Raw genomic sequence first — 72,089 nt, forward strand, 5'->3', positions numbered from 1 at the left:
TCTATCCCTCATTATAAGGAGGAGAGAGGAGAAAGGGGCATCTATCCCTCATCATGAGGAGAGAGAAAGGGGCATCAATCCCTCATTATAAGGAGAGAGAAAGGGGCATCAATCCCTCATTATGAGGAGAGAAAGGGGCATCAATCAAATCATTATAAGGAGAGAGAAAGGGGCATCAATCCCTCATTATAAGGAGAGAGAAAGGGGCATCTATCACTCATTATGAGGAGAGAGAAAGGGGCATCTATCCCTCATTATGAGGAGAGAGAGAGAAAGGGGCATCTATCCCTCATCATGAGGAGGAGAGAGAAAGGAGCATCAATCCCTCGTTATAAGGAGAGAGAAAGGGGCATCAATCCCTCATTATGAGGAGAGAGAAAGGGGCATCAATCAAATCATTATAAGGAGAGAGAAAGGGGCATCAATCCCTCATTACGAGGAGAGAGAAAGGGGCATCAATCAAATCATTATGAGGAGAGAGAAAGGGGCATCAATCCCTCATTATAAGGGAGAGAAAGGGGCATCAATCCCTCATTATAAGGAGAGAGAAAGGGGCATCAATCCCTCATCATGAGGAGAGAGAAAGGGGCATCTATTCCTCATCATGAGGAGAGAGAAAGGGGCATCTATCCCTCATTATGGGGAGAGAGAGAGAAAGGGGCATCAATCCCTCATTAGGAGGAGAGAGAAAGGGGCATCTATCCCTCATTAGGAGGAGAGAGAAAGGGGCATCTATCCCTCATTAGGAGGAGAGAGAAAGGGGCATCTATCCCTCATTAGGAGGGAGAGAAAGGGGCATCAATCCCTCATTATGAGGAGAGAGAAAGGGGCATCAATCCCTCATCATGAGGAGGAGAGAGAAAGGGGCATCAATCCCTCATCATGAGGGAGAGAAAGGGGCATCAATCCCTCATCATGAGGAGGAGAGAGAAAGGGGCATCAATCCCTCATCATGAGGAGAGAGAAAGGGGCATCAATCCCTCATTAGGGAGGAGAGAGAAAGGGGCATCAATCAAATCATTATAAGGGAGAGAGAAAGGGGCATCTATTCCTCATCATGAGGAGAGAGAAAGGGGCATCAATCCCTCATTATAAGGAGAGAGAAAGGGGCATCAATCCCTCATTAGGAGGAGAGAGAAAGGGGCATCAATCCCTCATCATGAGGAGAGAGAAAGGGGCATCTATCCCTCATTATAAGGAGAGAGAAAGGGGCATCTATCCCTCATCATGAGGAGAGAGAAAGGGGCATCAATCCCTCATTATGAGGAGAGAGAAAGGGGCATCAATCAAATCATTATAAGGAGAGAGAAAGGGGCATCAATCCCTCATTACGAGGAGAGAGAAAGGGGCATCAATCAAATCATTATGAGGAGAGAGAAAGGGGCATCAATCCCTCATTATAAGGAGAGAGAAAAGGGGGCATCAATCCCTCATTAGGAGGAGAGAGAAAGGGGCATCAATCCCTCATTATGAGGAGAGAGAAAGGGGCATCAATCCCTCATTAGGAGGAGAGAGAAAGGGGCATCTATCCCTCATCATGAGGAGAGAGAAAGGGGCATCTATCCCTCATCATGAGGAGAGAGAAAGGGGCATCTATCCCTCATTAGGAGGAGAGAGAAAGGGGCATCAATCCCTCATTAGGAGGAGAGAGAAAGGGGCATCAATCCCTCATTATGAGGAGAGAGAAAGGGGCATCAATCCCTCATTAGGAGGAGAGAGAAAGGGGCATCTATCCCTCATCATGAGGAGAGAGAAAGGGGCATCTATCCCTCATTATAAGGAGGAGAGAGAAAGGGGCATCAATCCCTCATCATGAGGAGAGAGAAAGGGGGCATCTATCCCTCATTATAAGGAGGAGGAGAGAGAAAGGGGCATCTATCCCTCATCATGAGGAGAGAGAAAGGGGGCATCTATCCCTCATCATGAGGAGAGAGAAAGGGGCATCAATCCCTCATTATAAGGAGGAGGAGAGAGAAAGGGGCATCTATCCCTCATCATGAGGAGAGAGAAAGGGGCATCTATCCCTCATTATAAGGAGGAGAGAGAGAGAAAGGGGCATCATCCCTCATCATGAGGAGAGAGAAAGGGGCATCAATCCCTCATTATGAGGAGAGAGAAAGGGGCATCAATCCCTCATTAGGAGGAGAGAGAAAGGGGCATCTATCCCTCATCATGAGGAGAGAGAAAGGGGCATCTATCCCTCATTATAAGGAGGAGAGAGAAAGGGGCATCAATCCCTCATCATGAGGAGAGAGAAAGGGGCATCTATCCCTCATTATAAGGAGGAGGAGAGAGAAAGGGGCATCTATCCCTCATCATGAGGAGAGAGAAAGGGGCATCTATCCCTCATCATGAGAGAGAGAAAGGGGCATCAATCCCTCATTATAGGAGGAGAGAGAAAGGGGCATCTATCCCTCATCATGAGGAGAGAGAAAGGGGCATCTATCCCTCATTATAAGGAGGAGAGAGAGAGAAAGGGGCATCTATCCCTCATCATGAGGAGAGAGAAAGGGGCATCAATCCCTCATTATGAGGAGAGAGAAAGGGGCATCAATCCCTCATTATGAGGAGAGAGAAAGGGGCATCAATCAAATCATTATAAGGAGAGAGAAAGGGGCATCAATCCCTCATTATAAGGGAGAGAGAAAGGGCATCTATCACTCATTATGAGGAGAGAGAAAGGGGCATCTATCCCTCATCATGAGGAGGAGAGAGAAAGGGGCATCAATCCCTCATCATGAGGAGGAGAGAGAAAGGAGCATCAATCCCTCGTTATAAGAGAGAGAAAGGGGCATCAATCCCTCATTAGGAGGAGAGAGAAAGGGGCATCAATCAAATCATTATAAGGAGAGAGAAAGGGGCATCAATCCCTCATTACGAGGAGAGAGAAAGGGGCATCAATCAAATCATTATGAGGAGAGAGAAAGGGGCATCAATCCCTCATTATAAGGAGAGAGAAAGGGGCATCAATCCCCCTCATATAAGGAGAGAGAAAGGGGCATCAATCCCTCATTATAAGGAGAGAGAAAGGGGCATCAATCCCTCATCATGAGAGAGAGAAAGGGGCATCTATTCCTCATCATGAGGAGAGAGAAAGGGGCATCTATCCCTCATTATGGGGAGGAGAGAGAAAGGGGCATCAATCCCTCATTAGGAGGAGAGAGAAAGGGGCATCTATCCCTCATTAGGAGGAGAGAGAAAGGGGCATCTATCCCTCATTAGGAGGAGAGAGAAAGGGGCATCTATCCCTCATTAGGAGGAGAGAGAAAGGGGCATCAATCCCTCATTATGAGGAGAGAGAAAGGGGCATCAATCCCTCATCATGAGGAGGAGAGAGAAAGGGGCATCAATCCCTCATCATGAGGAGAGAGAAAGGGGCATCAATCCCTCATTAGGAGGAGAGAGAAAGGGGCATCAATCCCTCATCATGAGGAGAGAGAAAGCATCAATCCCTCATTAGGAGGAGAGAGAAAGGGGCATCAATCAAATCATTATAAGAGAGAGAAAGGGGCATCTATTCCTCATCATGAGGGAGAGAAAGGGGCATCAATCCCTCATTATAAGGAGAGAGAAAGGGGCATCAATCCCTCATTAGGAGAGAGAGAAAGGGGCATCAATCCCTCATCATGAGGAGAGAGAAAGGGGCATCTATCCCTCATTATAAGGAGAGAGAAAGGGGCATCTATCCCTCATCATGAGGAAGAGAGAGAAAGCATCTATCCCTCATTATGAGGAGAGAAAGGGGCATCTATCCCTCATTAGGAGGAGAGAGAAAGGGGCATCTATCCCTCATCATGAGGAGGAGAGAGAAAGGGGCATCTATCCTCATCATGAGGAGGAAGAGAAAGGGGCATCAATCCCTCATTAGGAGGAGAGAGAAAGGGGCATCTATCCCTCATCATGAGGAGAGAGAAAGGGGCATCTATCCCTCATTATAAGGAGAGAGAAAGGGGCATCTATCCCTCATTAAGAGGAGGAGAGAGAAAGGGGCATCTATCCCTCATCATGAGGAGGAGAGAGAAAGGGGCATCAATCCCTCATCATGAGGAGGAGAGAGAAAGGGCATCTATCCCTCATTAGGAGGAGGAGAGAAAGGGGCATCAATCCCTCATTAGGAGGAGAGCCATGCAGTTGCGCCTCTTCAGGTAATTGGAGTCAACCTAACATGATTTTTGCTCACACATAAAGGGGTGGGTTAATGACATGACTGACACATCATATACATTTTATTCATTTAGCAGACAACCTTATCCAGAGCGACTTACAGGAGCAATTAGGGTTAAGTGTTTTGCTCAAGGGCCCTTCAACAGATTTTTCACCTCGTCGACTCTGGGATTCGAACAAGCAATCTTTTAGTAAACTGGCCCAATGCTCTTAACTGCTGGGATCGCTGTACACAAATTACAGTAACCCTTATTGCCACATATGACAAAAGAGAGGGAGGGGGAGGAGAGAAAGACAAAGAAAGAGAGAAAGAAACAGATAGAGAGAAAGAAACAGACAGAGCGAGAGAGCGAGAGAGAAAGAAACAGACAGAGACAGAGAGACAGAGAGAAAGAGAGAGAGAGAGCACTTGAGAGAGACTAAGTGATCTCATCAACCAACCAATGAGCTGCCTCTATTCTCTCTTTCATTTCTGAATGGCTGCTGCCCCTGTAGCCAGTCCCTAGTCCCCCCCCTATTTCCTGCTGCAGCTCTGTTTCATCTCTCTCTCTCTCCATCTCTGTTGCCGTAGCGATCTCCTCTCACTCCCTCAGACCGAGCAGCATAACACACCGACCTTTAACGCTATGAAGATGAATCCACCGTGGAATATCCAGAGGTACTACTATCACCACAACAGCCAGGCAACACAGTAAGTCTACAGGAGATGGAGAGGAGAGGGGGATGGAAAGAGAGTGGAGAGAGAGAGAGAGAGAGAGAGAAGAGAAGGAGGGATGATGACAGTAGCATCTGTGCCACAGTGTGTTTTCCTGAGAAAGGGGGAGGGAGAAAGGGATTGTGATGGGAAAAGGGGAAGAGAAGAGAGGATGGAGAAGGGGAGGGAAGAGGGGAAGGAGGGAAGAAGGGAGAGAAGGTTAGGAGGAAGAAGGGGAATAGGGAGGAGTTCTGTTCTGGAAGAAGGGAGAGAGAGGGATGCGAATAGCGAGGAGTTCTGTTCTGGCTCAGGCCTTTCAGAGCAGTCTGCGATTCTGTGTGTGTGTGTGTGTGTGTGTGTGTGTGTGTGTGTGTGTGTGTGTGTGTGTTTGCGTGAGGCCTGCGCTAGAGATCTTTACAAGGAGGCAACTGTAGCTCGGAGGTGGAATGTGCGTCATTTTCTCAGATAGTAATCAGGGATATCAGGGCTCTGGTCAAGATGGTGCACTACAAAGGAAATATAATGCCATTTGGTCCTGGTAAAAGTAGTGCACTATATAGGGAATATAATGCCATTTGGCCCTGGTAAAAGTAGTGCACTATATAGGGAATATAATGCCATTTGGTCCTGGTAAAAGTAGTGCCCTATAAAGAGAATAGGATGCACATTTGCCCAGGGCCTGGACAATAAACTTATCAACGTCCCAAATGTCATTATATTCCCTATATAGTGCACTACTATTGGCCAGGGCCAAATGTCATTATATTCCCTATATAGTACACTACTATTGACCAGGGCCAAATGGCATTATATTCCCTATATAGTACACTACTATTGACCAGGGCCAAATGGCATTATATTCCCTATATAGTACACTTCTATTGACCAGGGCCAAATGTCATTATATTCCCTATATAGTGCACTACTATTGACCAGGGCCAAATGGCATTATATTCCCTATATAGTGCACTACTATTGGCCAGGGCCAAATGTCATTATATTCCCTATATAGTGCACTACTTTGACCAGGGCCCATAAGGAATAGGGTACCATTACAGTGTTAGAGAGATGTGCTCTGCATCCGTCAGGGTTTTCCCTCGGCCCTGGGGCCCCACGTTTTTGTTTTTTGCCCTCTAGCACCACACAGCTGATTCAAATTATGCCATTAACCAACTCAAACTCATCAACAACACACACATATTACCTCAATGTGAGTGAGTGAGTGAGTGAGTGAGTGAGTGAGTGAGTGAGTGAGTGAGTGAGTGAGTGAGTGAGAGAGAGAGAGAGAGAGAGAGAGTGCGAGAGAGAGTGCGAGTGAGAGTGAGAGAGAGTGAGAGAGAGTGAGTGAGTGAGTGAGAGTGAGACAGACAGACAGACAGACAGACAGACAGAGAGTTGGAGAGAGAGAGACAGAGAGAGAGAGACAGACAGAGAGAGAGAGAGAGACCGACCGACCGACCATCTGTCAGTGACAGACACACTCAGCCAAGTCATGGCTCGACAAAAACAAGACAGCCTCGCTGACCCAGAATACACTGCAAGATATACTGCAGGGAGAGGGGTTGAGAAAAATAGAGGGAAGGAGGGAGGGGAAACAAGAGAAGGAACGCAAAGCAGAGAAGATGGTGTTAAATTAGGATGATGGAAATGAACACCAGCTCTGCTGTCTCAACATTACCATAATCTCCCCCCTTTAGGAAATGTGTTGTACCCTATTTCATTTATATTCACTGTGTCATGGAATTGGGGGTAGAGAGTAGAAAGCACGTGATTGGAAGACTTTAGATTTGTGTGGGCGTTTCCTTTTCTTTTCCTCCCAGTGTTACCATAGGAACCAGAGCCACTCTATTGACAGACATTTTGTGACCTATATATTATTTTTTCTATATATACACAGTGCCTTGCGAAAGTATTCGGCCCCCTTGAACTTTGCGACCTTTTGCCACATTTCAGGCTTCAAACATAAAGATATAAAACTGTATTTTTTGTGAAGAATCAACAACAAGTGGGACACAATCATGAAGTGGAACGACATTTATTGGATATTTTAAACTTTTTTAACAAATCAAAAACTGAAAAATTGGGCGTGCAAAATTATTCAGCCCCTTAAGTTAATACTTTGTAGCGCCACCTTTTGCTGCGATTACAGCTGTAAGTCGCTTGGGGTATGTCTCTATCAGTATTGCACATCGAGAGACTGAAATTTTTCCCATTCCTCCTTGCAAAACAGCTCGAGCTCAGTGAGGTTGGATGGAGAGCATTTGTGAACAGCAGTTTTCAGTTCTTTCCACAGATTCTCGATTGGATTCAGGTCTGGAATTTGACTTGGCCATTCTAACACCTGGATATGTTTATTGTTGAACCATTCCATTGTAGATTTTGCTTTATGTTTTGGATCATTGTCTTGTTGGAAGACAAATCTCCGTCCCAGTCTCAGGTCTTTTACAGACTATATCAGGTTTTCTTCCAGAATGGTCCTGTATTTGGCTCCATCCATCTTCCCATCAATTTTAACCATCTTCCCTGGCCCTTCTGAAGAAAAGCAGGCCCAAACCATGATGCTGCCACCACCATGTTTGACAGTGGGTATGGTGTGTTCAGGGTGATGAGCTGTGTTGCTTTTACGCCAAACATAACGTCTTGCATTGTTGCCAAAAAGTTCAATTTTGGTTTCATCTGACCAGAGCACCTTCTTCCACATGTTTGGTGTGTCTCCCAGGTGGCTTGTGGCAAACTTTAAACGACACTTTTTATGGATATCTTTAAGAAATTGCTTTCTTCTTGCCACTCTTCCATAAAGGCCAGATTTGTGCAATATACAACTGATTGTTGTCCTATGGAAAGAGTCTCCCACCTCAGCTTTAGATATCTGCAGTTCATCCAGAGTGATCATTGGCCTCTTGGCTGCATCTCTGATCAGTCTTCTCCTTATATGAGCTGAAAGTTTAGAGGGACGGCCAGGTCTTGGTAGATTTGCAGTGGTCTGATACTCCTTCCATTTCAATATTATCGCTTGCACAGTGCTCCTTGGGATGTTTAAAGCTTGGGAAATCTTTTTGTATCCAAATCCGGCTTTAAACTTCTTCACAACAGTATCTCGGACCTGCCTGGTGTGTTCCTTGTTCTTCATGATGCTCTCTGCGCTTTTAACAGACCTCTGAGACTATCACAGTGCAGGTGCATTTATACGGAGACTTGATTACACACAGGTGGATTGTATTTATCATCATTAGTCATTTAGGTCAACATTGGATCATTCAGAGATCCTCACTGAACTTCTGGAGAGAGTTTGCTGCACTGAAAGTAAAGGGGCTGAATAATTTTGCACGCCCAATTTTTGCAGTTTTTGATTTGTTAAAAAAGTTTGAAATATCCAATAAATGTCCTTCCACTTCATGATTGTGTCCCACTTGTTGTTGATTCTTCACAAAAAAATACAGTTTTATATCTTTATGTTTGAAGCCTGAAATGTGGCAAAAGGTTGCAAAGTTCAAGGGGGCCGAATACTTTCGCAAGGCACTGTATATATATATATGTGTGTGTGTGTGTGTGTGTGTGTGTGTGTGTGTGTGTGTGTGTGTGTGTGTGTGTGTGTGTGTGTGTGTGTGTGTCTGTGTGTGTGTGTGTGTGTGTGTATTTGGAAGGACTTCTTCATTTTACACATTTTGTTACATTACAGCCTTGTTCTAAATGGATTCAATTGTCCCTCAATCTACACACAATAATAACGACAAAGCAAAAAATGGAATATCACATTTGCATAGGTGTTCTGACCCTTTACTCAGTACTTTGTTGAAGCACCTTTGGCAGAGATTACAGCCTGGAGTCTTCTTGGGTATGACGCTATAACCTGATCGAACATCTCTGGAGAGACCTGAAAATAGCTGTGCAGCGACGCTCCCCATCCAACCTGACAGAGCTTGAGAGGATCTGCAGAGAAGAATGGAAGAATCTCCCCAAATACAGGTGTGCCAAGCTTGTGGCGTCATACCCAAGAAGACTCAAGGCTGTAATCGCTGTAAAAGGTGCATCAACAAAGTACTGAATAAACGTGATATTTCATTTTTTTAATAAGTTTGTAACAAGTTAAAAAAAACTGTTTTTTGCTTGGTCATTACGGGATATAGTCTATATATATATATATTGTTGTGGAAAAAACAATTGAATCCAATTTTAGAATAATGCTGTAAAATAACAAAATGTGGGAATAGTCAAGGGGTCTGATTACTTTCCAAATAGCTATGTGTATTAATATTTACAGATTAATATTTATTTACAGATTTTCTCTCATACCAGTCAAGTGGAGGGGGGGATTATATCAGTAGAAGTGACCAGAGAAACCCCTTCAACATAAATAATACATCCGTATGTCTGTGTTTGTCTCATGGTAAAACATATTAGGTTAAAGCCCCTTTAAGTGTTCTTTAACTTGAAAGACATTGTCTCCAGTCCTCGAGTTGTGAATCGGACCTCAGAAGTGTACTCTAAGACCCAGGTGAATCAGTCCAGAGTTACTGCCGTCCTGAGGTGAATGAGTTTCCAGTCTTGAGGTGAATCAGTCCAGAGTTACTGCCGTCCTGAGGTGAATCAGTCCAGAGTTACTGCCGTCCTGAGGTGAATCAGTCCAGAGTTACTGCAGTCCTGAGGTGAATCAGTCCAGAGTTACTGCAGTCCTGAGGTGAATCAGTCCAGAGTTACTGCAGTCCTGAGGTGAATCAGTCCTCTGTCCTGAGGTGAATCAGTCCAGAGTTACTGCCGTCCTGAGGTGAATCAGTCCTCAGTCCTGAGGTGAATCAGTCCAGAGTTACTGCCGTCCTGAGGTGAATCAGTCCAGAGTTACTGCAGTCCTGAGGTGAATCAGTCCAGAGTTACTGCAGTCCTGAGGTGAATCAGTCCAGAGTTACTGCCGTCCTGAGGTGAATCAGTCCAGAGTTACTGCAGTCCTGAGGTGAATCAGTCCATCTGCTGTCCCTCCTGAGGTGAATCAGTCCAGAGTTACTGCCCTCCTGAGGTGAATCAGTCCAGAGTTACTGGTCCTGGAGGTGACATCAGAGTCACCTGACCTAGCAATGAGGTGAATCAGTCCAGAGTTACTGCCGTCCTGAGGTGAATCAGTCCAGAGTTACTGCAGTCCTGAGGTGAATCAGTCACTGTCTGAGGTGAACAGTCCAGAACCCTCCTGAGGTGAACCCCCCTGTCCTGAGGTGAATCAGTCCTCTGTCCTGAGGTGACCCCAGTCCTCTGTCCTGAGGTGAATCAGTCCAGAGTTACTGCCCCCTGAGGTGAATCAGTCCAGAGTTCCTGCAGTCCTGAGGTGAATCAGTCCACACAGTTACTGCCGTCCTGAGGTGAATCAGTCCAGAGTTACTGCAGTCCTGAGGTGAATCCAGTCCTCTGTCCTGAGGTGAATCAGTCCCGTCCTGAGGTGAATCAGTCCAGAGTTACTGCCGTCCTGAGGTGAATCACCAGTCCAGAGTTACTGCAGGTCCTGAGGTGAATCAGTCCTCTGTCCTGAGGTGAATCAGTCCAGAGTTACTATCAGCAGCTCTGGTGAATCAGTCCTCAGTCCTGCAGGAGAGACTGACTGCTGCACAGAACAGGTATTGTTCACTGAGGTGAATCAGTCCTCTCTTCCTGAGGTGAATCAGTCCTCCTGTCCTGAGGTGAATCAGTCCTCTGTCCTGAGGTGAATCAGTCCTCTGTCCTGAGGTGAATCTGTCCTCTGTCCTGAGGTGAATCAGTCCTCCGTCCTGAGGTGAATCAGTCCTCTGTCTGTGTGGTGAATCAGTCCTCCGTCAAGAGGTGATCTCGGAGTCCTCTGTCCTGAGGTGAATCAGTCCCTCTGACCAATCAGAGGTGAATCAGTCCTCTGTCCTGAGGTGAATCAGTCCTCTGTCCTGAGGTGAATCAGTGTCCTACTGTCCTGAGGTGAATCAGTCCAGAGTTACTGGAGTCCTGAGGTGGGGATGGAATCAGTCTCAGAGTTCTCTGTCTCTCTCTGTCTCTGTCCTCTCTGTCTCTCTGTCCTGAGGTGAATCTGTCCTCTGTCCTGAGGTGAATCAGTCCTCTGTTCTGTCTCTGTCCTGAGGTGAATCAGTCCAGAGTCCTCTGTCCTGAGGTGAATCAGTCTCTGTCTGCTGTCCTGAGGTGAATCAGTCCAGAGTTACTGCAGTCCTGAGGTGAATCAGTCAGTTACTCAGTCCTGAGGTGAATCAGTCTGAGTTACTCTGTCCTCTCTCTGTGAATCAGTCCAGAGTCTCCTTCAATGTCCTGAGGTGAATCAGTCCAGAGTTACTGTCTCCTGAGGTGAATCAGTCCAGAGTTACTGCAGTCCTGAGGTGAATCAGTCCTGAGTTACTCTCAGTCCTGAGGTGAATCAGTCCAGAGACACTGCAGTCCTGGGGTGAATCAGTCCACATGTACCCAGACAGAGGAGTCCTGAGGTGGATCAGTCCAGAGTTGCCTGCAGTCCTGAGGCTGAATCAGTCCTTGGGGAGAGGTGAGGGATCTGCAGTCCTGAGGTGAATCAGTCCTCTGTCCTGAGGTGAATCAGTCCAGAGTTACTCCTGTCCTGAGGTGAATCAGTCCAGAGTTACAATGCGTCCTGAGGTGAATCAGTCCTGTGCTTTTACTGGTTCTCTGAGGTGAATCAGTCCTCACAGTCCTGAGGTGAATCAGTCCTCCGTCCTGAGGTGAATCAGTCCTCCGTCCTGAGGTGAATTGCAGTCCAGAGTTACTGCACGTCTTGAGGTGAATCAGTCCTCTGTCCTGAGGTGAATCAGTCCAGACTGTTTTAAACATGCAGTAAAAGGTGTTTTAAATATGTTTATTTCTGGTAGGGCTACGGTTTTTAACCTGATTACTGAATAAAAATATTGAAACATGCCAATTTCAGTATTTTACTGAATTACAGTAAAAGGGGTGTGTCTGTTTAGTTAATTCATTATTTAGCCCATTATCTATGACTTCAGAAAGGCAAGGTGTGTCTGGGTTGTCCGGTGTAGAGGGAAAGGCCCAGGTTGGGACTGGCCTGATGGAACTTGGGACATCCGTCACCTGACAGTTGGGAGCCTGCCCAGCCACTGGGGCCAGGGACTGGCCAGGCCCACCCACTTGGGAGCCAGGCCCAGCCACAGCCAGGCCCAGCCACTTCCCAGGCCCACCCACTTGGGAGCCAGGCCCAGCCACTTGGGAGCCAGGCCCAGCCCTGGGAGCCAGGCCCAGCCACAGCCAGGCCCAGCCACACCAGGCCCAGCCACTGGGGAGCCAGGCCCAGCCACTTGAGTTGACAGTTTATTTTGAGTTTATTTTTATTCCTCCAGGGACACACATTAATCAACGTTCCAGTAAAAGTGCCGGTCCAAGCCCCCCTTCCACACAGTCCTCCTTATTAAAAACCCCCCAATCCAGACACTCCTCCTCCAACAAGCAAGACATCCACAGAGGACCAACACTAGCACCCTAGGACCCCAAGACCCCCAGACCCTCCAACATAGAACAAAAAGCCCCTCCACAAAATTCATAAAAGCAACAAAGTGTTTCCACACCCCTCACTCCTCCAGACAACAACAACATCCACACCCTAGGGACCATGTTCACAAATCTCATCCACTTTAGCCATGTCTTAAGATTTTGTGAAAGTGTGATATGTGGTCACCAGGTGACTGATGGCTGTACTGTTCAGACATGTGAGCTCTCACAGTGAATGCAGATTTACTAAAGGTGCTTTTCCTTAGGGGAACATGCAGACCACCCCATGGCAGACCGTTATCTGCAGCCATATGTCTGGAGTTTTCTGTTTAACAAAAATATTGAGTGGAGGGGGAGAGATTAAGGATCTGCTGCACAGAACAGGTACACAACATTTTCCCAACACAGACACTGAAGGAGACACAGACATTGGGCTTCCTACACACTTTGAGAGCCTGTTTGTAGACAGAACTGGTAGGTTTTCACTGTTTACATCAAGCTTCCCAACTTCAAGCTGTTAAGCTATCATAGAGTTGAAGTACAGTTTTGTACCTCTCTGTCAAACAATTTCTGTATCTCTCTGTCTCTCTGTTCTCTGAATTACCTTTTTCACTGCTCTTTAAAAGAGAGGTTGGAATTCTATGATCCAAGGTACTTAAAATCGGAAACCACCTGGAGCTTCTCTGGCCTGACACATAGACATCTGGCTCAGTAGCATCTGTTGCCCTCTTTGTGAAGAACATGCAAACAGTTTTTTTTCACATTGGGAGCCAGGCCCAGCCACTTGGGAGCCAGGCCCAGCCACTTGGGAGCCAGGCCCAGCCACTTGGGAGCCAGGCCCAGCCACTGGGAGCCAGGCCCACCCACTTGGGAGCCAGGCCCACCCACTGGGAGCCAGGCCCAGATCTGGGGAGCCAGGCCCACCCCTGGGAGCCAGGCCCACCCACTGGAGAGAGCCCAGCCACTGGGGAGCCAGGCCCAGCCACTGGGGAGCCATCAGCCACTGGGGAGCCAGGCCCACCCACTGGGGAGCCAGGCCCTCCACTGTCTGGGAGCCAGGCCCAGCCACTGCTCCAGGCCCAGCCACTGGGGAGCCAGGCCCAGCCACTGGGGAGTCTCCCACGCACTGGGGAGCCAGGCCCAGCCACAGCCAGGCCCACCCACTGTCTCTGTCTCTGTCCAGTCTCTCACTGGAGGAGAGGGAGCCAGGCCCACGCACTGGGGAGCCTCCCCAGGCCCACCCACTCTCAGGCCCATCTGTGGCATTGTGTCTCTGTGATCCCACTCTGTCTCTTTATTTTCCCCAGCACAAGGTGCTCCTGTCTAATTTCTCCACAACATCTGTCTCTTTTATGCATCGGAACTTTCTGTCTTTTTTTCTTCTCTTGAAACAAACAAACTCATTCATGTCTCTGTCTCTGTTTATATTTTTGTACAGTCGGTGTCTACGTTGTTCATGTATCTCTCTCTACTGTTCATGTATATTGTCTCCTCGTTGTTCTGTATATTTCCTAGGGCTCGTTGTTAACGTGTATATTTCCGGTAGACTACGTTGTTCTGTGTCTTTCTGTCTCGTTGTTAACTGTATATTTCTCTAGGTCTCGTTGTTAACATGTATATTTCCGGTCTCCTTGTTAACATGTATATTTACGGTCTGTTGTCTCACGTGTATATTTCCTGTCTCTCTAACATGTATATTTACTTCTACTGTTAACGTGTATATTTCGGTCTACGTTGTTAACTGTATATTTCTCTCGTTCTTAACATGTATATTTCCTAGGGCTCGTTGTTCTGTCTATCTGTCTCTACGTTGTTAACGTGTATATCTCCTAGGTCTCGTTGTTCTCTGTATATTTCTGTCGTTGTTAACATGTCCGGTAGGGCTGTTCTCTGTATATTTCCTGGCTCTGTTAACATGTCTCTCTCTCTGGCTCGTTGTTTCTCTATATTTCCGGTAGGGCTCGTTGTTACCAGGTCTTTCCGGTAGGCTACGTTGTTAACATGTATATTTCCGGTAGGGCTACGTTGTTAACATGTATATTGCCAGTAGGGGTATCGTTGTTACACATGTATATTTCCGACAAGGAGAACGTGTATATTTGGAGGCTAATGTTAACATGTATATTGCCAGTAGGGCTGTTGTTAACATGTATATTTCCGGTAGGGCTACGTTGTTAACATGTATAGCCAAGGGCTACGTTGTTAACATGTATATTTCCGGTATGGCTACGTTGTTAACATGTATATTGCCAACACCTAAGTTTTAACATGTATATTTCCAGGGCTACGTTCTTAACAGATATTTCCGGTAAGACTACGTTGTTAACATGTATATTTGGAAGAAATGCGTTGTTAAATGTAATTGCCAGGGAGCTACGTGCGTGTATTTACTGGTAGGGCTACGTTGTTAACGTGTATATTGCCAGTAGGGGATTACGTTGTTAACATGTGTATAGGTATGGCTACGTTGTTATGTATATTTGGTAGGGCTACAACATGATAACCGGTAGGGCTATTCTTAACTAATATTGCAGAGCACGTTGTTCACATGTATATTTGTAGGGCCTCGTTGTTAACATGTATACATTTCGGTAGGGCTACGTTGTTAACATGTATATTGCCAGTAGGGCTACGTTGTTAACATGTATAACCTAGGGCTACGTTTTAACATGTATATTTCCTGTAGGGCTACGGTTGGGAACATGTTTATTTCTGGTAGGGCCACGTTGTTAACATGTCTGCCATACCCAATATGGGAAACATGTTAACTGTATATTGCCTATTGTTAACTGTCTTAGGGCCCAGTTCTGTATGGGAGCCAGGCCCACGCTGTTACTTGGGAGCCAGGCCCACGTTGTTAACATGTATATTTCCTGGTGGGGCTCATTGTCTACCATGTTAGCCAGGCCCACCCACTTGTTCATGTATATTTCCCAGGCTCAACTGTATAGCCAGGGCTACGTTGTTCCTTATATTTCCAGGCCCACCCACTTGGGAGCCAGGTTAACATGCCACTTGGGAGCCAGGCCCACCCACTTGGGAGCCAGGCCCAGCCACTGGGAGCCAGGCCCATGCCACTTGGGAGCCAGGCCCAGCCATATTTCCGGGGAGCCAGGCCCAGCCACTTGGGGGCCAGGCCCATGTATACTCTGGGAGCCAGGCCCACCCACTTGGGAGCCAGGCCCACCCACTTCTCACTGGCCAGGCCCATGCCACTTCGGGAGCCAGGCCCACGTTGTTAACATGTATAGGCCCACCCTGGGAGGGCCACCCACTGGGAGCCAGGGCCCGTGTATACTTCGGGAGCCAGGCCCACCCACTTGGGAGCTAGGCCCATGTATATTTCCGGGAGCCAGGCCCATGCCAGGGCTGGTTGTTAGGCCCAGCCATTTCAGCCAGGTTAACATGTATATTTCCGGGAGCCAGGCCCACCCATGTATAGCCAGGCCCACCCACTTGAGCCAGGCCCATGTATATTTCCGGTAGGGCTACGGTTAACATGTATATTTCCGGTAGGGCTACGTTGCCCATGTATATTTGGTAGGCCAGTGTTAACATGTATATTTCCGGTAGGAGCTAGTGTTAACATGTATATTTCGGTAGGGCCACGTTGTTAACATGTTCCATTTGGTAGGGCTACGTTGTTAACATGTATTTCCTGGGGGCCACGTTGTTAACATGTATATTTCCGGTAGGGCTACGTTGTTAACATGTATATTTCCGGTAGGATACGGTTAACATGTATATTTCCGGTAGGGCTACGTTGTTAACATGTATATTTCCGGGGGCTAGTTGTTAACAGTATATTTGGTAGGGCTACGTTGTTAACATGTATATTTCCGGTAGGGCTACGTTGTTAACATGTATATTTCGGGAGCCAGTTGCATGTATATCCGGTAGGGCACGTTGTTAACATGTATATTCCGGTAGGGCACGTTGTTAACATGTATAGTAGGGCCGTTGTTAACATGTATATTTCCGGTAGCACAAGTTGTTAACATGTATATTTCCGGTAGGGCTACGTTGTTAACATGTATATTTCGGTAGGGCTACGTTGTTAACATGTAATCCGGTAGGGCTACGTTGTTAACATGTATATTTCCGGTAGGGCTACGTTGTTAACATGTATATTTCCGGTAGGGCTACGTTGTTAACATGTATATTTCCGGTAGGGCTACGTTGTTAACATGTATATTTCCGGTAGGGCTACGTTGTTAACATGTATATTTCCGGTAGGGCTACGTTGTTAACATGTATATTTCCGGTAGGGCTACGTTGTTAACATGTATATTGCCAGTAGGGCTACGTTGTTAACATGTATATTTCCAGTAGGGCTACGTTGTTAACATGTATATTTTCCGGTAGGGCTACGTTGTTAACATGTATATTTCGGTAGGGCTACGTTGTTAACATGTATATTGCCAGTAGGGCTACGTTGTTAACATGTATATTTCCGGTAGGGCTACGTTGTTAACATGTATATTTCCGGTAGGGCTACGTTGTTAACATGTATATTTCCGGTAGGGCTACGTTGTTAACATGTATATTTCCGGTAGGGCTACGTTGTTAACATGTATATTGCCGGTAGGGCTACGTTGTTAACATGTATATTTCCGGTAGGGCTACGTTGTTAACATGTATATTTCCGGTAGGGCTACGTTGTTAACATGTATATTTCCGGTAGGGCTACGTTGTTAACATGTATATTGCCGGTAGGGCTACGTTGTTAACATGTATATTTCCGGTAGGGCTACGTTGTTAACATGTATATTTCCGGTAGGGCCACGTTGTTAACATGTATATTTCCGGTAGGGCTACGTTGTTAACATGTATATTTCCGGTAGGGCTACGTTGTTAACATGTATATTTCCGGTAGGGCTACGTTGTTAACATGTATATTTCCGGTAGGGCTACGTTGTTAACATGTATATTTCCGGTAGGGCTACGTTGTTAACATGTATATTTCCGGTAGGGCTACGTTGTTAACATGTATATTTCCGGGGCTACGTTGTTAACATGTATATTTCCGGTAGGGCTACGTTGTTAACATGGCCGGTAGGGCTACGTTGTTAACATGTATAGCCGGTAGGGCTACGTTGTTAACATGTATATTTCCGGTAGGGCTACGTTGTTAACATGTATATTTCCGGTAGGGCTACGTTGTTAACATGTATATTTCCGGTAGGGCTACGTTGTTAACATGTATATTTCCGGTAGGGCTACGTTGTTAACATGTATAGCCAGGGCCACGTTGTTAACATGTATAGCCGGTAGGGCTACGTTGTTAACATGTATATTTCCGGTAGGGCCACGTTGTTAACATGTATATTTCCGGTAGGGCTACGTTGTTAACATGTATATTTCCGGTAGGGCTACGTTGTTAACATGTATATTTCCGGTAGGGCTACGTTGTTAACATGTATATTTCCGGTAGGGCTACGTTGTTAACATGTATATTTCCGGTAGGGCTACGTTGTTAACATGTATATTTCCGGTAGGGCTACGTTGTTAACATGTATATTTCCGGTAGGGCCACGTTGTTAACATGTATATTGCCGGTAGGGCTACGTTGTTAACATGTATATTTCCGGTAGGGCTACGTTGTTAACATGTATATTTCCGGTAGGGCTACGTTGTTAACATGTATATTTCCGGTAGGGCCACGTTGTTAACATGTATATTTCCGGTAGGGCCACGTTGTTAACATGTATATTTCCGGTAGGGCTACGTTGTTAACATGTATATTTCCGGGTAGGGCTACGTTGTTAACATGTATATTTCCGGTAGGGCTACGTTGTTAACATGTATATTTCCGGTAGGGCTACGTTGTTAACATGTATATTTCCGGTAGGGCTACGTTGTTAACATGTATATTTCCGGTAGGGCTACGTTGTTAACATGTATATTTCCGGTAGGGCTACGTTGTTAACATGTATATTTCCGGTAGGGCTACGTTGTTAACATGTATATTTCCGGTAGGGCTACGTTGTTAACATGTATATTTCCGGTAGGGCTACGTTGTTAACATGTATATTTCCGGTAGGGCTACGTTGTTAACATGTATATTGCCGGTAGGGCTACGTTGTTAACATGTATATTTCCGGTAGGGCTACGTTGTTAACATGTATATTGCCGGTAGGGCTACGTTGTTAACATGTATATTTCCGGTAGGGCTACGTTGTTAACATGTATATTTCCAGTAGGGCTACGTTGTTAACATGTATATTTCCGGTAGGGCTACGTTGTTAACATGTATATTTCCGGTAGGGCTACGTTGTTAACATGTATATTTCCGGTAGGGCTACGTTGTTAACATGTATATTTCCGGTAGGGCTACGTTGTTAACGTGTATATTTCCGGTAGGGCTACGTTGTTAACATGTATATTTCCGGTAGGGCTACGTTGTTAACATGTATATTTCCGGTAGGGCTACGTTGTTAACATGTATATTTGCCGGTAGGGCTACGTTGTTAACATGTATATTTCCGGTAGGGCTACGTTGTTAACATGTATATTGCCGGTAGGGCTACGTTGTTAACATGTATATTTCCGGTAGGGCTACGTTGTTAACATGTATATTTCCGGTAGGGCTACGTTGTTAACATGTATATTTCCGGTAGGGCTACGTTGTTAACATGTATATTTCCGGTAGGGCTACGTTGTTAACATGTATATTTCCGGTAGGGCTACGTTGTTAACATGTATATTTCCGGTAGGGCTACGTTGTTAACATGTATATTTCGGTAGGGCTACGTTGTTAACATGTATATTTCCGGTAGGGCTACGTTGTTAACATGTATATTTCCGGTAGGGCCACGTTGTTAACATGTATATTTCCGGTAGGGCTACGTTGTTAACATGTATATTTCCGGTAGGGCTACGTTGTTAACATGTATATTTCCGGTAGGGCTACGTTGTTAACATGTATATTTCCGGTAGGGCTACGTTGTTAACATGTATATTTCCGGTAGGGCTACGTTGTTAACATGTATATTTCCGGTAGGGCTACGTTGTTAACATGTATATTGCCGGTAGGGCTACGTTGTTAACATGTATATTTCCGGTAGGGCTACGTTGTTAACATGTATATTTCCGGTAGGGCTACGTTGTTAACATGTATATTTCGGTAGGGCTACGTTGTTAACATGTATATTTCCGGTAGGGCTACGTTGTTAACATGTATATTTCCGGTAGGGCTACGTTGTTAACATGTATATTTCCGGTAGGGCTACGTTGTTAACATGTATATTGCCAGTAGGGCTACGTTGTTAACATGTATATTTCCGGTAGGGCTACGTTGTTAACATGTATATTTCCGGTAGGGCTACGTTGTTAACATGTATATTTCCGGTAGGGCCACGTTGTTAACATGTATATTTCCGGTAGGGCTACGTTGTTAACATGTATATTTCCGGTAGGGCTACGTTGTTAACATGTATATTTCCGGTAGGGCTACGTTGTTAACATGTATATTTCCGGTAGGGCTACGTTGTTAACATGTATATTTCCTGGTAGGGCCACGTTGTTAACATGTATATTTCGGTAGGGCTACGTTGTTAACATGTATATTTCCGGTAGGGCTACGTTGTTAACATGTATATTTCCGGTAGGGCTACGTTGTTAACATGTATATTTCCGGTAGGGCTACGTTGTTAACATGTATATTTCCGGTAGGGCTACGTTGTTAACATGTATATTTCCGGTAGGGCTACGTTGTTAACATGTATATTGCCAGTAGGGCTACGTTGTTAACATGTATATTTCCGGTAGGGCTACGTTGTTAACATGTATATTTCCGGTAGGGCTACGTTGTTAACATGTATATTTCCGGTAGGGCTACGTTGTTAACATGTATATTTCCGGTAGGGCTACGTTGTTAACATGTATATTTCCGGTAGGGCTACGTTGTTAACATGTATATTTCCGGTAGGGCTACGTTGTTAACATGTATATTTCCAGTAGGGCTACGTTGTTAACATGTATATTGCCAGTAGGGCTACGTTGTTAACATGTATATTTCCGGTAGGGCTACGTTGTTAACATGTATATTTCCGGTAGGGCTACGTTGTTAACATGTATATTTCCGGTAGGGCTACGTTGTTAACATGTATATTTCGGTAGGGCTACGTTGTTAACATGTATATTTCCGGTAGGGCCACGTTGTTAACATGTATATTGCCAGTAGGGCTACGTTGTTAACATGTATATTTCCGGTAGGGCTACGTTGTTAACATGTATATTTCCGGTAGGGCTACGTTGTTAACATGTATATTTCCGGTAGGGCTACGTTGTTAACATGTATATTTCCGGTAGGGCTACGTTGTTAACATGTATATTTCCGGTAGGGCTACGTTGTTAACATGTATATTTCCGGTAGGGCTACGTTGTTAACATGTATATTGCCAGTAGGGCTACGTTGTTAACATGTATATTGCCAGTAGGGCTACGTTGTTAACATGTATATTTCCGGTAGGGCTACGTTGTTAACATGTATATTTCCGGTAGGGCTACGTTGTTAACATGTATATTTCCGGTAGGGCTACCGTTCCAGGCTGAGGAGAACGATCAGCTGGATTTACTGATGGAGACAGAGGGGCTGAGAAAGTCTATCCACAAACTGGGGACTATCATCACGACCAGGTCAGTCTATATCAGATGGGAACTGTCATCACTACCAGGTCAGTCTATATCAGCTGAGGTCTATCATCACGACCAGGTCAGTCTATATCAGATGGGAACTGTCATCACTACCAGGTCAGTCTATATCAGCTGAGGTCTATCATCACTACCAGGTCAGTCTATATCAGCTGAGGTCTATCATCACTACCAGGTCAGTCTATATCAGATGGGAACTATCATCACTACCAGGTCAGTCTATATCAGCTGAGGTCTATCATCACTACCAGGTCAGTCTATATCAGCTGGGTCTATCATCACTACCAGGTCAGTCTATATCAGCTGAGGTCTATCATCACTACCAGGTCAGTCTATATCAGATGGGAACTGTCATCACTACCAGGTCAGTCTATATCAGCTGAGGTCTATCATCACTACCAGGTCAGTCTATATCAGATGGGTCTATCATCACTACCAGGTCAGTCTATATCAGCTGAGGTCTATCATCACTACCAGGTCAGTCTATATCAGCTGAGGTCTATCATCACTACCAGGTCAGTCTATATCAGCTGAGGTCTATCATCACTACCAGGTCAGTCTATATCAGCTGAGGTCTATCATCACTACCAGGTCAGTCTATATCAGCTGAGGTCATCACTACCAGGTCAGTCTATATCAGCTGAGGTCAATCATCACTACCAGGTCAGTCTATATCAGCTGAGGTCTATCATCACTACCAGGTCAGTCTATATCAGATGAGGTCTATCAACCAGGTCAGTCTATATCACTGTCATCACTACCAGGTCAGTCTATATCAGCTGAGGTCTATCATCACTACCAGGTCAGTCTATATCAGATGGGAACTGTCATCACTACCAGGTCAGTCTATATCAGCTGAGGTCTATCATCACTACCAGGTCAGTCTATATCAGATGGGAACTGTCATCACTACCAGGTCAGTCTATATCAGCTGAGGTCTATCATCACTACCAGGTCAGTCTATATCAGATGGGAACCGTCATCACTACCAGGTCAGTCTATATCAGCTGAGGTCTATCATCACTACCAGGTCAGTCTATATCAGATGGGAACCGTCATCACTCAAGGTCAGTCTATATCAGCTGAGGTCTATCATCACTACCAGGTCAGTCTATATCAGCTGAGGTCTATCATCACTACCAGGTCAGTCTATATCAGCTGAGGTCTATCATCACTACCAGGTCAGTCTATATCAGATGATTGGAACTGTCATCACTACCAGGTCAGTCTATATCAGCTGAGGTCTATCATCACTACCAGGTCAGTCTATATCAGATGGGAACCGTCATCACTACCAGGTCAGTCTATATCAGCTGAGGTCTATCATCACTACCAGGTCAGTCTATATCAGCTGAGGTCTATCATCACTACCAGGTCAGTCTATATCAGCTGAGGTCTATCATCACTACCAGGTCAGTCTATATCAGCTGAGGTCTATCATCACTACCAGGTCAGTCTATATCAGCTGAGGTCTATCATCACTACCAGGTCAGTCTATATCAGCTGGGTCTATCATCACTACCAGGTCAGTCTATATCAGCTGAGGTCTATCATCACTACCAGGTCAGTCTATATCAGCTGAGGTCTATCATCACTACCAGGTCAGTCTATATCAGCTGAGGTCTATCATCACTACCAGGTCAGTCTATATCAGCTGAGGTCTATCATCACTACCAGGTCAGTCTATATCAGCTGAGGTCTATCATCACTACCAGGTCAGTCTATATCAGCTGAGGTCTATCATCACTACCAGGTCAGTCTATATCAGCTGAGGTCTATCATCACTACCAGGTCAGTCTATATCAGATGGGAACTGTCATCACTACCAGGTCAGTCTATATCAGCTGAGGTCTATCATCACTACCAGGTCAGTCATCACATCACTCAAGGTCAGTCTATATCAGCTGAGGTCTATCATCACTACCAGGTCAGTCTATATCAGATGGGAACTGTCATCACTCAAGGTCAGTCTATATCAGCTGAGGTCTATCATCACTACCAGGTCAGTCTATATCAGCTGAGGTCTATCATCACTACCAGGTCAGTCTATATCAGATGGGAACTTTCATCACTACCAGGTCAGTCTATATCAGCTGAGGTCATCACTACCAGGTCAGTCTATATCAGCTGAGGTCTATCATCACTACCAGGTCAGTCTATATCAGATGGGAACTGTCATCACTCCAGGTCAGTCTATATCAGCTGAGGTCTATCATCACTACCAGGTCAGTCTATATCAGCTGAGGTCTATCATCACTACCAGGTCAGTCTATATCAGCTGAGGTCTATCATCACTACCAGGTCAGTCTATATCAGCTGAGGTCTATCATCACTACCAGGTCAGTCTATATCAGCTGAGGTCTATCATCACTACCAGGTCAGTCTATATCAGCTGAGGTCTATCATCACTACCAGGTCAGTCTATATCAGCTGAGGTCTATCATCACTATCCAGGTCTATCATCACTACCAGGTCAGTCTATATCAGCTGAGGTCTATCATCACTACCAGGTCAGTCTATATCAGCTGAGGTCTATCATCACTACCAGGTCAGTCTATATCAGATGGGAACCGTCATCACTACCAGGTCAGTCTATATCAGCGGAGGTCTATCATCACTACCAGGTCAGTCTATATCAGCTGAGGTCTATCATCACTACCAGGTCAGTCTATATCAGATGGGAACCGTCATCACTACCAGGTCAGTCTATATCAGCTGAGGTCTATCATCACTACCAGGTCAGTCTATATCAGCTGAGGTCTATCATCACTACCAGGTCAGTCTATATCAGCTGAGGTCTATCATCACTACCAGGTCAGTCTATATCAGCTGAGGTCTATCATCACTACCAGGTCAGTCTATATCAGATGGGAACTATCATCACTACAAGGTCAGTCTATATCAGCTGAGGTCTATCATCACTACCAGGTCAGTCTATATCAGCTGAGGTCTATCATCACTACCAGGTCAGTCTATATCAGCTGAGGTCTATCATCACTACCAGGTCAGTCTATATCAGCTGAGGTCTATCATCACTACCAGGTCAGTCTATATCAGCTGAGGTCATCACTACCAGGTCAGTCTATATCAGCTGAGGTCTATCATCACTACCAGGTCAGTCTATATCAGCTGAGGTCTATCATCACTACCAGGTCAGTCTATATCAGCTGAGGTCTATATATCATCACTACCAGGTCAGTCTATATCAGCTGAGGTCTATCATCACTACCAGGTCAGTCTATATCAGCTGAGGTCTATCATCACTACCAGGTCAGTCTATATCAGATGGGTCCGTCATCACTACCAGGTCAGTCTATATCAGCTGAGGTCTATCATCACTACCAGGTCAGTCTATATCAGATGGGAACTATCATCACTACCAGGTCAGTCTATATCAGCTGAGGTCTATCATCACTACCAGGTCAGTCTATATCAGCTGAGGTCTATCATCACTACCAGGTCAGTCTATATCAGATCAGCTGAGGTCTATCATCACTCCAGGTCAGGCTGAGGTCTATCATCACTACCAGGTCAGTCTATATCAGCTGAGGTCTATCATCACTACCAGGTCAGTCTATCATCACTACCAGGTCAGTCTATATCAGCTGAGGTCTATCATCACTACCAGGTCAGTCTATATCAGCTGAGGTCTATCATCACTACCAGGTCAGTCTATATCAGCTGAGGTCTATCATCACTACCAGGTCAGTCTATATCAGCTGAGGTCTATCATCACTACCAGGTCAGTCTATATCAGCTGAGGTCTATCATCACTACCAGGTCAGTCTATATCAGCTGAGGTCTATCATCACTACCAGGTCAGTCTATATCAGATGAGGTCTGTCATCACTACCAGGTCAGTCTATATCAGCTGAGGTCTATCATCACTACCAGGTCAGTCTATATCAGAGAACTGAGGGTCTATCATCACTACCAGGTCAGTCTATATCAGCTGGGTCTATCATCACTACCAGGTCAGTCTATATCAGCTGAGGTCTATCATCACTACCAGGTCAGTCTATATCAGCTGAGGTCTATCATCACTACCAGGTCAGTCTATATCAGATGAGGTCTATCATCACTACCAGGTCAGTCTATATCAGCTGAGGTCTATCATCACTACCAGGTCAGTCTATATCAGCTGAGGTCTATCATCACTACCAGGTCAGTCTATATCAGCTGAGGTCTATCATCACTACCAGGTCAGTCTATATCAGCTGAGGTCTATCATCACTACCAGGTCAGTCTATATCAGCTGAGGTCTATCATCACTACCAGGTCAGTCTATATCAGCTGAGGTCTATCATCACTACCAGGTCAGTCTATATCAGCTGAGGTCTATCATCACTACCAGGTCAGTCTATATCAGCTGAGGTCTATCATCACTACCAGGTCAGTCTATATCAGCTGAGGTCTATCATCACTACCAGGTCAGTCTATATCAGCTGAGGTCTATCATCACTACCAGGTCAGTCTATATCAGCTGAGGTCTATCATCACTACCAGGTCAGTCTATATCAGCTGGGTCTATCATCACTACCAGGTCAGTCTATATCAGCTGAGGTCTATCATCACTACCAGGTCAGTCTATATCAGCTGAGGTCTATCATCACTACCAGGTCAGTCTATATCAGCTGAGGTCTATCATCACTACCAGGTCAGTCTATATCAGCTGAGGTCTATCATCACTACCAGGTCAGTCTATATCAGCTGAGGTCTATCATCACTACCAGGTCAGTCTATATCAGCTGAGGTCTATCATCACTACCAGGTCAGTCTATATCAGCTGAGGTCTATCATCACTACCAGGTCAGTCTATATCAGCTGGAACTGTCATCACTACCAGGTCAGTCTATATCAGCTGAGGTCTATCATCACTACCAGGTCAGTCTATATCAGCTGAGGTCTATCATCACTACCAGGTCAGTCTATATCAGCTGAGGTCTATCATCACTACCAGGTCAGTCTATATCAGCTGGGAACTATCATCACTACCAGGTCAGTCTATATCAGCTGAGGTCTATCATCACTACCAGGTCAGTCTATATCAGCTGAGGTCTATCATCACTACCAGGTCAGTCTATATCAGCTGAGGTCTATCATCACTACCAGGTCAGTCTATATCAGCTGAGGTCTATCATCACTACCAGGTCAGTCTATATCAGCTGAGGTCTATCATCACTACCAGGTCAGTCTATATCAGCTGAGGTCTATCATCACTACCAGGTCAGTCTATATCAGCTGAGGTCTATCATCACTACCAGGTCAGTCTATATCAGATGGGAACTATCATCACTACCAGGTCAGTCTATATCAGCTGAGGTCTATCATCACTACCAGGTCAGTCTATATCAGCTGAGGTCTATCATCACTACCAGGTCAGTCTATATCAGCTGAGGTCTATCATCACTACCAGGTCAGTCTATATCAGCTGAGGTCATCACTACCAGGTCAGTCTATATCAGCTGAGGTCAATCATCACTACCAGGTCAGTCTATATCAGCTGAGGTCTATCATCACTACCAGGTCAGTCTATATCAGATGGGAACCGTCATCACTACCAGGTCAGTCTATATCAGCTGAGGTCTATCATCACTACCAGGTCAGTCTATATCAGATGGGGTCATCACTACCAGGTCAGTCTATATCAGCTGAGGTCTATCATCACTACCAGGTCAGTCTATATCAGATGGGAACTGTCATCACTACCAGGTCAGTCTATATCAGCTGAGGTCTATCATCACTACCAGGTCAGTCTATATCAGATGGGAACTGTCATCATCATCACTACCAGGTCAGTCTATATCAGCTGAGGTCTATCATCACTACCAGGTCAGTCTATATCAGCTGGGAACCAGGTCAGTCTATCATCACTACCAGGTCAGTCTATATCAGCTGAGGTCTATCATCACTACCAGGTCAGTCTATATCAGATGGGAACCGTCATCACTACCAGGTCAGTCTATATCAGCTGAGGTCTATCATCACTACCAGGTCAGTCTATATCAGCTGAGGTCTATCATCACTACCAGGTCAGTCTATATCAGCTGAGGTCTATCATCACTACCAGGTCAGTCTATATCAGATGGGAACTGTCATCACTACCAGGTCAGTCTATATCAGCTGAGGTCTATCATCACTACCAGGTCAGTCTATATCAGATGGGAACTATCATCACTACCAGGTCAGTCTATATCAGCTGAGGTCTATCATCACTACCAGGTCAGTCTATATCAGATGGGAACTGTCATCACTACCAGGTCAGTCTATATCAGCTGAGGTCTATCATCACTACCAGGTCAGTCTATATCAGATGGGAACAGCTGAGGTCATCACTACCAGGTCAGTCTATATCAGCTGAGGTCTATCATCACTACCAGGTCAGTCTATATCAGATGGGAACCGTCATCACTACAAGGTCAGTCTATATCAGCTGAGGTCTATCATCACTACCAGGTCAGTCTATATCAGCTGAGGTCTATCATCACTACCAGGTCAGTCTATATCAGCTGAGGTCTATCATCACTACCAGGTCAGTCTATATCAGATGGGAACTGTCATCACTACCAGGTCAGTCTATATCAGCTGAGGTCTATCATCACTACCAGGTCAGTCTATATCAGATGGGAAACGTCATCACTACCAGGTCAGTCTATATCAGCTGAGGTCTATCATCACTACCAGGTCAGTCTATATCAGCTGAGGTCTATCATCACTACCAGGTCAGTCTATATCAGATGGGAACTGTCATCACTACCAGGTCAGTCTATATCAGCTGAGGTCTATCATCACTACCAGGTCAGTCTATATCAGCTGAGGTCTATCATCACTACCAGGTCAGTCTATATCAGCTGTGGTCTATCATCACTACCAGGTCAGTCTATATCAGCTGAGGTCTATCATCACTACCAGGTCAGTCTATATCAGCTGAGGTCTATCATCACTACCAGTTCAGTCTATATCAGATGGGAACTGTCATCACTACCAGGTCAGTCTATATCAGCTGAGGTCTATCATCACTACCAGGTCAGTCTATATCAGATGGGAACAGCGTCTATCATCACTCAAGGTCAGTCTATATCAGCTGAGGTCTATCATCACTACCAGGTCAGTCTATATCAGATGGGAACCGTCATCACTCAAGGTCAGTCTATATCAGCTGAGGTCTATCATCACTACCAGGTCAGTCTATATCAGCTGAGGTCTATCATCACTACCAGGTCAGTCTATATCAGCTGAGGTCTATCATCACTACCAGGTCAGTCTATATCAGATGGGAACTGTCATCACTACCAGGTCAGTCTATATCAGCTGAGGTCTATCATCACTACCAGGTCAGTCTATATCAGATGGGAACCGTCATCACTACCAGGTCAGTCTATATCAGCTGAGGTCTATCATCACTACCAGGTCAGTCTATATCAGCTGAGGTCTATCATCACTACCAGGTCAGTCTATATCAGATGGGAACTGTCATCACTACCAGGTCAGTCTATATCAGCTGAGGTCTATCATCACTACCAGGTCAGTCTATATCAGCTGAGGTCTATCATCACTACCAGGTCAGTCTATATCAGCTGAGGTCTATCATCACTACCAGGTCAGTCTATATCAGCTGAGGTCTATCATCACTACCAGGTCAGTCTATATCAGCTGAGGTCTATCATCACTACCAGGTCAGTCTATATCAGCTGAGGTCTATCATCACTACCAGGTCAGTCTATATCAGCTGAGGTCTATCATCACTACCAGGTCAGTCTATATCAGCTGAGGTCTATCATCACTACCAGGTCAGTCTATATCAGATGGGAACTGTCATCACTACCAGGTCAGTCTATATCAGCTGAGGTCTATCATCACTACCAGGTCAGTCTATATCAGCTGAGGTCTATCATCACTACCAGGTCAGTCTATATCAGATGGGAACCGTCATCACTCAAGGTCAGTCTATATCAGCTGAGGTCTATCATCACTACCAGGTCAGTCTATATCAGATGGGAACTGTCATCACTACCAGGTCAGTCTATATCAGCTGAGGTCTATCATCACTACCAGTTCAGTCTATATCAGATGGGAACTGTCATCACTACCAGGTCAGTCTATATCAGCTGAGGTCTATCATCACTACCAGGTCAGTCTATATCAGATGGGAACCTGAGGTCTATCATCACTACCAGGTCAGTCTATATCAGCTGAGGTCTATCATCACTACCAGGTCAGTCTATATCAGATGGGAATCATCACTCAAGGTCAGTCTATATCAGCTGAGGTCTATCATCACTACCAGGTCAGTCTATATCAGCTGAGGTCTATCATCACTACCAGGTCAGTCTATATCAGCTGAGGTCTATCATCACTACCAGGTCAGTCTATATCAGATGGGAACTGTCATCACTACCAGGTCAGTCTATATCAGCTGAGGTCTATCATCACTACCAGGTCAGTCTATATCAGATGGGAACCGTCATCACTACCAGGTCAGTCTATATCAGCTGAGGTCTATCATCACTACCAGGTCAGTCTATATCAGCTGAGGTCTATCATCACTACCAGGTCAGTCTATATCAGATGGGAACTGTCATCACTACCAGGTCAGTCTATATCAGCTGAGGTCTATCATCACTACCAGGTCAGTCTATATCAGCTGAGGTCTATCATCACTACCAGGTCAGTCTATATCAGCTGAGGTCTATCATCACTACCAGGTCAGTCTATATCAGCTGAGGTCTGGGAATCATCACTACCAGGTCAGTCTATATCAGCTGAGGTCTATCATCACTACCAGGTCAGTCTATATCAGCTGAGGTCTATCATCACTACCAGGTCAGTCTATATCAGCTGAGGTCTATCATCACTACCAGGTCAGTCTATATCAGCTGAGGTCTATCATCACTACCAGGTCAGTCTATATCAGCTGAGGTCTATCATCACTACCAGGTCAGTCTATATCAGCTGAGGTCTATCATCACTACAAGGTCAGTCTATATCAGCTGAGGTCTATCATCACTACCAGGTCAGTCTATATCAGCTGAGGTCTATCATCACTACCAGGTCAGTCTATATCAGATGGGAACTGTCATCACTACCAGGTCAGTCTATATCAGCTGAGGTCTATCATCACTACCAGGTCAGTCTATATCAGATGAGAACCGTCATCACTCAAGGTCAGTCTATATCAGCTGAGGTCTATCATCACTACCAGGTCAGTCTATATCAGATGGGAACTGTCATCACTCAAGGTCAGTCTATATCAGCTGAGGTCTGTCATCACTACCAGGTCAGTCTATATCAGCTGAGGTCTATCATCACTACCAGGTCAGTCTATATCAGATGGGAACTGTCATCACTACCAGGTCAGTCTATATCAGCTGAGGTCATCACTACCAGGTCAGTCTATATCAGCTGAGGTCTATCATCACTACCAGGTCAGTCTATATCAGCTGAGGTCTATCATCACTACCAGGTCAGTCTATATCAGCTGAGGTCTATCATCACTACCAGGTCAGTCTATATCAGCTGAGGTCTATCATCACTACCAGGTCAGTCTATATCAGCTGAGGTCTATCATCACTACCAGGTCAGTCTATATCAGCTGAGGTCTATCATCACTACCAGGTCAGTCTATATCAGCTGAGGTCTATCATCACTACCAGGTCAGTCTATATCAGCTGAGGTCTATCATCACTACCAGGTCAGTCTATATCAGCTGAGGTCTATCATCACTACCAGGTCAGTCTATATCAGCTGAGGTCTATCATCACTACCAGGTCAGTCTATATCAGCTGAGGTCTATCATCACTACCAGGTCAGTCTATATCAGCTGAGGTCTATCATCACTACCAGGTCAGTCTATATCAGATGGGAACCGTCATCACTACCAGGTCAGTCTATATCAGCTGAGGTCTATCATCACGACCAGGTCAGTCTATATCAGCTGAGGTCTATCATCACTACCAGGTCAGTCTATATCAGCTGAGGTCTATCATCACTACCAGGTCAGTCTATATCAGCTGAGGTCTATCATCACTACCAGGTCAGTCTATATCAGCTGAGGTCTATCATCACTACCAGGTCAGTCTATATCAGCTGAGGTCTATCATCACTACAAGGTCAGTCTATATCAGCTGAGGTCTATCATCACTACCAGGTCAGTCTATATCAGCTGAGGTCTATCATCACTACCAGGTCAGTCTATATCAGCTGAGGTCTATCATCACTACCAGGTCAGTCTATATCAGCTGAGGTCTATCATCACTACCAGGTCAGTCTATATCAGCTGAGGTCATCACTACCAGGTCAGTCTATATCAGCTGAGGTCTATCATCACTACCAGGTCAGTCTATATCAGCTGAGGTCTATCATCACTACCAGGTCAGTCTATATCAGCTGGGAACCGTCATCACTACCAGGTCAGTCTATATCAGCTGAGGTCTATCATCACTACCAGGTCAGTCTATATCAGCTGAGGTCTATCATCACTACCAGGTCAGTCTATATCAGATGGGAACCGTCATCACTACCAGGTCAGTCTATATCAGCTGAGGTCTATCATCACTACCAGGTCAGTCTATATCAGATGGGAACCGTCATCACTACCAGGTCAGTCTATATCAGCTGAGGTCTATCATCACTACCAGGTCAGTCTATATCAGCTGAGGTCTATCATCACTACCAGGTCAGTCTATATCAGATGGGAACCGTCATCACTCAAGGTCAGTCTATATCAGCTGAGGTCTATCATCACTACCAGGTCAGTCTATATCAGCTGAGGTCTATCATCACTACCAGGTCAGTCTATATCAGATGGGAACCGTCATCACTACCAGGTCAGTCTATATCAGATGGGAACCGTCATCACTACCAGGTCAATGTCGTCAGGTGGACCAGTATCCGAAAGGTGGCTGATTCACGTCCTGGGAGGAGCGATGGAATGGTGGGACATGAACTTGCTGCTGTTATCAGAGATAAAATATGAATAAACAAATAAATCAATTCTGAATGAACAAAATGTATTTTTTTATATTAAAAATGAAATGAAACAATTCATATAAATTAAATAAAAATAATGACATCATGATTGTCGTCCCAAGCGCGGTGGCGAGCCAGAGTGAGGCGTCGGGTGTGGGACTGGAGCAGTGCATCGTGGGTCTCCCAGCCTGCGTAACCATAATGACCAAAGACAAGGCCGGCGGACCATGCAGGAGCGGCAATGCCATCCTGTCTGCTGAGGTGGGGGGCCGACGCACGTTCAGCTAAACTAAAACAAACTAAGCTAATGTATGCTACGCTATGCTACGTTACGCTAAACTAAGATAAAATAAATGAATGTATGCTACGCTATGCTAAGCTATGCTACGTTACGCTAAACTAAGATAAAATAAATGAATGTATGCTACGCTATGCTAAGCTATGCTACGTTACACTAAACTAATTACCATACATGGATAAATAGTGTTGTTATATCTCCTTCCTAGGTGTGTACTCCAGATGGTAGCGTGGCGGACGGGGAGATACTCGACTATAAGAACGGAACATATGATTTTGTTTACACTGTAAACAAGGAAGGAGAGTTTTCATTGGCTCTCCGGCTCTATGACCAACACATCAAAGGAAGTCCCTTCAGACTCAGAGTTACCAGGTCCCCTGACCCTGAGGTAATGAGAGATCGAGAGAGACCCCACAGAGCCCCAGGACAGCAACACAATAAGACCCAACCAAATCATGAGAAAACAAAAAGATAATTACTTGACACATTGGAGAGACCAAAAAAAAATGAGCAAACTAGAAATACTATTTGGCCCTAAACAGAAAGTACACAGTGACAGGATACCTGACCACTGTGACAGTCAAAGCTTTCCTTAAGTTTGGATCAAGGTTCAGCCTTGCTATTGAGAAAGGCCGCCGTAGGCAGACATGGCTCTCAAGAGAAGACAGGCTATGTGCTCACTGCCCACAAAATGAGGTGGAAACTGAGCTGCACTTCTTAACCTCCTGTCCAATGTATGACCATATTAGAGAGACATATTTCCCTCAGATTACACAGACCCACAAAGAATTCGAAAACAAATCTAATTTTGATAAACTCCCATATCCACTGGGTGAAAATATATATATATATATAGAGAGAGACTCAGAGACTCAGCCAAGTCATGGCTCAACAATAACAAGACAGCCTCAATGCTACCCAGAATACACTGCAAGATTTACTGCAGGGAGAGGGGTTGAGAAAAATAGAGGGAAGGAGGGAGGGGAAACAAGGGAAGGAACGCAGAGAAGATGGTGTTAAATTAGGATGATGGAAAGGTTTGTTTTGGAGGACTGTCTACCGTCCCTCTAACTCCATGTTCAATGTATTTTCCAGGAGTCTCCTCCCACCACCACAGCCACCTCTCTGACGGCCACAGCCACCCCGTCTACAGGCTCCTCTGAGGGGGCTAAGCGGAGAGGAAAGTCCCCTGGGAGTAAGAAGAAGGGGTCCAGGAGGACAGGCAGTGCCCTGGGGACACCCAGACGCAAAGAGAACCCCATCGAAGACGATCTTATCTTCAGGATCGGTGAGTGAGGGAGATGTCCATTTTATTTATTTTTCTCTCTCTGTCTGTTTCTCTCTCTGTCTGCTTCGCTCTGTCTGTTTCTCTCTCTGTCTGTCTGTCTGTCTGTCTGTCTGTCTGTCTGTCTGTCTGTCTGTCTCTCTGTCTGTCTGTTTCTCTCTCTGTCTGTCTCTCTCTCTGTTTGTTTCTCTCTCTGTTTGTTTCTCTCTCTGTTTGTTTCTCTGTCTGTTTCTCTCTGTCTGTCTCTCTGTCTCTCTCTGTCTCTCTCTCTGTTTGTTTCTCTCTCTGTTTGTTTCTCTCTCTGTTTCTCTCTCTGTCTCTCTCTCTTTCTCTGTCTGCTTCTCTCTCTGTTTGTTTCTCTTTCTCTGTCTGCTTCTCTCTCTGTCTGCTTCTCTCTCTAGCTCTAGTTTCTCCATGAATAATGTTTTCACTCTGCACTCCAGGTACTAAGGGGAGAAATAAAGGAGAGTTTACTAACCTGCAGGGTGTGTCGGCGTCCTCCAATGGCAGGATTCTAATAGCAGACAGCAATAACCAGTGTGTCCAGGTAAACACACACACACACACACACACACACACACACACACACACACACACACACACACACACACACACACACACACACACACACACACACACACACACACACACACACACACACACACACACCGTGCCAGAATGTTGATCGTTTGTGTGTGTGTGTGTCTGTCCCCCCTGGACAGATCTTCTCTAATGAGGGGGAATTTAACAGTCGTTTTGGGGTGAGGGGTCGGTCGCCAGGTCAACTCCAACGACCAACGGGTGTGGCTGTTCACCCCAACGGTGACATCATCATCGCCGACTACGACAACAAGTGGGTCAGCATCTTCTCCAGCGAGGGCAAATACAAGGTGAACATACAGGTGACATATAGGCGACATACAGGAGACATACAGGAGACATACAGGAGACATACAGGAGACATACAGGTGACATACAGGTGACATACAGGCGACATACAGGAGACATACAGGTGACATATAGGTGACATACAGGCGACATACAGGAGACATACAGGAGACATACAGGTGACATACAGGAGACATACAGGTGACATATAGGTGACATACAGGTGACATACAGGTGACATACAGGTGACATACAGGAGACATACAGGTGACATACAGGAGACATATAGGAGACATACAGGAGACATACAGGTGACATACAGGTGACATAAAGGCGACATACAGGAGACATACAGGTGACATACAGGTGACATACAGGAGACATATAGGAGACATACAGGTGACATATAGGTGACATACAGGTGACATATAGGAGTTATACGGTTGACATACAGGGGACATACAGGAGACATACAGGTGACATATAGGAGACATACAGGTGACATACAGGTGACATATAGGAGACATACAGGTGACATACAGGTGACATATAGGAGACATACAGGTGACATACAGGTGACATATAGGTGACATACAGGTGACATACAGGTGACATACAGGTGACATACAGGTGACATACAGGAGACATACAGGTGACATACAGGTGACATACAGGTGACATATAGGAGACATACGGTTGACATACGGTTGACATACAGGAGACATACAGGTGACATACAGGTGACATACAGGTGACATACAGGTGACGTACAGAGATACAGGTGACATAGGAGACATACAGGCGACATATAGGAGACATACAGGTGACATACAGGAGACATACAGGTGACATACAGGTGACATACAGGTGACATATAGGAGACATACAGGTGACATATAGGCAGGCACGTGCACAGATAGAGGTCTAAGGGTACCTGAGCATCTTCCCTACAGAAAAGCGAACTTTCAGATTGGTGTTGTTGTTTTTTATTATAACATTTTAATGTCACTTTAAATCTAATTTCTCATGTTTTTTGGCCTCCCCCATAACGTCATTTCACGCTCTTATGGCGATCTTATTATAATGGGCAAACGATTGTTTATTCATCTGGTACGTCCATATGTAACCTCCGACATTAGAACAAGAGATGGGCTTCTTGTGTCAAAACACAGAAGTTAGCTAGCTAACGTTAACGTGTGGACACTTGAATATTGACAGGTCTTTGGATGGATCACATTTTTGAAACATTTAATGCAACGTTACACAGCTTTTACCCTGAATTCATATGGCGGCCATCGACGACACAGCGCTCAGTCAAGAAAGTCAGAAAAAGAAAGTTAACGCCGAGTGAGAATGATTCATCCATACACAGAGACTAATGTTATTGTCACCGTGGCTTTGATACATGCGCTCCTGTGTTCCATCATCGGTGCCGTTCAAGATGAGGGAGGACCATCATATTATTTTCATCAGCATGACCTTATTTCTATTACAGTATACTGGATCATTCATATTCCATTCACCCAGTTCAATGTAACAGTGACAGGTTTAGGTTACTGTCATTCATATTCACCCAGTTCAATGTAACAGTGATAGGTTTAGGTTACTGTCATTCATATTCACCCAGTTCAATGTAACAGTGATGGGTTTAGGTTACTGTCATTCATATTCACCCAGTTCAATGTAACAGTGATGGGTTTAGGTTACTGTCATTCATATTCACCCAGTTCAATGTAACAGTGATGGGTTTAGGTTACTGTCATTCACCCAGTTCAATGTAACAGTGACAGGTTTAGGTTACTGTCATTCACCCAGTTCAATGTAACAGTGACAGGTTTAGGTTACTGTCATTCACCCAGTTCAATGTAACAGTGACAGGTTTAGGTTACTGTCATTCATATTCACCCAGTTCAATGTAACAGTGACAGGTTTAGGTTACTGTCATTCACCCAGTTCAATGTAACAGTGACAGGTTTAGGTTACTGTCATTCATTCCCAGTTCAATGTAACAGTGATGGGTTTAGGTTACTGTCATTCATATTCACCCAGTTCAATGTAACAGTGATGGGTTTAGGTTATTCATATTCACCCAGTTCAATGTAACAGTGATGGGTTTAGGTTACTGTCATTCATATTCACCCAGCTCAATGTAACAGTGATGGGTTTAGGTTACTGTCATTCATATTCACCCAGTTCAATGTAACAGTGATGGGTTTAGGTTACTGTCATTCACCCAGTTCAATGTAACAGTGATGGGTTTAGGTTACTGTCATTCATATTCACCCAGTTCAAAGTAACAGTGACAGGTTTAGGTTACTGTCATTCATATTCACCCAGTTCAATGTAACAGTGATGGGTTTAGGTTACTGTCATTCATATTCACCCAGCTCAATGTAACAGTGATGGGTTTAGGGTTACTGTCATTCATATTCACCCAGTTCAATGTAACAGTGATGGGTTTAGGTTACTGTCATTCACCCAGTTCAATGTAACAGTGATGGGTTTAGGTTACTGTCATTCATATTCACCCAGTTCAAAGTAACAGTGACAGGTTTAGGTTACTGTCATTCATATTCACCCAGTTCAATGTAACAGTGACAGGTTTAGGTTACTGTCATTCAGATTCACCCAGTTCAATGTAACAGTGATGGGTTTAGGTTACTGTCATTCATATTCACCCAGTTCAATGTAACAGTGACAGGTTTAGGTTACTGTCATTCATATTCACCCAGTTCACTGTAACAGTGATGGGTTTAGGTTACTGTCATTCACCCAGGTCAATGTAACAGTGATGGGTTTAGGTTACTGTCATTCATATTCACCCAGTTCAATGTAACAGTGACAGGTGTCAGGACCCGGTTACGAACCTGGGTCTCCGGAGTGAGAAACAGTCACTTAACCAACTGAGCCACGAATAGTCAGCAGAACCCAGAAGATGAGGCAGACACAGCAGTACTTAAGACGGTGTATTTAATAAAGTAAAAAAGAGAAGTCCTTCAATACAAAAAGGCAAATCCACAAGGTGGTAGGTATAGCACAAAAAAAGCCTCAAAAGATACTCAAAAACAAAAACAAAAAACAGAATTCCACAAGAGCGTCCACCGGAATCGACAAGAGCACACAGAACACTAGGGCTGGGTGCTAACATACAAACACAGAGCACAGAACTGAGGGAAACTAAGGGTTTAAATACAATCAGGGGAAACGAGGCACAGGTGCAAATAATAATGGGGAACAAGGGAAAAAACATAAGGTCAAAAAGCACAATGGGGGCATCTAGTGACCAAAACCCGGAACAACCCTGGCCAAATCCTGACAGAATCCCCCCCCCTAGGAACGGCTCCTGACGTTCCTACCAGCTCTCTCAGGGTGGAGGGCCCTGAACTGACGAATGAGGTCAGGGTCCAGGATGTCTTTGGCAGGAACCCAGGAGCGCTCCTCGGGACCGTAGCCTTCCCAGTCCACCAGATACTGCCAGGACCGCTGCACCCGGCGGAATCCAGTATCCGATGGACGGTATAAGCCGGCTGGCCTCCAATGACACGAGGCGGAGGGGAGGTCTGTCTGCCGGGACAAGGGGAGAAAAACAACAGGTTTTAACAATGAAATGTGAAATGTGGGATTAATCTTAAGGGATCTGGGTAAGTGTAGGCGATAAGAAACTGGGTTAACTCTCCTGGCAACCTTGAAGGGACCGATGTATTTTTGGGACAGCTTGCGAGACTCCACCCGTAGAGGTAAGTCTCTTGTGGAGAGCCAGACTCTCTGGCCGTGGCGCAGGGTAGGCCCGGGATGGCGACGTCTGTTGGCTTGTTGTTGGTACCTCTGTGAGGAACGCATAAGATTAAGACGGGTCTTCCTCCACATAAGCCGACAGCGTCTGACGAACTTCAAGGCTGAAGGCACTCTGACTTCTGCCTCCTGGTCCGGGAACAATGGAGGAGCATAGCCAAACTGACACTCGTGCGGGGACATACCAGTGGAGGAGGAGCGCAAGGTGTTGTGCGCGTATTCGGCCCAAACAATAAAGGATGACCATGTGGACGGGTTGTCACGAGTCATACATCGGAGGGTGGTTTCCAGCTCTTGATTCATCCTCTCTGTTTGGCCGTTGGACTCCGGATGGTACCCTGAAGATAGACTGGCAGAAGCCCCCATGAGTTGGCAGAAGGCCTTCCAAAACCTTGAGGCGAACTGGGGACCTCTGTCAGAAACCATATCTTGAGGAATGCCGAAGACTCGGAACACATGATTAATTACCAACTCAGCCGTTTCCTTGGCAGAAGGTAACTTAGTCAGAGGGACGAACCTGGCCGCCTTTGAAAACCTGTCGATTATGACTAGGATAGTAGTATTGCCATGGGATGGAGGAAGTCCAGTAATAAAGTCCAATGAGATATGGGACCAGGGTCTGTGAGGAACAGGTAAAGGGTGAAGGAGTCCTTGAGGGCGGAGGTGAGAAGATTTGCCCTGGCAGCACACGGGACAGGCATTGACGAAAGTGGCAACGTCTTCTCTTATGGTAGGCCACCAGAACTTACGCTGGATGAACTCCAAGGTGCGACCTACGCCCGGATGACAGGTGAGGCAAGAGGAGTGCCCCCACAGAAGGACCTGAGTCCTCACTGCCTTGGGGACAAACATCCGATTGGCAGGACCTCCTTTCGGGTCCGGTTCGCTAGCTTGAGCACGTCTCACGGTATCCTCAACTTGCCACGAGATCGGAGCCACAATCTTAGCAGCAGGAAGGACAGGCATGTCCGTGTCATCTCGAATGGCAGGAGCGTAGACTCGGGACAGGGCATCCGGTTTGAGATTCTTCGACCCGGGCCGATAGGTGAGGATAAACTGGAATCGATTGAAGAAAAGAGACCATCTAGCTTGTCTAGAGTTCAACCGCTTCGCCTGCTGGATATACTCCAGATTTTTGTGGTCCGTAAGCACTTGAAACGGGTGAGAAGCCCCCTCGAGCCAGTGTCTCCATTCCTTCAATGCCATCTTAACCGCTAGGAGTTCACGATCCCCCACATCGTAGTTCCTCTCAGTCGGGGTAAGCCGGTGTGAGAAGAAAGCGCACGGATGAAGCTTCTTGTCTTCACCCCTCTGAGACAGGACAGCTCCAACACCAACCTCTGATGCGTCTACCTCCACCACAAATGGTTCATCCGTAGTCGGTAGTATCAGGATGGGAGCAGAGAGAACGCGCTGCTTGAGTCCTTGGAAGGCCGTCTCAGCTTCTCTTCCCCACAAAAACCTTGCATTGCCACCCTTGGTTAAAGCTGAGAGGGGCTGCCACCAAGCTGAAGTTCTTGATGAACTTGCGGTAAAAGTTTGTGAAGCCCAGGAAACGCTGAACTTCCTTAACGGATTTGGGGGTGGGCCAATCCGCTACCGCCCCTACCTTCCTGGGGTCCATTTGGACTCGATCGGGTTCCACTACAAATCCCAGGAATTGTACTCGGGATGAATGGAATTCACATTTTTCCGGCTTAACGTACAGATGGCTGTCCAGGAGGCGTTTGAGTACTTGTCTGACATGCTTAGTGTGTTCTTGAAGGGAGCTCGAAAAGATGAGGATGTCATCCAAGTAAGCGAACACAAATATGTTAAGCATATCCCTAAGCACATCGTTTATGAGCGCTTGGAACACCGCTGGGGCGTTGGTCAGGCCGAAGGGCATCACCAAGTATTCATAGTGACCAGTAGGCGTGTTGAAAGCGGTCTTCCACTCGTCACCAGGTCTGATCCGCACAAGATGGTATGCGTTCCGCAGGTCAAGCTTAGTGAAAACAACTGCTTCCTGGAGCAGCTCGAAGGCTGTGGCCATAAGGGGTAGCGGGTAACGGTTACGGACGGTTATGGCATTGAGTCCCCGGTAGTCGATGCAAGGACGTAATCCACCGTCTTTCTTGGCCACAAAGAAAAACCCTGCTCCCGCCGGAGGTGGATGGACGCATGAGGCCTGCTTCCAGAGCGTCCTTGATGTAGGTATCCATAGCAGCTCGTTTGGGTGGAGATAGGGAAAAGATCCGACCCTGGGGGGCAAGTGCCCGGAAACAGGTCGATGGGGCAATCGTAAGGTCTATGGGGTGGTAGCATGGTGGCCCTCTGTTTGCTAAACACCAGTTTGAGGTCATGGTAACACTCGGGAACTCGGGTCAGGTCGATGGATTCTAAAGACTCGGGAGTAGAACTCGGGGAATTCTGGAAAATACAAGTAGCTTGGCACGTAGGACCCCACTGCTTGATAGTGCCCACAGACCAGTCGATGTGAGGGTTATGGCTGTGAAGCCAGGGGTATCCAAGGACGAGAGGGAACTCGGAACAGGAGATCAAATGAAAGTTCATCAATTCCTGGTGTTGTGAAACTGAAAGTCGCAAGGAGGTAGTGACATGAGTGACAAGTCCAGATCCCAAAGGGCTTCCATCCAATGTAGTGACCCTCATGGGTTCACTTAGAGGTTCAGAGGGAACGCCATTCTCCTTCGCCCAGACACCATCCATGAAGTTACCTGCGGCTCCAGAGTCTACCAAGGCTTGAAGGTGAAGCTTGTGGTTGTCCCAGGAGAGGGTGACTGGAATGAGAAGACGGGAGTTGGACGGATGGGAGGAGGTTATGTTTCCCGTTACAGTTCCCCCGGTCTGTACGGGACAGAGCGTTTTCCTGGAGCCCGGGACACGTGGAACGGAAATGGCCCGGTTTGCCGCAATATAGACAGCGTCGCTCCTCATCCGGCGGTCTCTCTCAGCCTGGGAGATGCGTCCAATCTGCATGGGTTCCGATGGAGCCAGCGAGGATAAAGGTGGGGACTCGGAGCTGGGACTGATAGGGGCTAGAGGTCTACGGTTGAGTTCTCTCTCTCAGACGCTGGTCAATGCGTGAGGCCAACTTGATCAGGGACTCGAGATTGTCCGGTGGTTCCCGAGTGGCCAGTTCATCTTGGATAGTGTCGGAAAGGCCTTTCAAAAAGCACACCGTGAGCGCCTCGTTGTTCCAGCCACTTGCTGCTGCCACCGTGCGGAACTGGATGGCATAGTCCGTCACGCTGCGCCAACCTTGGTGGAGAGTCAGGAGCTGTTTGGCTGAGTCAGAACCACTGCTTGGGCCTTGAAACACTCGTTTGAATTCCTCAGCAAAGGCAGAGTAGCTGGCACAGCAGGAACTATGGGCATCCCACACAGCAGTAGCCCAGGCCAGGGCTTTTTCCGACAGCAGGGTGATGATATAAGCGATCTTAGACCGGTCGGTGGGAAACGACGAGGGTTGTAGCTCAAAGGAGAGAGAACATTGGGTGAGAAAGCCTTTACAAGCACTTGGATCACCTGAGAACCGTTGGGGAGGTGGAAGACGAGGTTCAGCCAGGGGTTAACTGCCATGGGTACGTGAATCTGAGGTACTGGGACGGGAACTGTTGCCGGGGTAAGACGATCAGATATTTGCTTAATGGAAGTCAGCATCTCCGACAGAAGATGAGAATGTCTAGCCATTAAGGCCTCTTGCTGAACCAGGGCGGCTTCGTGGCGTTGGACAGTCTCCTGGTGGTGGGACAGCATGACAAAAAGGTCCTGGGAACTGGCTGCCTCTGGGTTCATTTTCGGCTCTGTGTTTCTGTCAGGACCCGGTTACAAACCTGGGTCTCCGGAGTGAGAAACAGTCACTTAACCAACTGAGCCACGAATAGTCAGCAGAACCCAGAAGATGAGGCAGACACAGCAGTACTTAAGACGGTGTATTTAATAAAGTAAAAAAGAAGTCCTTCAATACAAAAAAGGCAAATCCACAAAGTGGTAGGTATAGCACAAAAAGCCTCAAAAGATACTCAAAAACAAAAACAAAAAACAGAATTCCACAAGAGCGTCCACCGGAATCGACAAGAGCACACAGAACACTAGGGCTGGGTGCTAACATACAAACACAGAGCACAGAACTGAGGGAAACTAAGGGTTTAAATACAATCAGGGGAAACGAGGCACAGGTGCAAATAATAATGGGGAACAAGGGAAAAAACACAAGGTCAAAAAGCACAATGGGGGCATCTAGTGACCAAAACCCGGAACAACCCTGGCCAAATCCTGACAACAGGTTTAGGTTACTGTCATCCATATTCACCCAGTTCAATGTAACAGTGATGGGTTTAGGTTACTGTCATTCATATTCACCCAGTTCAATGTAACAGTGATGGGTTTAGGTTACTGTCATTCATATTCACCCAGTTCAATGTAACAGTGATGGGTTTAGGTTACTGTCATTCATATTCACCCAGTTCAATGTAACAGTGATGGGTTTAGGTTACTGTCATTCATATTCACCCAGTTCAATGTAACAGTGATGGGTTTAGGTTACTGTCATTCATATTCACCCAGTTCAATGTAACAGTGATGGGTTTAGGTTACTGTCATTCATATTCACCCAGTTCAATGTAACAGTGCCTGTATCCACCTGTAATCATTATTTCTTGCATCCACCTGTAATCATTAGTCCAAGAGTTTCAAGCGAGAGTTTCTATTGGACAAATTCAGGAATGCTTATCCTCTGCTTCCATTTAATCTTTTTTTTTTTTTAAAGATTTGGCGGAATGAATACACCCCTGATCACACGCAAACACAGTTCCCTGTCATGTCAGCCAAACAAACTGCATGATCCCTTTTATTGTTTTATAATTCCTTCTCCCATAATCCTCCACTCACATGTTCCCTTCGCTTGTGGACTTCACTGCACAACACATCAGCTCTCTGTGACCAGGCAAAAAAACAAACATTTCCAAGCCAAACCTTCATACCATAACCGCTAACCGCTACACACAGCCTACATCATTGTCACCATTATTAGCTAACATCATAGTGAAAATAGCTACTGGAACCAACGCGTTAGAAAACCCGCTACGATCATGCAGTACAGTGTACAGTCAGCAAACAGTTTAGCAGTTACACGTGCAGGACCTGGTGGCAATACATTAATAAAACCAAAAGCTTACATTGACTTAGAAGAGTTCCAGTGTTTGATAGCCATAGTCAGCTAGCTAACATAGCATCCCTCTGTTATAGCCAGCTAGCTAACATAGCATCTCTCTGTTATAGCCAGCTAGCTAACATAGCATCCCTCTGTTATAGCCAGCTAGCTAACATAGCATCCCTCTCTGTTGGATAGCCATAGCCAGCTAGCTAACATAGCATTTATCTCTGTTGGATAGCCATAGCCAGCTAGCTAACATAGCAAAAAAAAATGTGTCCGTTAAAATAACATCAAAATGATCATAAATCCAGTGTAGACATTGTTAATGTTGTAAATGACTGTTGTAGCTGGAAATGGCTGATTTTTATATGGAATATTTAGACAGGTGTACAGAGGTCCATTATCAGCAACCATCACTCCTGTGTTCCTATGGCACGTTGTGTTAGCTAATCCAAGTTTATCGTTTTAAAAGGCTAATTGATCATTAGAAAACCCTTTTGAAAGGATGCTAGCACAGCTGAAAACTGTTGTTCTGATTTTAAAGAAGCAGTAAAACTGGCCTTCTTTAGACTAGTTGAGTATCTGGAGCATCAGTATTTGTGGGTTCGATTACAGGCTCAAAATGGCCAGAAACAAATAACTTTCTTCTGAAAATCATCAGTCTATTCTTGTTCTGAGAAATGAAGGCTAGCAATCGCGAGAAATTGCCAAGAAACTGAAGATCTCGTACAACGCTGTGTACTACTCCCTTCACAGAACAGCACAAACTAGTTTTGGAAACAGACACCTCACAAGTCCTCAGCTGGCAGCTTGATTAATAAATAGTGCCTGCAAAACACCAGTCTCAATGTCAACAGTGAAGAGGCGACTCTCGAGATGCTGGCCTTTTAGGCAAAGTACCTCTGTCCAGTGTCTGTGTTCTTTTGCCTATCCTAATCTTTTCTTTTTGTTGGCCAGTCTGAGATATGGCTTTTATTTTGGCCAGCATCCCGGAGTCAACACTTCACTGTTGAAGTTATCTAAAAAGGACAACTTTTTTTAATGTTTCACTATTTTTATTTTTATGAAATTCACTGAGGAGGATAGTCCTCCCCAACCTCCTCCACTGGCATACATTTTTAGTTCAACTGTATTAAGTTGTTTCCTTTTTTAGCTATATTAATAGCTAGCTAACTGATTAGCTAGCTAGCTGACCGGAAGCTGCATATCATTACTAGCTAGCCAGCTGCACATTATTGGTTAACTAGCTAGCTGCATACTAGCAACGTTACTAGCTAGCCAGCGGTATATCTTTGGGTAGTTAGCCAGCTGACTGGAAGCTGCATAATATTGCTAGCTAGCCAGCTCCACATTATTGGTTTGCTAGGTAGCTGACCAGAAGCTGCATAACGTAACTAGGTAGCTAACTGGAAGCTGCATAACATTACTAGTTAGCTGACTGGAAGCTGCATAATATTGCTAGCTAGCTGACTGGAAGCTGCATAACATTACTAGTTAGCTGACTGGAAGCTGCATAATATTGCTAGCTAGCCAGCTCCACATTATTGGTTTGCTAGGTAGCTGACCAGAAGCTGCATAACATTACTAGCTAGCTGACCAGAAGCTGCATAACGTTACTAGGTCACAGACTGGAAGCTGCATAACATTACTAGCTAGGTAGCTGACCAGAAGCTACATAACAATACTAGCTAGGTAGCTGACCAGAAGCTGCATAACGTTACTAGGTAGGTGACTGGAAGCTGCATAACATTACTAGCTAGGTAGCTGACCAGAAGCTACATAACAATACTAGCTAGGTAGCTGACCAGAAGCTGCATAACATTACTAGCTAGGTAGCTGACCAGAAGCTGCATAACGTTCCTAGATAGCTGACCAGAAGCTACATAACATTACTAGCTAGGTAGCTGACCGGAATCTGCATAATATTACTAGCTAGGTAGCTGACCGGAAGCTGCGTAATATTACTAGCTAGGTAGCTGGCCAGAAGCTGCATAACATTACTAGGTAGCTGACCAGAAGCTGCATAACATTACTAGCTAGGTAGCTGACCAGAAGCTGCATAATATTACTAGCTAGGTAGCTGACCGGAAGCTGCATAATATTACTAGCTAGGCAGCTGACCGGAAGCTGCATAATATTACTAGCTACGTAGCTGACCAGAAGCTGCATAACATTCCTAGATAGCTGACCGGAAGCTGCATAACTTTACTAGCTAGGTAGCTGACCAGAAGCTGCATAACATTACTAGCTAGCTGACCAGAAGCTGCATAACGTTACTAGGTAGCTGACTGGAAGCTGCATAACATTACTAGCTAGGTAGCTGACCAGAAGCTGCATAACGTTACTAGGTAGCTGACCAGAAGCTGCATAATATTACTAGCTAGGCAGCTGACCGGAAGCTGCATAATATTACTAGCTACGTAGCTGACCAGAAGCTGCATAACATTCCTAGATAGCTGACTGGAAGCTGCATAACTTTACTAGCTAGGTAGCTGACCAGAAGCTACATAACATTACTAGCTAGGCAGCTGACCGGAAGCTGCATAATATTACTAGCTACGTAGCTGACCAGAAGCTGCATAACATTCCTAGATAGCTGACTGGAAGCTGCATAACTTTACTAGCTAGGTAGCTGACCAGAAGCTACATAACATTACTAGCTAGGCAGCTGACCGGAAGCTGCATAATATTACTAGCTACGTAGCTGACCAGAAGCTGCATAACATTCCTAGATAGCTGACCGGAAGCTGCATAACTTTACTAGCTAGGTAGCTGACCAGAAACTGCATAATATTACTAGCTAGGCAGCTGACCGGAAGCTGCATAATATTACTAGCTACGTAGCTGACCAGAAGCTGCATAACATTCCTAGATAGCTGACCGGAAGCTGCATAACTTTACTAGCTAGGTAGATGACCAGAAGCTGCATAATATTACTAGCTAGGCAGCTGACCGGAAGCTGCATAATATTACTAGCTACGTAGCTGACCAGAAGCTGCATAACATTCCTAGATAGCTGACCGGAAGCTGCATAACTTTACTAGCTAGGTAGATGACCAGAAGCTACATAACATTACTAGCTAGGTAGCTGACCAGAAGCTACATAACATTACTAACTAGCTGACCAGAAGCTACATAACATTACTAGCTAGGTAGCTGACCGGAAGCTGCATAATATTACTAGCTAGGTAGCTGACCACAAGCTGCATAACATTCCTAGATAGCTGACCAGAAGCTACATAACATTACTAGCTAGCTGACCAGAAGCTACATAACATTACTAACTAGCTGACCAGAAGCTACATAACATTACTAGCTAGCTGACCAGAAGCTACATAACATTACTAGGTAGCTGACTGGAAGCTGCATAACGTTACTAGCTAGCTGACCTGTGGAGAATAACGGTAGTCTGCCTGTAGTCTGCCTTGTGGAGAATAACGGTAGTCTGCCTGTAGTCTGCCTTGTGGAGAATAACGGTAGTCTGCCTGTAGTCTGCCTTGTGGAGAATAACGGTATTCTGCCTGTAGTCTGCCTTGTGGAGAATAACGGTAGTCTGCCTGTAGTCTGCCTTGTGGAGAATAACGGTAGTCTGCCTGTAGTCTGCCCTGTGGAGAATAACGGTATTCTGCCTGTAGTCTGCCTTGTGGAGAATAACGGTATTCTGCCTGTAGTCTGCCTTGTGGAGAATAACGGTAGTCTGCCTGTAGTCTGCCCTGTGGAGAACAACGGTAGTCTGCCTGTAGTCTGCCTTGTGGAGAATAACGGTAGTCTGCCTGTAGTCTGCCTTGTGGAGAATAACGGTAGTCTGCCCTGTGGAGAATAACGGTATTCTGCCTGTAGTCTGCCCTGTGGAGAATAACGGTAGTCTGCCTGTAGTCTGCCTTGTGGAGAATAACGGTAGTCTGCCTGTAGTCTGCCTTGTGGAGAATAACGGTAGTCTGCCTGTAGTCTGCCTGTAGTCTGCCTTGTGGAGAATAACGGTAGTCTGCCTGTAGTCTGCCCTGTGGAGAATAACGGTATTCTGCCTGTAGTCTGCCCTGTGGAGAATAACGGTAGTCTGCCTGTAGTCTGCCTTGTGGAGAATAACGGTAGTCTGCCTGTAGTCTGCCTTGTGGAGAATAACGGTAGTCTGCCTGTAGTCTGCCTGTAGTCTGCCCTGTGGAGAATACGGTATTCTGCCTGTAGTCTGCCCTGTGGAGAATAACGGTAGTCTGCCTGTAGTCTGCCCTGTGGAGAATAACGGTATTCTGCCTGTAGTCTGCATTGTGGAGAATAACGGTAGTCTGCCTGTAGTCTGCCCTGTGGAGAATAACGGTATTCTGCCTGTAGTCTGCCTTGTGGAGAATAACGGTAGTCTGCCTGTAGTCTGCCCTGTGGAGAATAACGGTATTCTGCCTGTAGTCTGCCTTGTGGAGAATAACGGTAGTCTGCCTGTAGTCTGCCCTGTGGAGAATAACGGTAGTCTGCCTGTAGTCTGCCTGTAGTCTGCCCTGTGGAGAATAACGGTAGTCTGCCTGTAGTCTGCCCTGTGGAGAATAACGGTAGTCTGCCTGTAGTCTGCCCTGTGGAGAATAACGGTAGTCTGCCTGTAGTCTGCCCTGTGGAGAATAACGGTAGTCTGCCTATAGTCTGCCCTGTGGAGAATAACGGTAGTCTGCCTGTAGTCTGCCCTGTGGAGAATAACGGTATTCTGCCTGTAGTCTGCCCTGTCGAGAATAACGGTAGTCTGCCTGTAGTCTGCCCTGTGGAGAATAACTGTAGTCTGCCTGTAGTCTGCCTTGTGGAGAATAACGGTATTCTGCCTGTAGTCTGCCCTATGGAGAATAACGGTAGTCTGCCTGTAGTCTGCCCTGTGGAGAATAACGGTAGTCTGCCTGTAGTCTGCCCTGTGGAGAATAACGGTATTCTGCCTGTAGTCTGCCCTGTGGAGAATAACGGTAGTCTGCCTGTAGTCTGCCCTGTGGAGAATAACGGTAGTCTGCCTGTAGTCTGCCTTGTGGAGAATAACGGTAGTCTGCCTGTAGTCTGCCCTATGGAGAATAACAGTAGTCTGCCTGCAGTCTGCCCTGTGGAGAATAACGGTAGTCTGCCTGTAGTCTGCCCTGTGGAGAATAACGGTATTCTGCCTGTAGTCTGCCCTGTGGAGAATAACGGTAGTCTGCCTGTAGTCTGCCCTGTGGAGAATAACGGTAGTCTGCCTGTAGTCTGCCTTGTGGAGAATAACGGTAGTCTGCCTGTAGTCTGCCCTGTGGAGAATAACGGTATTCTGCCTGTAGTCTGCCCTGTGGAGAATAACGGTAGTCTGCCTGTAGTCTGCTCTGTGGAGAATAACGGTAGTCTGCCTGTAGTCTGACCTGTGGAGAATAACGGTAGTCTGCCTGTAGTCTGCCCTGTGGAGAATAACGGTATTCTGCCTGTAGTCTGCCTTGTGGAGAATAACAGTATTCTGCCTGTAGTCTGCCCTGTGGAGAATAACGGCAGTGTCTGCCTGTAGTCTGCCCTGTGGAGAATAACGGTAGTCTGCCTGTAGTCTGCCCTGTGGAGAATAACGGTATTCTGCCTGTAGTCTGCCCTGTGGAGAATAACGGTAGTCTGCCTGTAGTCTGCCCTGTGGAGAATAACGGTAGTCTGCCTGTAGTCTGCCCTGTGGAGAATAACGGTAGTCTGCCTGTAGTCTGCCCTGTGGAGAATAACGGTAGTCTGCCTGTAGTCTGACCTGTGGAGAATAACGGTAGTCTGCCTGTAGTCTGCCCTGTGGAGAATAACGGTATTCTGCCTGTAGTCTGCCTTGTGGAGAATAACAGTATTCTGCCTGTAGTCTGCCCTGTGGAGAATAACGGTAGTCTGCCTGTAGTCTGCCCTGTGGAGAATAACGGTAGTCTGCCTGTAGTCTGCCCTGTGGAGAATAACGGTATTCTGCCTGTAGTCTGCCCTGTGGAGAATAACGGTATTCTGCCTGTAGTCTGCCCTGTGGAGAATAACGGTAGTCTGCCTGTAGTCTGCCCTGTGGAGAATAACGGTATTCTGCCTGTAGTCTGCCCTGTGGAGAATAACGGTAGTCTGCCTGTAGTCTGCCCTGTGGAGAATAACGGTAGTCTGCCTGTAGTCTGCCCTGTGGAGAATAACGGTAGTCTGCCTGTAGTCTGCCTTGTGGAGAATAACGGTAGTCTGCCTGTATTCTGCCCTGTGGAGAATAAACATAGTCTGCCTGTAGTCTGCCCTGTGGAGAATAACGGTAGTCTGCCTGTAGTCTGCCCTGTGGAGAATAACGGTAGTCTGCCTGTAGTCTGCCCTGTGGAGAATAACGGTAGTCTGCCTGTAGTCTGCCCTGTGGAGAATAACGGTAGTCTGCCTGTAGTCTGCCCTGTGGAGAATAACGGTAGTCTGCCTGTAGTCTGCCTTGTGGAGAATAACGGTAGTCTGCCTGTAGTCTGCCCTGTGGAGAATAACGGTAGTCTGCCTGTAGTCTGCCTTGTGGAGAATAACGGTAGTCTGCCTGTAGTCTGCCCTGTGGAGAATAACGGTAGTCTGCCTGTAGTCTGCCCTGTGGAGAATAACGGTAGTCTGCCTGTAGTCTGCCCTGTGGAGAATAACGGTAGTCTGCCTGTAGTCTGCCCTGTGGAGAATAACGGTAGTCTGCCTGTAGTCTGCCCTGTGGAGAATAACGGTAGTCTGCCTGTAGTCTGCCCTGTGGAGAATAACGGTATTCTGCCTGTAGTCTGCCCTGTGGAGAATAACGGTAGTCTGCCTGTAGTCTGCCCTGTGGAGAATAACGGTAGTCTGCCTGTAGTCTGCCCTGTGGAGAATAACGGTAGTCTGCCTGTAGTCTGCCCTGTGGAGAATAACGGTAGTCTGCCTGTAGTCTGCCCTGTGGAGAATAACGGTATTCTGCCTGTAGTCTGCCCTGTGGAGAATAACGGTAGTCTGCCTGTAGTCTGCCCTGTGGAGAATAACGGTAGTCTGCCTGTAGTCTGCCCTGTGGAGAATAACGGTAGTCTGCCTGTAGTCTGCCCTGAGGAGAATAACGGTAGTCTGCCTGTAGTCTGCCCTGTGGAGAATAACGGTAGTCTGCCTGTAGTCTGCCCTGTGGAGAATAACGGTAGTCTGCCTGTAGTCTGCCCTGTGGAGAATAACGGTAGTCTGCCTGTAGTCTGCCCTGTGGAGAATAACGGTAGTCTGCCTGTAGTCTGCCCTGTGGAGAATAACGGTAGTCTGCCTGTAGTCTGCCCTGTGGAGAATAACGGTAGTCTGCCTGTAGTCTGCCCTGTGGAGAATAACGGTAGTCTGCCTGTAGTCTGCCCTGTGGAGAATAACGGTAGTCTGCCTGTAGTCTGCCCTGTGGAGAATAACGGTAGTCTGCCTGTAGTCTGCCTTGTGGAGAATAACGGTAGTCTGCTTGTAGTCTGCCCTGTGGAGAATAACGGTAGTCTGCCTGTAGTCTGCCCTGTGGAGAATAACGGTAGTCTGCCTGTAGTCTGCCTTGTGGAGAATAACGGTAGTCTGCCTGTAGTCTGTCCTGTGGAGAATAACGGTAGTCTGCCTGTAGTCTGCCCTGTGGAGAATAACGGTAGTCTGCCTGTAGTCTGCCCTGTGGAGAATAACGGTAGTCTGCCTGTAGTCTGCCCTGTGGAGAATAACGGTAGTCTGCCTGTAGTCTGCCCTGTGGAGAATAACGGTGATCAGACCCCTTGACTTTTCCCACATTTTGTTACTTTACAGCCTTATCCCAAAATGTATTAAATTATTTTTCCCCTCATCAAGCTACACACAATATCCTATTATGACAAAGCAAAAACAGTAGAAAAATATATATTTTTGCACATATATAAAAAAGAAACTGAAATATTACATTTACATAAGTACTCAGATCCTTTACTCACCAATTTGTTGAAACACCTTTGGCAGCGATTACAGCCTCGAGTCTTCTTAGGTATGACGCTACAAACTTGGCACACTTATATTTGGGGAGTTTCTCCCATTTTCTCTGCAGATCCTCTCAAGCTCTGTCAGGTTGGATGGGAAGAGTCGCTGCACAGCTATTTTCTATGTGTCCTGTGTGGCTCAGTCGGTAGAGCATGGCGCTTGCATGGCGCTTGCAATGCCAAGCGTCGTGGGTTCGATTCCCGCTGGGACCACCCATATGTAAAACTAGTGGCCCCAGCCGACTTGTAAGTCGCTTTGGACAAAAGCGTCTGCTAAATGGGATATATTATTATTATTATTATTTTCAGGTCTCTCCAAATGTTCGATTGGATTCAAGTCCAGTCTCAGGCTGGGTCAATCAAGGACATTCAAAGAATTTTCCAGAAGACACTCCTGCATTGTCTTGGCTGTGTGCTTAGGGTTGTTGTCCTGATGGAAGGTGAACCTTCACCCCAGTCTGAGGTCCTGAGAGCTCTGTAGCAGGTTTTCATTAAGGATCTCTCTGTACTTTGCTCTGTTCATTTTTCCCTTGATCCTGACTAGTCTCCCAGTCTCTGCCACTGAAAAACATCCCCCCCCCCGCATCATGCTGCCACCACCATGCTTCACCTTAGGGATGGTGCCAGGTTTCCTCCAGATGTTCAATATTGGTTGTACTTCTGGAAGTTTCTCCCATCTCCACAGAGGAACACTAGAGCTCTGTCAGAGTGACCATCGGGTTCTTGGTCACCTCCCTGACAAAGGCCCGTCTCCCCTGATTGCTCAGTTTTGCCAGTGGCCAGCTCTTGGAAGAGTGTTGGTAGTTCCAAACTTCTTACACTTAAGAATGATGGAGGCCACTGTGTTCTTAGAGACCTTCAATGCTCCATAAATGTTGTGGTACCTTTCCCCAGATCTGTACCTCGACACAATCCTGTCTCGGAGCTCTATGGACAATTCCTTCGACCTCATGGCTTGGTTTTTGATCTGACAGGTGTGTGCCTTTCTAAATCATGACCAATCAATCAAATTTACCACAGGTGGACTCCAATCAAGTTGATCAATGGCACCTGAGCATATTTACACGTTTCATAGCAAAGGGTCTGAATACTTATGCAAATAAGGTATTTCTGTTTCTAGGATATTGTGTTTAGATTGCTGAGTACATTTTTTAAATATAATCCATTTTAGAGGGGGTACTTTGAGCATCTACCCCTCCAAATGTCTGAGCACAACAATCTACAGGTGACATATAAGTGACATAAAAGTGACATACAGGTAACTTTATTCTATTTTCAGACCAAGCTGTCCTCTGATTGGTTGTGTTAGCTGTATGTCAGGTCTACCTGTCCTCTGATTGGTTGTGTCATCTGTCTGTCTGTCAGGCCAAGCTGGGCTCTGGTAGGCTAATGGGACCGAAGGGCGTGTCAGTGGATCAGAACGGTCATGTGATCGTCGTTGACAACAAGGCATGCACTGTCTTCATCTTCCAGCCAACCGGCAAGCTCGTTTCTAAATTGTAGCCGCGGCAACGGAGACAAACAGTTTGCAGGTGTGTTGATGATGATGCTGAGGGTCATGATGGTGATGATGATGGGAATGATAATGATGGTGATGATCATGATCATGATCCATCTCTCCTCTCTCCACCTCCTCTCCTCCTCTCTCCACTTCCTCTTCACCTCTCCTTCTCTCTCCACCTCCTCTTCATTTGTCCTCTCCTCTCTCCACCTACTCCTCTCCTCCTCTCTCCACTTCCTCTTCACCTCTCCTTCTCTCTCCACCTCCTCTCTCCACCTCCTCTTCATTTGTCCTCTCTCCACCTACTCCTTTCCTCCTCTCTCCACCTCCTTGCCTCCTCTCTCCTCTCTTCCGACCAGGTCCTCATTTTGCAGCCGTCAACAACAACAATGAGATCATAGTGACAGACTTCCACAACCACTCAGTCAAGGTAACCAACTTATCAAGACACTTCCACCCAATATTTACTAGGTCTGGTGGATCAACTAAACATGAGCTTCGTTAATTAAACCAACCACTCAGTCAAGGTAACCAACTTATCAAGACACTTCCACCCAATATTTACTAGGTCTGATGGATCAACTAAACATGACCTTCATTAATTAAACCAACAGAATGAATGGGAAAAGTCCTGGTTCAATTTAAAAAAGTCCCATTTCCCTCCCTCCCTCCTAGGTGTTCACCCCAGAGGGAGAGCTGCTGTTGAAGTTTGGATCTAACGGAGAGGGCAACGGTCAATTTAATGCTCCGACAGGCGTGGCCGTCGATGTGAATGGAAACATCATTGTAGCTGACTGGGGCAACAGCCGCATACAGGTATAGTTTTATATATAGATATATAGATATACAGTACCAGTCATACAGGTATAGTTTTATATATAGATATAGATATATATAGATATACAGTACCAGTCATACAGGTATAGTTTTATATATAGATATAGATATATATAGATATACAGTACCAGTCATACAGGTATAGTTTTATATATAGATATAGATATACAGTACCAGTCATACAGGTATAGTTTTATATATAGATATATAGATATAGATATACAGTACCAGTCATACAGGTATAGTTTATATATAGATATATAGATATAGATATACAGTACCAGTCATACAGGTATAGTTTTATATATAGATATATATATATAGATATACAGTACCAGTCATACAGGTATAGTTTTATATATAGATATAGATATATATAGATATACAGTACCAGTCATACAGGTATAGTTTTATATATAGATATAGATATATATAGATATACAGTACCAGTCATACAGGTATAGTTGTGTATATATAGATATAAATATATAGATATACAGTACCAGTCATACAGGTATAGTTTTATATATATATATATAGATAGATAGATAGATAGATAGATAGATATACAGTACCAGTCATACAGGTATATTGTATATATAGATATATATATATATAGATATACAGTACCAGTCATACAGGTATAGTTTTATATATATATATATATATATATACAAAAAGTGTTAAACAAATCAGTATATTGTTTAGATTTTAGATTCTTCAAAGTAGCCACCCTTTGCCTTGTTGACAGCTTTGCACACTCTTTGCATTCTCTCAACCAGCTTCATGAGGTAAACACCTGGAAAGCATTTAAATTAACAGGTGTGCCTTTGCTGCACAAAGAAACCACTACTAAAGGACACCAATAAGAAGAAGAGACTTGCTTGGGCCAAGAAACACAAGCAATGGACATTAGACCAGTGGAAATCTGTCCTTTCGTCTGATGAGTCCAAATTTGAGATTTTGATTCCAAACCCGCTGTCTTTGTGAGATGCAGAGTAGGTGAACAATATGATCTCTACATGTGTGGTGTTCCCACCGTGAAGCATGGAGGAGGAGGTGTGATTGTGTTGCGGTGCTTTGCTGGTGACACTGTCAGTGATTCTTTTTAAATTCAAGGCACACTTAACCAGTATGGCTACCACAGCATTCTGGAGTGATACGCCATCCCATCTGGTTTGCACTTAGTGGGACTATCATTTGTTTTTCAACAGGACCCAACACACCTCCAGGCTGTGTAAGGGCTATTTGCCCAAAAAAGAGAGTGATGGAGTGCTGCAACAGATGACCTGGCCTCCACAATCACCGAACCTCAACACTCAACCCAATTGAGATGGTTTGGGATGAGTTGGACCGCAGAGTGAAGGAAAAACAGCCAACAAGTGCTCAGAATATGTGGGAACTCCTTCAAGACTGTTGGAAAAAGCATTCCAGGTGAAGCTGGCTGAGAGAATGCCACATCCACAACAGCCACAGATATAGTATAGGTAATGTATTTAGCAGTAGCGTGCCGTGGTTCTGGGGCCTGGGCCTTCAGTGAAGTCCTACACAGTCCCACCCAAATTAATCCACCTCTTTTTACCATCATTATGATGCCATGGCTCTAGACACTATACATTTAGACAGAAACGCAGTATAACCAGGCCTTGCATCACATTGAAATTGACATTTTTATTCAGAGAATTGCAGGGGAAGAGTACAATAACTTTTCATTGTGCAGCTTCGTTGCCCTGCGCGCTTGTTCGTTAAGCTGGAGATCCACTCGGGTGTCCCCAAAAGTTTTCAAAAGCACCATTGTTTGTAAGTGCCCAGCCGTACTTTGGTGTCTCGTTGCTGCCTTGGTTAGACAACTCAGGTTTGCAAAGCCAGTGTGGCTCCAAACACCAAATCGATCACTTGCAAATCATAGGCATTCCCAGCAGTACAGTTTGCAGTGCTTCTCGGAGCCTGTCTTTGTAGCGTCGGCTTTGTAGCGTCGGCGTCTACCTCTCCTGACAATGTCTAACTTTTCTTGAAAAGTTTGTCTTGAGAATGGTGTTATAATTATATCCTCGACCAAATCGATATCTTCTCCTTCCGCCATTGTGGGTTGAAAAACAGTTTAGTAGTATGTGAATTAATTCGTTGATCAATCGTTGATCACTTTCAGTTTCCTAGTTGGTAATCCAATCAAAAGACGTGCAGGCACTACGCCTGCTAGCTGGCTCCTGTGTAACACTGGAGCCAGCCAGCAGGCGTACAATAGCCAACTCTAAAGCTGATTGGTTGACACTAAATTTTAATTTCCATTCACTTAAGCTACAAGCGCCCGCACTGTTGATTCTGAAGGCCTGAGGGCAGATTTTAGACCCCTGGCAACACATGATGGCTGAATATGATTGGATAAAATATCTAACATAAAGACCAGCCCTCCAAATCTCAACCTGGGGCTGGAAGCAGTGCAACCAAGAGGAACGCTATGAAATGAAGAGTGTAACTCTTACTCTGGGGAATAATTTAATACATATTTGTGGGAAAATATATTTAAAAAAAAGATATATTCTGATGATGTTTAGGCCAGCAGAGAAGGCCTTGTTGCCCTGACGGCCCACCACTGCTATTTAACCAGGCAAGTTAGTTATGAACAAATTCTAATTTACAATGACAGCCTACCCCAGGACAATTATGCTCTGCCCTATTGGACTCCCAATCACAGCTGGATGTGATACAGCATGGATTTGAACCACTGTAGTGACTTCTCTTGCACTGAGATGCAATGCCTTAGACTGCTACACCACTCAGTGCATTCAGAAAGTGTTCATATCCTTTGAATTAATCCATAAATATATGTTTTCCTCATCCATCTATACACAGTACCCGATAATGACATCACAATATCCCATAATGACATCACAATACCCCATAATGACAAAGTGAAAACAGTTTTAGAAATGTTTGCGAATTTACTGAAAATGAAGTACAGAAATAATTTATTGACATAAGTATTCACACCCCTGAGTCAATACAGTGGTTACAGCTGTGAGTGTAACTGGGTAAGTCTCTAAGAGCTGTGAGTGTTTCTGGGTAACTCTCTAAGAGCTGTGAGTGTTTCTGGGTAACTCTCTAAGAGCTGTGAGTGTTTCTGGGTAAGTCTCTAAGAGCTGTGAGTGTTTATGTGTAAGTCTCTAAGAGCTGTGAGTCTTTCTGGGTAAGTCTCTAAGAGCTGTGAGTCTTTCTGGGTAAGTCTCTAAGAGCTTTGAGTGTTTCTGGGTAAGTCTCTAAGAGTGTTTCTGGGTAAATCGCTAAGAGTGCTAAGAGCTGTGAGTGTTTCTGGGTAAGTCTCTAAGAGCTGTGAGTGTTTCTTAAGTCTCTAAGAGCTGTGAGTGTTTCTGGGTAAGTCTCTAAGAGCTGTGGTCTTTCTGGGTAAGTCTCTAAGAGCTGTGAGTGTTTATGGGTAAGTCTCTAAGATCTGTGAGTCTTTCTGGGTAAGTCTCTAAGAGCTGTGAGTGTTTCTGTAAGTTGATAAGAGCTGTGAGTCTTTCTAGGTAAGTCTCTAAGAGCTGTGAGTGTTTCTGGGTAAGTCTCTAAGAGCTGTGAGTCTTTCTAGGTAAGTCTCTAAGAGCTGTGAGTGTTTCTGGGTAAGTCTCTAAGAGCTGTGAGTGTTTATGGGTAAGTCTCTAAGAGCTGTGAGTTTTTCTGGGTAAGTCTAAGATCTGTGAGTGTTTCTGGGTAAGTCTCTAAGAGCTGTGGGTGTTTCTGGGTAAGTCTCTAAGAGCTGTGAGTCTTTCTGGGTAAGTCTCTAAGAGCTGTGAGTCTTTCTGGGTAAGTCTCTAAGAGCTGTGAGTCTTTCTGGGTAAGTCTCTAAGAGCCTACCACACCTGGATTATTTTAAAGTTCTTCAAAATCTGTCAGTGGTTGTTGATCATTGCTAGACAGCCATTTAAGTCTCCCATTGATTGTCACTCAGATTTAATTCAAAGCTGTAACTCGGAACATTCACTGTCCTCTTGGTAAGCAACTCCAGTGTAGATTTGGTCTTGTGTTTTAGGTTAGGGTTTTGCTGGAAGGTGATTTAGTCTCCCAGTGTCTAGTGGAAAGCAGACTGAACCAGGTTTTCCTCTAGGATTTTGCCTTTGCTTATCAAAAATCAATCCTCCAAAACTCCCCAGTGCTAAACGATTACAAGCATACCCATAACATGATGCAGCCACCGCCATGCTTGTACATATGGAGAGTTTTACTCAGTAATGTGTTTTGTTGGATTTGCCCCAATCATGACACTTTGTATTCAGGACAAAACGTTCATTTTTTTAGCACATTTTTTGCCGTATTTACAGTCTTGTTGCAAACAGGATGAATGTTTTGGAATATTTTTTATTCTGTACAGGCTTCCTTCTTTTCACTCTGTCAATTAGGTTCGTATTGTGGAGTAACTACAATGTTGTTGATCCATCCTCAGTTTTCTCCTATCACAGCCATTACACTCGTAACTATTTTAAAGTCACTACTGGCCTCATGATGAAATCCCTGAGCGGTTTCCTTCCTCTCCACCAACTGAGTTAGGAAGGACGCCTGTATCTTTGTAGTGACTGGGGTGTATTGACACACCATTCAAAGTGTAATTAATAACTTCACCATGCTCAAAGGGGTATTCAATTTCTGCTTCATATATTTTAACCTATCTACCAATTGGTGCCCTTCTTTGCGAGGCATTGGAAAACCTCCATATTTCTTTGTGGTTTAATCTGTGTTTGAAATGCATTGTTCGACTGAGGGACCTTACAATTATCTGTATGTGTGGGGTACAGAGATGACGTAGTCATTCAAAAAAACATTTTAAATATAATTATTGCACACAGAGTGAGTCCATATAACATATTATGTTACTCCTGAACTTATTTATGCTTGCCATAAAAAAGGGGTTGAATACTTATTGACTCATTTCAGCTTTTCATTGTTCATTGTTAATGAATTTGTAAAAAAAAAAATTAAAAAAATGAAAAACATCCACTTTGACATTATGGGGTATTTTTGGGCGACAGTGTAGCCTAGTGGTTAGAGTGTTGGACTAGTAACCAAAAGGTTGCAAGTTCAAATCAAGCTGACAAGGTACAAAATCTGTCGCTCTGCCCCTTAAAAGGCAGTTAACCCGCTGTTCTAGGCCATCATTGAAAATATGAATTTGTTCTTTAACTGACTTGCCTAGTAAAATAAAGGTAAAAAAAAAAAAAAAAAAAAAACCAAATTGTGTGTATGTCAGTGACAAACATGTCAGTCATTTTAAATTCAGGCTGTAACTTAACAAAATGTGGGAAAAGTGACACGTGTGAATACATTATACAATATATAATATATAATTTATACTGTATACAGGTACAAAATTATTCAAATACAGGTACAATAGTATTGTTTCTACACCTGCATGGCTTGATGTTTGGGGTTTTTAGGCTGGGTTTCTGTACAGCACTTTGAGATATCAGCTGATGTACAAAGGGCTTTATAAATAAATCTGGTTTGATTTGTTTTCAGTTACTTTAGAATAAAGATAATTCATTCAGAATACTTAAAAAAATACTTTGAGAATACTTTATCTTCATAATTCTTACACAGATATCAACGTTCAAAAAGTATTTTCATCATTCATCATCCCCCTTCTCCTCTCCAGGTGTCAATTTACATAAGTATCCTCCCCCTTCTCCTCTCCAGGTGTTAATTTACATAAGTATCCTCCCCTTCTCCTCTCCAGGTGTTAATTTACATAAGTATCCCCCCCTCTCCTCTTCAGGTGTTAATTTACATAAGTATCCTCCCCCTCTCCTCTTCAGGTGTTAATTTACATAAGTATCCTCCCCTCTCCTCTCCAGGTGTCAATTTACATAAGGATCCTCCCCTCTCCTCTTCAGGTGTTAATTTATATAAGTATCCTCCCCCTCTCCTCTTCAGGTGTTAATTTACATAAGTATCCCCCCCTCTCCTCTCCAGGTGTCAATTTACATAAGTATCCTCCCCCTCTCCTCTTCAGGTGTTAATTTACATAAGTATCCTCCCCCTCTCCTCTTCAGGTGTTAATTTACATAAGTATCCTCCCCCCTCTCCTCTTCAGGTGTTAATTTACATAAGTATCCTCCCCTCTCCTCTTCAGGTGTTAATTTACATAAGTATCATCCCCCTTCTCCTCTCCAGGTGTTAATTTACATAAGTATCCCCCCCCCCCCCTCTCCTCTTCAGGTGTTAATTTACATAAGTATCCTCCCCCTCTCCTCTCCAGGTGTTTGACGGTAGTGGCTCCTTCCTGTCCTATATCAACACATCAGCTGACCCTCTCTACGGACCTCAGGGTCTGGCTCTCACCTCTGATGGACACGTGGTGGTGGCCGACTCTGGGAACCACTGCTTCAAGGTCTACAGATACCTACAGTAATAGAGGGAGTGAAGAGAGATGGAGAGATGGATGGACAGAACCACTGCTTCAAGGTCTACAGATACCTACAGTAATAGAGGGAGTGAGAAGAGAGATGGAGAGATGGATGGACAGAACCACTGCTTCAAGGTCTACAGATACCTACAGTAATAGAGGGAGTGAGAAGAGAGATGGAGAGATGGATGGACAGAACCACTGTTTCAAGGTCTACAGACACCTACAGTAATAGAGGGAGGGAGGTATGGGTGAATGGATGGAGGGAGAAGAGATATGGAGAGATGGATGGACCGAATCACCGTTTCAAGGTCTACCACTTCCTGGTGTGAATTTAAATGACGACCAATCAAATCTGCTCCTCTCTTTGCACCGGACGACACGTCACTCATCTGCCTTACTATTGGCCAGAACCGCACAGTGAGAGCATTGGTCCTGAGACCTAGCTCTCGCTTGCCAAAATGATGTCACAGCTCCCCATCCCACCGTGGAAACCTGTTAATCTGACTCAATATCAAACTAATCTCAAACGGTTAATCTGACTCAATATCAAACTAATCTCAACCTGTTAATCTGACTCAATATCAAACAAATCTCAACCTGCTAATCTGACTCAATATCAAACTAATCTCAACCTGTTTATCTGTTCTTAAACCTATGGAGTCTACAGAACAATATAAATTGTACGATGGGTTCTAGAGAACGATACAAATGGTTCGTATGGGTTCTAGAGAATGATACAAATTGTTCGTATGGGTTCTAGAGAATGATACAAATTGTTCGTCGTTCTAGAGAACGATACTGATAAATGTATGTTCTATAGAATAATAATATTTATGGTTCGTTTGAGGATCGCTGTCTGCAAAAAATCAATAAGGAATGCTCAGTAATGTTCAATAACGTGGCTATGGTTATTCTAACACTCCACAGATATATTAATCAATCAATTCATTCATTATTGATGATTGGTTGATTTGATTGATTGAGCTAAAAGGCAACTTGCGACTTTTACACTTGGATGAGGTATTTATTCATACAATGTTTCAGAAGAAAAGAAAATACTAGGTGCTTTCCAAATTGCTTCCCTCGTGTAGTGCACTACGTAGGGAAACGAAGTGCTATTTGGGAGACGGACACAGTTGAAAGATAACATGGAAGAGTATATATATTTGGGAATTATCCTTATTATTAATACCGATCAATAACCATTTGCAAACTAACTCTCATCAATGCTGTTTTCACCCCCTCATTAGAAAAAAAAAAAAAATATACAAAAATTTTAGAAGTAGGGCTCAGCACGATTTAAATTCAAAGGTCATTTCCGATTGAACCGTGAATGCAGTCTCCAGGAACGCGAACATTGCCTTTGAATATTACGCTATAATGTAGATCTTCATGAATTGAGCCCTTAATATTTGATTAATAATTGTCTTGTTAATAAGGATTCCAAATGAGTTTTTTATGATTACGTTTGCTGTCGCTTGTCAGTACAGTAATATAAATTCATAACGGAATACTCAGAGTATTCTAGAACAATTCCAGTGTTTTCTAGAAGAAGAAAAAAACATAGTATTCTAGAAGCATGCTTTTTGTTTTTACTCACTGTATCATTAGATCTCAACGGAACTCAACCAAAACAATGGAATTGCCATGGAAACGCCATGGGGGAAAGTCCTGAATCTCTTCATTGCCCCCCAGAAAAATTAGCCTACATATAGGCTATTGTTAACATTTGTATTTCACGGTATGTTGAGGTAAAAATCAACAAAAAACCCAACACGTCATCATTACCAATCAACCGCATTACAGTTTAAAAACGCTTCCACCACCAATTTCTGTATGCTAACGATGCTAACCAGCTTATACGAACGGGAGTTCACATTTAGCAGTCATTTCTTAAATCTAAAAAGGGACAACTTTCATATATCATGCAGCGAAAACAGACAAATATATCCAATTTGGACTTCAGTAACCACATTGTGGGCCCTCTTACAATACATAAATCATGATGGATTTGACAAATATCCTCTCGGTTACATCAGATTTGTTGAATGTGCGCTAATCTGGTCAACGAACATCTGTGTTCCATTGACTCATTTTCCACATCTATCTGTTATGATCCAACAAACAGTGTTCTGTTAGAATCATATTCAGAGTTCCAAAATTCCGGTAAGTTCCCTAAAAATTCAATGCAGGTTTTCCAGAAATCCTGGTTGTAAGATTCCTAGAATCAGGAAGGAATATGCAGGAAATCCTAGAATTTTATAACTTGGATTTCTGGAACGTCTGCATGGAAATATGGGAAAATGAAACCACTTTTCAAACCTGTATCCATAGCATGGGGTAGCCTAGTGGCTAGAGCGTTGGACTAGTAATCGAAAGGTTGCAAAATCGAATCCCTGCGCTGACAAGGTAAAAATCTGTCGCTCTGCCCCTGAACAAGGCAGTTAACCCCACTGTTCCAAGGCCGTCATTGAAAATAAGAATTGGTTCTTAATTAACTGACTTGCCTCGTTAAATAATGGTAAATAAATATACAATACTGTAACATCTGTAGGCTAATGGGAAGGATTGATGAGGAATCAGGGGTTGTGTACCAAATGGAACCCTGTTTCCCAGAGCCCTATGAACCTTGGTTGAAGTTACGCACGACAGGGTGCTATGTAGGATACTGACTATCAAACAAATGTCTACCCTACATTTCCAACACTATAGGAAGTGACCCCAAAAATACTGAAGAACATTTCGGTTCACATTCTGAATGTATTTATGTTATTATTTGGGGTTATTTATACCTAAACGCAGTACTACTATGGGCTGACCCTAAAACAACACCTATCACACTACTATGACTGACCCTGTACTACAACACCTATCATACTACTATGACTGACCCTGTAAAACAACACCTATCATACTACTATGACTGACCCTGTAAAACAACCCCTATCATACTACTATGACTGACCCTGTACAACAACACCTATCATACTACTATTACCCTGTACAACAACACCTATCATACTACTATGACTGACCCTGTACAACAACACCTATCACACTACTATGACTGACCCTGTACAACAACACCTATCACACTACTATGACTGACCCTGTACAACAACACCTATCACACTACTATGACTGACCCTGTACAACAACACCTATGACTGACCCTGTACAACAACACCTATCATACTACTATGACTGACCCTGTAAAACAACACCTATCACACTACTATGACTGACCCTGTACAACAACACCTATCATACTACTATGACTGACCCTGTACAACAACACCTATCATACTACTATGACTGACCCTGTAAAACAACACCTATCATACTACTATGACTGACCCTGTAAAACAACACCTATCATACTACTATGTCTGACCCTGTAAAACAGCAGATTACCCTGCACCTATAATACTACTATGGTGTATGTAATAATAAAACATAATTTAAAAATAATAATTTTGGGGTGTTTATGAATGTTATTTATTTATTATGGAATAATATATGTATATATGTATTTATGTTTTCATGTAAATCATCTGAATAGTACTATGTTACCCATCGTACATGTCGTTTTCATAAATCATCTGAAAACTACTATGGTACTCATTGTACATGTTGTTTTCATGTAAATCATCTGAATACTACTATGGTACCCATTGTACATGTTGTTTTTTCATGTAAATCATCTGAATACCACTATAGTACCCGTTGTACATGTTGTTTTCATGTAAATCAGCTGAATACTATTATGGTACCTATTGTACATGTTGATTTCATGTAAATCATCTGAATACCACTATAGAATTCATTGTACATGTTTTTTTAATGTAAATCATTTGAATACCACTATAGTACCAGTTGTACATGTTGTTTTCTTGTAAATCATCTGAATACTACTCTAGTACCCATTGTACATGTTGTTCTTCTATTTATAGCCTAAATGCATTATCATGTTTTCTATTTTATTTATATTCATTATCGTGTCATGTTCAAATCAAATTTTGCTCATCTGCGATGGACGGCGTTTCACGATTGTCTTTCGTGGCGATAATTTGTTTCAGAGAACAGAATATGCACAGACGAAGTAATGAACCGACTTCTTCATCTCATTATTTGACACACACAGCCTTACATTCATTCATGTTTCCATTAGTCACACAGCCTTACAGTCATTCATGTTTCCATTAGTTACACAGCCTTACATTCATTCATGTTTCCATTAGTCACACAGCCTTACATTCATTCATGTTTCCATTAGTCACACAGCCTTACATTCATTAATGTTTCCATTAGTCACACAGCCTTACATTCATTCATGTTTCCATTAGTTACACATACTTACATTCATTCATGTTTCCATTAGTTACACAGCCTTACATTCATTAATGTTTCCATTAGTCACACAGCCTTACATTCATTCATGTGTCCATTAGTTACACAGCCTTACATTCATTCATGTTTCCATTAGTCACAGAGCCTTACATTCATTCATGTTTCCATTAGTTACACAGCCTTACATTCATTCATGTTTCCATTAGTCACACAGCCTTACATTCATTCATGTTTCCATTAGATACACAGCCTTACATTTATTCATGTTTCCATTAGTTACACAGCCTTACATTCATTCATGTTTCCATTAGTCACAGAGCCTTACATTCATTCATGTTTCCATTAGTTACACAGCCTTACATTCATTCATGTTTCCATTAGTCACACAGCCTTACATTCATTCATGTTTCCATTAGTCACACAGCCTTACATTCATTCATGTTTCCATTAGTTACACAGCCTTACATTCATTCATGTTTCCATTAGTCACACAGCCTTACATTCATTCATGTTTCCATTAGTCACACAGCCTTACATTCATTCATGTTTCCATTAGTCACACAGCCTTACATTCATTCATGTTTCCATTAGATACACAGCCTGACATTCATTCATGTTTCCATTAGATACACAGCCTTACATTCATTCATGTTTCCATTAGATACACAGCCTTACATTCATTCATGTTTCCATTAGTCACACAGCCTTACATTCATTCATGTTTCCATTAGATACACAGCCTGACATTCATTCATGTTTCCATTAGTCACACAGCCTTACATTCATTCATGTTTCCATTAGATACACAGCCTTACATTCATTCATGTTTCCATTAGTCACACAGCCTTACATTCATTCATGTTTCCATTAGTCACACAGCCTTACATTCATTCATGTTTCCATTAGTCACACAGCCTTACATTCATTCATGTTTCCATTAGATACACAGCCTTACATTCATTCATGTTTCCATTAGTCACACAGCCTTACATTCATTCATGTTTCCATTAGTCACACAGCCTTACATTCATTCATGTTTCCATTAGTCACACAGCCTTACATTCATTCATGTTTCCATTAGTCACACAGCCTTACATTCATTCATGTTTCCATTAGTCACACAGCCTTACATTCATTCATGTTTCCATTAGTCACACAGCCTTACATTCATTCATGTTTCCATTAGTCACACAGCCTTACATTCATTCATGTTTCCATTAGATACACAGCCTTACATTCATTCATGTTTCCATTAGATACACAGCCTTACATTCATTCATGTTTCCATTAGTTACACAGCCTTACATTCATTCATGTTTCCATTAGTCACAGAGCCTTACATTCATTCATGTTTCCATTAGTTACACAGCCTTACATTCATTCATGTTTCCATTAGTCACACAGCCTTACATTCATTCATGTTTCCATTAGTCACACAGCCTTACATTCATTCATGTTTCCATTAGTCACACAGCCTTACATTCATTCATGTTTCCATTAGATACACAGCCTGACATTCATTCATGTTTCCATTAGATACACAGCCTTACATTCATTCATGTTTCCATTAGATACACAGCCTTACATTCATTCATGTTTCCATTAGTCACACAGCCTTACATTCATTCATGTTTCCATTAGATACACAGCCTGACATTCATTCATGTTTCCATTAGATACACAGCCTTACATTCATTCATGTTTCCATTAGTCACACAGCCTTACATTCATTCATGTTTCCATTAGATACACAGCCTTACATTCATTCATGTTTCCATTAGTCACACAGCCTTACATTCATTCATGTTTCCATTAGTCACACAGCCTTACATTCATTCATGTTTCCATTAGTCACACAGCCTTACATTCATTCATGTTTCCATTAGTCACACAGCCTTACAGTCATTCATGTTTTCATTAGATACACAGCCTTACATTCATTCATGTTTCCATTAGATACACAGCCTTACATTCATTCATGTTTCCATTAGTCACACAGCCTTACATTCATTCATGTTTCCATTAGTTACACAGCCTTACATTCATTCATGTTTCCATTAGTCACACAGCCTTACATTCATTCATGTTTCCATTAGTCACACAGCCTTACATTCATTCATGTTTCCATTAGTCACACAGCCTTACATTCATTCATGTTTCCATTAGATACACAGCCTTACATTCATTCATGTTTCCATTAGATACACAGCCTTACATTCATTAATGTTTCCATTAGTCACACAGCCTTACAGTCATTCATGTTTTCATTAGATACACAGCTTTACATTCATTCATGTTTCCATTAGATACACAGCCTTACATTCATTCATGTTTCCATTAGATACACAGCCTTACATTCATTCATGTTTCCATTAGATACACAGCCTTACATTCATTCATGTTTCCATTAGATACACAGCCTTACATTCATTAATGTTTCCATTAGTCACACAGCCTTACAGTCATTCATGTTTTCATTAGATACACAGCTTTACATTCATTCATGTTTCCATTAGATACACAGCCTTACATTCATTCATGTTTCCATTAGATACACAGCCTTACATTCATTCATGTTTCCATTAGATACACAGCCTTACATTCATTCATGTTTCCATTAGATACACAGCCTTACAGTCATTCATGTTTCCATTAGTCACACAGCCTTACATTCATTCATGTTTCCATTAGTCACACAGCCTTACATTCATTCATGTTTCCATTAGATACACAGCCTTACATTCATTCATGTTTCCATTAGATACACAGCCTTACATTCATTCATGTTTCCATTAGATACACAGCCTTACATTCATTCATGTTTCCATTAGTTACACAGCCTTACATTCATTCATGTTTCCATTAGTCACACAGCCTTACATTCATTCATGTTTCCATTAGTTACACAGCCTTACATTCATTCATGTTTCCATTAGTCACACAGCCTTACATTCATTCATGTTTCCATTAGTCACACAGCCTTACATTCATTCATGTTTCCATTAGTCACACAGCCTTACATTCATTCATGTTTCCATTAGATACACAGCCTGACATTCATTCATGTTTCCATTAGATACACAGCCTTACATTCATTCATGTTTCCATTAGATACACAGCCTTACATTCATTCATGTTTCCATTAGTCACACAGCCTTACATTCATTCATGTTTCCATTAGATACACAGCCTGACATTCATTCATGTTTTCATTTAACAGGAGTGTTCTTTTCCCATAGTTGTCATGTTATTTTGTAATTGTTTTAACGATATAGTAGATCACTTTCTCAGTTTAGGTCTTTAAGTTCTACTCTGTATCTCACTCTGTCTGTCCCTTACATAGCACCCTGTCCCCTACGTAGTGCACTCGTGTTGACCAAAGTCCTATGTAGTGCACTACTGTTGACCTATCCCCTACGTAATGCACTAGTGCTGACCAAAGCCCTATGTAGTGCACTACTGTTGACCTATCCCCTCCCTCCGGAGTGCACTAGTGCACTAGTGTTGACCAGAGCCCTATGTTGAAAGTTGTGCACTATATAGGGAATAGGGTGCCATTTGGGAGACAAGCCTATGTAACACAAGCCATTTGGGTCCCACGGACCAGGATTAAGAAAAGTGATATATATCTATATATATATATATATATATCTGTCAAACGGGTTGCATTTCTTGAGCTTGAAACAGGAGTCACTAGTATCAGGTATGCAGCTGAGGTATGGGATGTCGGCCTCTACTTCAGGTATTGGTAAACTTCCTCGTCCAGCGATATGAGGATGAAGTAAGACAAAAATTCATGTTTATATATATATAAATTCATATATATATCACTTTCCTTAATCCTGGTCCATGGGACCCAAATGGGGTGCAGGGATTAGTTCCAACCCAGCACTAACACACCCTTTAACAGCTATAGTCAAGGTTTGATGATTAGTTGATCAGCTGTAGCCAGTCTGTTAGTTAGTGCTGGGATGGCACTAAACTCTGCACAGGACCAGGGTCGTCCACCAGTGACGACATCACTTCCTTGTTGACCTTGACCTTCAACCCTTGTTTTCTAACGACACAGAAATAAAGCATTGATTCAAGACGTTGTGTTGCGAGTGTCTGCGCGTGTTCATTCACAAACCATGCTGTTCACAACAACCACTAGACGGAAGCAGAGATGATGCAAAGAACCCTGAAACCTTGACATGACTGGGAAAGGGACAGGGGGGATACCTGGTCAGTTACCTAGCCCATAGACGCTGATCTGGGGTCAGTTTTGAATTTCCCCCACTTATGGTTAAGGTTAGGATTGGGGAGGGGACGCTGATTCTAGATCTGTACGTTGGCCAATTACAATGGCAGCAAGTACACATTTCATGTAATATCTGACTTATATGAGTGGCTCGCATTCAGACTTAACCTCTTGAAACTCTAGGGGCGCAATTTCATTTTTGGATGAAAACGTTCCCATTTTAAACAAGATATTTTGTCACAAAAAGATGCTCGACTATGCATATAATTGATAGCTTTGGAAAGAAAACACTCTGAATTTTCCAGAACTGCAAAGATATTCTCTGTGGGTTCCCTAGAACGGGAGCTACAGGCAAAACCAAGATGAAACGGCAGCCAGGAAACCAGCAAGATTTTTGAGGCTCCGTTTTCCATTGTCTCCTTATATGGCTGTGAATGCGAGAGGAATGAGCCTGCCCTTTCTGTCGTTTCCCCAAGGTGTCTGCAGCATTGTGACGTATTTGTAGGCATATCATTGGAAGATTGACCATAAGAGACTACATTTTCCAGGTGTCCGCCCGGTGTCCTCCGTCGAAATTGGTGCGTCTTTTTCAGCTGCTGGTATTTTTCCATGCGATTCTGAGGGAAAGCAGGCTTCCACGAACTGCATATCAATGAAGAGATATGTGAAAAAACACCTTGAGGATTGATTCTAAACAACGTTTGCCATGTTTCTGTCGATATTATGGAGTTAATTCGGGAAAAAGTTTGACGTTTTGGTGACTGAATTTTCGAATTTTAGCCAAATGTGATGTACAAAACGAAGCGATTTCTCCTACACAAAGATTCTTTCAGGAAAAACTGAACATTTGCTATGTAACTGAGAGTCTCCTCATTGAAAACATCCGAAGCTCTTCAAAGGTAAATGATTTTATTTATTTGGTTATCTGGTTTTTGTGAAAATGTTGCGTGCTAAATGCTACTCAAAATGCTAAGCTAGCTTAGCATACTCTTACACAAATTAGTGATTTGCTATGGTTCAAAAGCATATTTTGAAAATCTGAGACGACAGTGTTGTTAAGAAAAGACTAAGCTTGAGAGCAGGCGCATTATTTTCATTTTATTTGCGATTTTCAGAAATCGTTAACGTTGCGTTATGCTAATGAGCCTGAGGCTTTATTCACGATCCCGGATCCGGGATGGGGAGTATCAAGAGGTTTAACAGAAGTGGTGCATGTACTGTATTAAAAAAGCCACAAGAGACTTAACAACTGGGCCTTCTACGATGTCAGATACAGACCATGCACAGACCTTTTCAGGTGGCAGGTGCTCTGATTCCCCGCCCCCACGCAATTCGTCACAATTGTTTTAACGATATATTAGGTCACTTTCTCAGTTCTTCAGGTCTTTAGGTTCTACTCTGTATCTCACTCTGTCTGCCTGCCCCATCTGCAAGCCTTCTAAAGATGTGATTGACACGGGGAAAAGAGGGTGGGCTATCAAATCAAATTTGGTCACAAACATGTGTTTAGCAGATGGAGTGAAATGCTTTTGTTTCTTGCTCCGACATCGCAGTAATACCTATATCAGCTGATCGTTGATAACCTTCATTTTACTAGACAAGTCCATTAACTTCACTAGGGTAGGGAGCAGCATTCTGAATTTTGGATGAAAAGCGTGCCTAAAGTAAACTGAAAATGGAAATCTCAGGTTTGTAGGTTTTCAAGTCTTTGCCTATCCAATATACAGTGTGTATGGGGTCATATTGCACTTCCTACGGCTTCCACGAGATGTCAACAGTCTTTAGAACCTTGTTTGATGCTTCTACTGTGACGTGGGGAAGAATGAGAGCTGTTTGAGTCAGGTGTCTGGCAGAATGCCACGAGCTATCATGCGAGTGGCCGTGAGAGGTAGCTGCATCCCTTTTAATTTCTAAAGACAAAGGTATTGTCCGGTTGAAACATTAATGAAGATTTATGATAAAAACATCCTAAAGATTGATTCTATACATTGTTTGACATGTAAGGGAATACCCCCCTGAAATGGACAAAAATGAATGGGAAAACATTGGCATAGGACAAACCATATACACGGTGTCCAATACCACCCAATTCTGCGTTGATTCATGCAAAATGTATTGCAAATGCCATATGGCAAATGCCAGTTGTAACACTTCAAAAATCCAACAGGTGGCGTGTGCGCTCCACTGTGGTTTTTCATATTGGAAATGGACCCCAAGTCAACATCCAAAAGCCAAATTTTGAAAAATTGTCAAAAACTTATCACCCCTTAAAAAAGTGCTTTCTGGACCGTTTTTCGAAATTCTTTCGCTTTTTTTGTCAATTAAACATGTGTAAGAACTGTATGAATATACTTTTGTCCAATTTTATTATCATATATATTTTTTTAATTACTTGTGCATAAGGCATATGTTTTGTCCATTTGCAATATGATTTCATAGGAAGTCAAAAGTCAAAAGTCAAAAATTGCAAAATTTCATAAAAAACTTCACACACCCTTAAAAAGTGCTTTCTGGACATTTTTCAAAATTCTTTCGAATTTTATATCAATTACACACGTATAAGAACTGTATCAACATACTTTAGTCATATTTTATTATCATAATTTTTTTTAAACATTTTTTTACTTGTGCATAAGGCATATGTTTTGTGGGGGCCAAATGTCATAAGAAATTTGACATGCTCAAAAATCCTGCAGAAATGCAAACTTGACTGGCCTGATGAACTCGGGATGGCTGGGCAGTGATTCTGGTTCCTCTCCATCGCTCGTTAGGGTTGATTTTAGAATGTCACTTTTGGTGATGGTAACTCACTGTAGCCTACTCCAGCAGTACTGTATCATTTCAATCATTTTAGTCAATAAGATTCTTTCTCTTAACTTTCTGAACATTCGAGACGTGTAGTCCACTTGTCATTCCAATCTCCTTTGCATTAGCAGCCTCTTCTGTACCCTGTCAACTATGTGTCTATCTATCCCTGTTCTCTCCTCTGCACAGACCATTTGGCCGCGCCACCTAATCTGGTGGTCACGACCCACGTGGAGTTCCTGGTCTCCGGTAGCCTCTGGAACTGCCGATCTGCGGCCAACAAGGCAGAGTTCATCTCAGCCTATGCCTCCCTCCAGTCCCTCAACTTCCTGGCACTGACGGAAACATGGATCACCACAGATAACACTGCTACTCCTACTGCTCTCTCTTCGTCCCTGTTGCACACCCGAGAGCTTCTGGTCAGGGGTGGTGGCACCGGGATCCTCATCTCTCCCAAGTGGTCATTCTCTCTTTCTCCCCTTACCCATCTATCTATCGCCTCCTTTGAATTCCATGCTGTCACAGTTACCAGCCCTTTCAAGCTTAACATCCTTATCATTTATCGCCCTCCAGGTTCCCTCGGAGAGTTCATCAATGAGCTTGATGCCTTGATAAGCTCCTTTCCTGAGGACAGCTCACCTCTCACAGTCCTGGGCGACTTT

The 72,089-nt window shown here is 44.1% G+C and overlaps 1 pseudogene; it reads left to right on the forward strand.

The window, feature by feature from the left end:
- The first annotated feature begins 20,869 nt into the window (after positions 1-20,869).
- Positions 20,870-60,398, forward strand: LOC135509888 (tripartite motif-containing protein 2-like; annotated as a pseudogene).
- Positions 60,399-72,089: the final 11,691 nt, after the last annotated feature.

This window comes from Oncorhynchus masou, chromosome 23 (assembly GCF_036934945.1).
Source record: "Oncorhynchus masou masou isolate Uvic2021 chromosome 23, UVic_Omas_1.1, whole genome shotgun sequence".
Classification (NCBI taxonomy): Eukaryota; Metazoa; Chordata; class Actinopteri; order Salmoniformes; family Salmonidae; genus Oncorhynchus; species Oncorhynchus masou.